Here is a 69,172-nt window from a genome sequence, read left to right as displayed (position 1 = left end):
AATCAAGTCTTCCAAAGTCCAAACTAACAACCTCACAACACAAAAATCGTACAAATGACTTAGAAAAGTTAAATTGTATGTTGTTCAAAGATCAGGGTTGTTTGCTTGTAACTACATGTTGACAACTTGATTAGTAAAAGTAATGTGTGAGTGGATTTATTTAGTATGTGTTGGATTCTTTTCCATCACAAATTACGCAAGTAATCTACTCGAAATAAATGTTTATGGATTATGTTACATGTTATATGAGAGTAGATTTGGAAAAGAAAGCTGGGCAGAAATAGACAGTGCTATGGAGATGGATGTAGGTACTTCAGGAGGAAGTTTGGTTCCGGAACCTTATATGGGGGAGAAATAATAGGTTAGGGCTTAGAGTTTTTATAGGCATTTTTTTAATATTTTGAGCTTAAAGTTTGGCGACACATTGGGTTTAGCACATTTTAACTTACAAATTGGGTTTAGAAAATAATACCCAAAACAAATAATTAAATAAAAAAATTAATTTAATTAATTCGGTTCGGTTCGGTTCGGTTCAATTTCTAGATCACTAAAACCGAACCGAACCAAAAGAATTCGGTTTGGTTCGGTTTTTTCAATTTGGTTCTGTTTTTCGTTCGGTTCGATTTTTTCGGTTTCGATTCGGTTTGGTTTTCGGTTTTTTTCTATTTTCGATTTTTTGAACCCACCCCTAGTCCCAACGCCCTGCAGCTTGTCCCCGACGTCGCTTGAATGAGAATCTGTCGAATCTCATCAGATTTTTTGAAATTCCAATTTTAATTTCTAGGGTTTTGGTTAAAACGTTGAGATTTCTCTATCTTTGTTCATATTTGTGATCCATGTTGATTTACGAACTCGCCCCCGAGGTTTTTGTCCCAAAACATGGTCGCCTAAAGCTGTGATGGCGGTCATCTTCCCCGACGAATAAACCAGTAGCGACTGGGATGTTTTTTGGACAGCTATGGCCCCTTGGGCCTACCCATAACCTCGGCCCAACAATGCAAACCTAAAAAAAAAAAAAAAAAGAGTTTTTTTCTCTCATTATTGGCTCGCCTACAGCTGTCCAGTGCATTGGCTTAACCCAATGTGACACCAACCTGTACAACAATGGTGTCCCTGTGCACGGAACCACACCAGATCTTAGCTCGCAACTGGTAACTTGGTGCACCTGCCCCTGATCGTAGCCTTCCATGGCTGTGGTGTTCTTATATGTCGTGATGCTTATGTTTACGTCCCTCGGGTATACGTATGCTGCGAAGCATCGGATCACACCTCCGTATAAGGTCTGCAACCCTCACCTGCTCCTCGCCGCACCAGATTAGAGCTCATTTTTGGGCCTCTATTCTTAGGCTTGCTACCATACCCATCCCAGCCCAATTCTTGGCCTTGGGCCACACGGCCACAATTACTCAGCCCACCCGTGAGCTTTGATCCATTGTTTTTAGGCCTTGAGTTTAATTGCCTCTTTTTTTTAGACAACTTGAGTTTTATAATTTTTCACCCACACTTTAAGTTTTGGCCCGAAGTCCAAATAATTAATTAAATTACAATTCTAGACCTGAAGATCTATTTGTATATTTTCTTGTTACATATTTCTGTATATATATATTTGTGTTTGTTTGCAGGAACATATGAACCTAAAGTTCACAATTCCTTCAAAACCCGAAGTTTCTAGAAACATGTCTTGTTTGAAAACCTGAAGTTTTCCTTAAAAACATCACCCATGAAAAACCCGAAGCTTTTTTATGTAACTTTAAATCAATATATGTCTATTAGAACCTAAATGTTCTACTCCTATATGAATGGATTGATTTTTTCTCCATTACACTAACCACATTCTTGTCCATTTGTTTTATGATAGGGACATGTCGAATTTGCATAAACTTGACTTCACTGCTTTGGAGGCCTCTGGAAGAAACTACCTTTAGTGGGTCTAAGATGTGAAGCTTCACCTCACCGCAAAAGAATTTGTGTCCCGCAATTGAAGATGAGACGGACAACCTGATTGGCGAAGTTGAGAAAGCCATTACAGTGATCTTCATCCGAAGACATATTCATAATGCACTGCAAACCGAGTACATTGCTGAGGAAGATCCACGAGCACTTTGAGTCGCTTTAGCTGATCACTTCGATCACCAAAATGATATCTTCTTGCCTAAAGCAAGACATGACTGGCAATATTTGCGCTTCCAAGACTTTAAGTCTGTGAATGAATATAATTATGAAGTTTGTTGAATTTGATCACTTCTCAAGTTCTGTAACGAGAACTTGACCAAAGATGATCTCTTGGAGAAGACCTATTCGACATTCTTTGCCACCAATATTGTTATGCAGTAACAACATAGGGCTCAGAAGTTCACTAAGTTTTCATATTTAATCTATTTTTTACTTATCACTGAAAAGCAGAACAAACCAACGCCCAAAACACCAACATAAGCATAGGGGCGGCTAGCAACCACCCTATAAAGGTCAATAGAGCCAAGGCCCATCTAAGAGAGGAAATCGAGCCCAGAAGTGTCCTAACTTCGCTCCTAAGGTCCCAAACTTCAAAAACAAGGGCAAAGTACCTGACACCATGGATGCAGACATGTGCTACTGTTGTGGTTCAAATGACCATTGGTCCCATGTTTTCTGTGCTCTTCCGAAAAATGTAGCTAAATATCATTCTTGTCGTAAGAAGTTTGAATCAAACTTTGTGCAAGTAGATGAACCGGAGAGTACCAACATAGATGTTTCTGACTTTTAAGTGGCCATTACCCCTATAGAAGATTAGAATCTTAGACATGAACAATTTTTAGTTGAATTTTAGAACCCTAGGGGCCGAATTCCACCTAATGGCCGAACCCCTATTGTTTTTTATAGGAGCATATTTATGCGACTTAGTTAGCATGTTTTCTTGCATTTACTTAGTTAGTTTATGCTTGTTATAGTAATTTAAGCTATGTTCGTGTGTTTGTAGGTCTAATTGGCAAAGTTGGCAAGAAAGTTCATTTTGAAGCATTTTAGAGCACTTTTGGGCTGAATTGGATTGCATGCATATGGAGCACAAGGAATGGACGTTTTTGAAGATCAAGTGAAGCTAGGAACGTGCTAAAGAGATGGAGAAATCAATTCAAGACTTGAAAGATGAATAATTAGCTGCAAGGGCACCTAAATCCCTTCTAGAAGGCCTATTCCTTCACTTAAACACATGCCGCACCACCCTTTCTAGAAGCCCTAGAAAGGTGGCGCCTAAAACCCTTCTAGAAGGTTAGAAATCAGCCACAACACACTCTTTCTAGAAGCCCTACAAAGTGGTGCCTTAAACCCTTCTAGAAACCCTAAAATCTGCATAAACCCTAGTTCTTTTCCCCCTTGGATTGAGGCTCAAGCCTTTGCCGAAAATCCTAAGCCTTTTCCTATCAGAATTTGTCAAAACCCTAGGCTATAAATATGTGTTTTTAGCCATAATTTCGCACCACCACCCCCTATATAATTCTACACCCCTTTCAGCTACAAAAACACCACCCACCACACCGTAATTCGTTCAACACCACCACCCATTCAGAAATTCATATTTTGCCGCAGAGGAGAGAAGACAAGTCCTTGCCGTGGAGGAGTGTGCTGTACGCCTACCTGCATCCTTTGGAGTTTCTAGAGTTCTTTCTTCCCTTGTTTTGTTTCCATGTTTATTTCAGATTGCTTTTCAATTGTTATGAACATTTGTAATTAATTTTCTTATTAGTTAGAGGTGAATTCGAAGCCATGGACATATGTTTGATATGAATTGATTATCTTCAGTTTTTGTTTCGTAAAACATGAATGTGATTTACTTATCTATTTGATTGAGAACTTATTCTTGTTTGTTGATTAAGGGTGCACACTTAGTTTACATACATGAATCTGATGCTAAATTATAAGGGACTTTCACCCAATTGTTAGGAACTTATAATTAAAAGTAGTGAAGATTGCTAGTCACAATCGTGTTAAGTAGATTCTTGGCTGAAGTATCATGCAGTTCATAGTTACAATAGCCTTGTCAATGCTTATGATTTCCATGGAACTTAATGATATTTGATTGTATCTCTATCATGATGTTCATATAGGGAACTTGAGAAGAATAATTTGGTTGCCGATGCGCATTCCATCCAATTCAATGAACTTAGGAAAATCTGAAAGTTAATTTGTGCTTTTCACGATTAATTTGGTGCACTGTCATTCATGGTTTAAAGAAACAATACTGGAAATCAATTTATGTTGCATATGTTTCATGTGTAGAGATGAATCCTCTAGCTAGCTTTTCACCATTCAATTCACCTAATTTCGTGCCTAGTTTGATTTATTTTTGCAATTTGTTCAATTTAATTAATTTCGTTCAATTCAATCCCCCCTTTACTTAGGTGTGTTAGATTAGTTAGAAAAGTGTTCAAATATGTCCAATTTAGTGTTTTGAGTCTTAGTAGTCTGAAATTCGTCCAATTAACTCCCTAGAGTCAGTTTTGAGTCAATTTCACTTAGTTGTGCTGTTTTGAGTAATTAGAGTCAGTTTTAAATCTTAATTGTCTAGTTTTGTGTTTTTGAGTCTAGTTTAGTGTTTTAGAGTTTAATTTATGTAGATTAGCAACCCTTCTAATCCCCAGCCTAGAACAATCCCTACTTACATATACTACAATCATAGGGTTTTAATTTGAGTGTTAGAATATTTCAAATCATTTTTTGTTTAAGTTTGAACAATTTTCCTTTATGTTTGGATCATTTGGTGGTGATTTGTTTTTGAATATTAAGTTTTTTTTTAATCACCATCCTTGAATACTTAAATTATTTTGAATGAATATTTCTTTTTTTTTTAGAACTTTTATGTATGTGACCGATTCAAATTAATTTTTATTTCTAGGGATGACTAGTGGGAAAGTTAGTTGTCTGGCAAATAGTGCAACCATGCACACAGTTTTGCGTGAACGCATCCATTTCACTAACTTCATACCTAAGAATGCACCTCTGACTACCCTCTTAGGCTCATCCAACCTGATTGAAAGATAAGGCAAGGCATATATAATGTTGTCCAGTGGTACCATCTTGACCATTGATGAGGCACTTTATTCTCCATGTTATGGAGTTGTGGAGTTTCAAGGACATTCGAGATAATAATTACCACGCTAAAACCTATGTAGAAAACAAAGTTGAATTTTTGTTCATCACTTCCTACGAATATGGCCAGAAACGTATTCTAGATAAGATAGAGCGTATCTCGAGTTGTCTATATGTAACAACCATACGCCTTATAGAAAGCCACTATGTGGCCGACCCTACCTCAGGGACCGCGCACGAAATTACACTTTGGCATGATCGTTTGGGACACATTGGACAACAACAATGCGCCATATCCTCAAATCTTCACACAGACATCCACTAACCCGAACTTTAGGTTCAATTCAAGGAATAGCATGTCAAACCTGCTCAATAGGAAAGCTTATTATTAAGCCTTCTTATGACAAGATTTTTCGAATCCTCCTAGTTTTCTACAAAAGATTCAAGGGGACATTTGTGGACTGATTCACCCTCCCTGCGGACCATTTAGATATTGTATAATTTTGGTTAACGCTTCCACATGTGTGCTTGTTATCCATAAGGAACGTTGCATTCTCCAAATTGTTAGCTAAGGTTATCAAGCTCAGGGCTCACCACCCTGATTATCTAATCAAATCTATTCGATTGGATAATGCTGGAGAATTCACATCTTAAACTTTTTATGACTATTGCTCAATCGTTGGTCATACATTCCAAGCTCCCGATCATTGCTTGAGGCCATGCAATATTGCACGTAGCCATGTTGGTCTACCTGAGGCATGTTGCGACCCAACCATATAGCACATTTCAGTTGGTTACTGGATACAAACTCGACACATCGCATCTGCGTTTTTGGTTGCGCAGTCTATGCGCAGATTTCGCAGCCCTTATGTACAAAAATAGGGCCTCAACAAAGGATGAGAATCTATGTCGGATATGATTCTCTTTCAATTATTCGTTACTTAGAACCTTAGACAAATGATATTTTTACCACTCGTTTCACGGATTGTCACTTCTATGAGACAGTCTTCCCATCGTTAGAGGGAGATAAGAACGTCACCGTTCTTGAAGAACGACGTGAATTATCGTGGATAATTCCCACTTTATCTCATTTAGATCTCCGCACCACTCAATTTGAAACTGAAGTGCAACACATATTAGATCTTCAAAGCGTAGCTTAGAGCATGCCAGGTGCTTTCACGGATTTAACGTGAGTGAAAGATCACATATTCTAGCTGCAAATGTGCCTGCAAAGATGGATGTACCAAATGTATGACGGACTTCCCCTTGGAGGCCCGGGATGCCATTTTGACCGATCCATGTACATTAACGGCTAGCTAATCCTCTACCCCTACACAAAAGCATGGTAGAACTTTTGGTTTAAAGGATTCACACCCTTGGAAGAGGAAATCACAACATAGGCTGTTGAGCCTACCATGAATTCGACTATCACCTACTCATTCTATCCAACTCATAAAGAAATTCTAGATTACGGAAGCGTCATTGAAGAGACGAATCCACCTTCCGAGAATCAAAAGATTTTGGTCCATTATGCTAGCTTGGATGATATTTGGTGTAGAAATGAGATGATTATCGACGATTCATTAACATATGCAATAGCTACTGAGACATGTTGAGCGATGATATTGAACCATGTTCCATTAATGAAAGTCGACGTAGAAATAATTGGTCTAACTGGAAACAAGCAATCTAAGTCGAACTCGATTTACTTGCAAAATGTAAGGCGTTTAGACTCATAGCTTCTATTCTTCCACATGTGAAGCCCATTGGCTAAGTCGGTTTTTGTTCGGAAGCATAATGAGAAGAACGAAATTATGCATTCCAAAGCTCAACTTGATGCACAAGGTTTCTCACAATGCCCAGGATTGACTATGACGAACTTATTCACCCGTTATGGATGTGATTACTTTTCACTACCTTATCAATTTGGTAGTCTTCGAAAAACTGAGTATGCAGCTGATGGATATAGTAACTGCATATATCTATGGGGATCTTGATATAGAAATTTATATGAAAGTTCCCAAATGACTTACATTGATTGGATCAAATATTTCCAAACCCTGGGACACGCTTTCAATTCGACTAAGGCGTTCACTCTACGGTTTGAAGCAATCTGGAAGAATGTGGTATAACCGTTTGAGTATTTGACTAGTCAGGGATATGTGAACAACAAATTATGCCCTTGTGTGTTCATTAAGAAGCCACATTCTGATTTTATGATTGTTACAGTTTATGTCGACGACATGAACCTCATCAGAACTCCTGAAGAGCTTGAGAGAACTGTTACGCATTTGAAGTCAAAATTTGAGATGAAAGAACTAAGAAAGACTCGATACTATCTCGGTCTCGAGATAGAGCACCGTTCGGATGAAATTTTGGTACATTAGTCGAACTATACCCAAAAAGTTGCGCTGGTTTAATAAGGATAAAGTGAAGCCTTCAAGTACTTTTATAGTTGTACGATCGCTAGACGCAAAACAAGATCTCTTTCATCCGAAGAAGGATGATGAAGAGATTTTGGATCCTAAAGTTCCTTATCTAAGTGCGATATATGCTTTATTGTACTTAGCTCAATGCACTAGACTTGACATCTCATTCTCAGTTAATCTTTTGGAAAGATACCACAATGCACTAACACGCAGACACTAGAATGGTGTTAGGTAATATAGATATGGGCTTGTTCTATCCCTACGGATCCTCGAGTGATGCCACACCCCTATCTCGAGTCGATTCTCGCCTTGTTGGTTATGCCAACGCATGTTACTTATTTGACCCGCACAAGGCGTGCTCTTAAACAAGTTACGTCTTTACCGTTGGAGGCACCACAATATATTAGAGGTCAACTAAACAGACCTTAGTTGCCACTTTGTCTAACCATGCTGAAATTCTCGCCTTAAAGGAAGCTACTCGGGAATGCTTCTGGTTGAGAACAATTGTGGGCCATATTTAAAGCTTCTACGATCTTTACCCCGTCGTTGACGTCCCAACGATGATCTATGAAGATAATGTAGCATGCATCGAACAACTTAAGAAGTGTTACATCAAATGAGACAACACTAGACACTTGCATCAAATTTCTTCTTATCATATCAACAGCAAGAGCATCAGAAGATTGAAGTCACGCAAATATGTTCACAAGTCAATTTGGCCGACCTCTTCACCAAATCATTACTGAAAGTGACGTTTCAGAAGCTTGTTCAAGAAATAGGTATGCATAAACTTTCTGAGTTGTAGCCTTGTTAGTTATTTTTGGAATTATGTCAAACTCAGAGGGAGTATCCTAAAGTATACTTACTTGATCTTAATGTACTCTTTTTCCCTACGATTATGAGCATTTTTCCCTTTGGGTTTTTGCTACCTAACGAGGTTTTGATGAGACACCCACCTTGGGTTGATCATATCCCTGATTACATCCTGTAGACGTTTCATTTGACTTTGCATCTCTCATGCATTTTTTCTTAGACTATGGGTTTTGTCCTTACTTGGGTTTTACTATAGCATTGAGTTTTTTTTTTTTTTTGTGAGACTTAGTTCCATATGCAAGTTCATACTTTACTTTGAGACTAGCGTGTACCCAGAACCAGTTCGACGAGTCGACTTCCTCAACTCTACATGATGCCAAATCTACTTGAGTATTTACACACTCAAGGGGGAGTGTTATAAACATTGTATTTAAGTGTGATTGTGTAAATTTTAGATTAGATTTAATACTAGTTATTCTTTCCTATTAGGACTTGTATTCCTTGGAGGAGAATGATTATTCCCTCCCTTGTTACTATAAATAAAGGCACTGCGTAGGGAGAATAACGCATCCTCTACACAACCCTACAAACACATCTCTCTCCCTACTCTCTCTCCGCTGCCGTGCCTCCCTCTCTCCTTGTAGATTAAAATAAGCCATAACAAAAACCATGTTATCCGGTAGCTATAATTTTTGTTTTTAGTTAACAAAGTATTAGCCCTGTCCTTGTTTAAGGCTCTGACCTTAAATTTTCAAGAATTAAATATCATTATTTGAGTAATGTAAATTAAGTTATTTCAGTGTCTTATTAGCGAAGTATGCTGAAAGAATGAAAGAATCTGCACAAGCTTCTGATTGATAAGCTAAGTTAATAACCTAGATAAATTAACAGTGAATGAATTACGATCGTGAAGAAATGATATCTAAATAATTAAAACTAGAAATAATGTTAATGACTTATACAAATATTAAAGATGATATTCGAGATAATATCCGAGAGGTCCTAAATTGATAGAAATTTAACAAAACATAAAAGGTCAATTTGGCCAAACTAATTGCCACTGTATTAAGGTTGAGACATGCCGAGAATAACCAAAGAGAAACATCCAAGTTTTAAAATCATCTACACCCAAACTTAGAGGGTTGAGATGACACTCCAATGCCAAAAAAACTACATTCTTGATGAAGGTCAAACACTGCGCAAATTGATATCTAAGAGTTCTACTTACAAAACTTGAAATATGACGAACAAGAAGATACTCTTTGATAACGAGCAACACGGAAAGTGAATCTGACAACGAACCCACTAGTGTCCGTATTAACGTGGATTTTGTGCTTTACACCATCTGCGAAGATACAGATTGCTACAAAATAGATATGAGAGGAATCCATAAATCGCCAACACAAAAATAAATACTCATTAGGAAAGACTCACAAACACCTCACCAAAGGGGAAATTTGGAAAAGTAACCATATTTTAGACCCCATATAGAATTATAGCCATCATTTTAATTTTATGATAATTCTAACCAAAACTTGATGTAAAACTACTAATATACTCTTAATATTAGGGTTTCTCATAACAAAAACAAAACCTTCATGGCAATCAACATCAGTCAACCAAGAACGAAAAACAGGAAGAGATTTTGACAAAAAAAAAAAAAAACAGGGAGAGATTAAAAATTGAAGAAAATTACGAGAAGAGAGGATGCAGGTGGGTTTTGGAATCAAGCGGGAGCTTTTGCTTGGCGTGGATTTTTAAGGTTTTGGCATCGCTGCAGGGAGGTGTCTTTCACCATCTAAAATTTTTTCCTAATTTTAATATATTTGTAGGTTAGTTAGATGTGCTAATTAAATTTTTTTTCCCTTCAGAATATGACTCAATTTGTGACTGTGGTCCACTACGGATGGAGGAGGGTTGATAGCCAATACACAGATGGTCAAGCGAAAGCAATGATGTGAATGTTTTTCTTTGAGATTTATTACATTATTGGGTTTTATATTATTCGGGATTTATCACATTATTGGCTTTTATATTTTCAATCACTAGTTTAGCAGAAAAACCTCACACAGATTTTAGCTTAAAAGGGTTTTTGCTCCTCTATTTTTAGATTCAAATTTTGCTTTGGAGATTTAGTTCCTGATTAATTTTTATGTTTAGTTTACTAGGTTATCTTCAATTTTCACGTTCTCTCTCTCTCTCTCTCTCTCTCTCTCTCTCTCTCTCTCTATATATATATATATATGTATATGTATATATTGATTAAAAAAAAGAGTGTAGGAAATGGAGGGGTTCAAGAATAGGGGTATTGGGTAGTATTGAGGAGGCTACCTCTTTTATGCTTCAAGATCTCAACTAATTGTTGTTTTTTATGGCTAAGAGCAATGAGGAATCTTTTTGTCATTAAGGGTATATTAATACTTTTACATCAAGTTTTGGTTAGAATTATCATAAAACTAAAATGATGGTTATAATTCTATATGGGGTCTAAAATATGGTTATTTTTCCAAATTTCCCTCACCAAAGAGGCACTGATTAACGGAAATACTAAGAAGAAAAATTAAAATGTAGGGAATAGATTCCCATTTTTCACAAGAAATGAGACAAAACTAGTTGCGAGGCCCATCAAACATTTTTCTACAGTGATCATAACAGTTTAATTGTAAAGTCTTCATTTATAACTCATCCTTGTAAGGCATTAGCCAAATTGAAAATAGATTGAGCCTTCTAACTGCGATGGAAGAAATTGACGAATGCAGACTACGCAGTGTTCTAAGAAACCTTAAAATTTCATTATGAGAATTAAAGGAGTAAAAAATGTGATTTCAGAATGAATTATTTTTTGCAAGAATAATGTACAGATATAAACCTGATGTAGACGGTTTGAACCATTTTAGAAGGATATAGAATGGGTCTGACAACTAGTTCTTATTTCTCGTAAAAATAATAATGGATCCCTCTCTTTAAGCAACCTACCTGTTGATATAAAATTTATCTAATGTGCTCAAAATTTCAAAATTGTTGGTAAGTTAAGATTTTTGTCAAGCACTCTTGATTAGTTATCGGTTTATTTTTAGCTATGCTCTCTAGAACTTAATTTTAATATCATTATGCTCCTTAAAACTCAAAAGTCCCCAATTCACGTTTTGGAACTCGATTTTGATCCCACTTTGCCATCTGAAACTCAAAGTTGCCACATTACTTTGCTCCCTGAAAAATAAAACTCGCCACTTTACTCATTAAAAATCAAAAGTCGCTTTACATTGCCATGTTTCTAATTTTTTTTTTTAGAATAAGTTCATCCATTCAATATTCATAATTGTTAATATGCCAAATTCCCCTAAAATAAATGAATACTAAAAAAGAACAAAAATAACCATCTTCTCTCTTCACCAGCCACCTCTATTAAGAACATAAGAAATGACAAAATCAATGAAACTAATGATAAGGTGGCTGAAGATAGAGGGAGAAGGGATGAATGTATGAACAACGGTTAGAGAGAGAGAGAGAGAGAAAAGCGGGAGAGAAAGGGATCATAAATATGAAACTCATGAATTGTTTTTGCTATTTATCTTACCTTTTTTTTATTTATAAATATGTTATACAATGTTTGAGAATTAAATTGTTTTTGTTTCAATTTCTGTGGCACCATTTGATTGGATATGTGTGCTTTATATTTGTGCCATAGTCATAAGACCAACTCCAATGGTTGGATTAAAACTCAAATTTTGAGTTTTAAACTCGCCCAAAGCTTTTCCAGTCATTGGGCTAAAAAAAGTTTTGGGTTAAAACTTAATTTTGTCCAAATTTAGTCCAGAAATTAGCCAAGGTTAATGGCCGAGACCCAACACAAGAACCAATTGTTGACTTTGTTGACCACTTGCAGAAACACCAACGACTATTTTTTTTATCGGACGACCCACGTGGTTGCACCATTGTTGAACTAACTGTCTAGATTCTTTTTTTTTTTTTAATTTATAAGTACATTAAATCCAACGGTTGAGGTTGAACATGAGCAAATCTAACTGTTAAAAAAAAAGATCTAACAACCTAAAATTAAATTCAATGGCTAAAACAATTAAAAAATTATTTAAATCAAATTCACCCAAAAACTCTATAAATACTTATGCATTTGTTCAAAAATCCACACAAATTTCATTTTCATCAAACAATTCTTCCTTTTTTGTTTTTTTTTTCTTTCTACCCACCGATGTATTTTTGTTAAAGAACAGGGTAGGTTGTGTGGTTTTCTATGTTTTTTCATGTAGTGCATATGTGTAAGAATGAGGTAGGTTTAATGAATTTTCATTATTTGTCCGAATTTAAATATTTTTAGGTTAAAATGTTAATATAAATAAATTAGGATAATCTATATAAATTTTATTTTTGAAAACGTTAGTCCTGGTCTTAAGCTTTAATAGGCCTTCAGGGAGAGAAAGATGTTCGTAGATTAGAGTAAGCTAAGTTCCGATAAGCAATTTGCATGGTTAGCGGTCTACTTGAGTTAAAACTCTAATCAGAAAGTCAGAACGTAGTGCTAAGGTAGTTGTTCATACTAAGTGCCAATGATTAGGAGCAGATTCTTGAGCTAACAACCATGTTAGCAAGCGGTTTAGCTTTGCATTCGAGGTCAAAACTAGTTGCTTCCAGTTTGAGCTCATTCAAGATCTTGTTAAAGAATTGCTTAAATCCTTTAGTCTAAAATCATTAAAATCATTCTATAATAATTTCAGGGTTAAAATTTTAAGCCATAAATATTGAAGGAGAAAAACTGTTTCTGAATTATAACCTAAATTTTATGGGCTAAAATTTAAGTTTTGGGCCCAACTATTGAAGTTGGTCTAAGTGGGACTTAATTATGCCACATAAGTAAACTTAACAGTTATTTAACAGAATACATACATAGAACCAAGACAAATGTGGAGTGAATATTGAGTTTCAGGAAGTAAAATTGAATCAAATCGAGTTCTATGGAGCCAAAATAGTGACTTTTGAATTTAAAGAAGCAAAACGGAATCAAAATCGAGTTAAGAAAGTGTAGCTAAAATTCGAGTTCAAGTTTAAATTTGAAATAAAATATATAGAAGAATGGCAAACGAGGTAATTCGGAGTCAAACCACAGTCAAGTCCATTTCGGTAAATTTACATCAGCACCACCAACGAGTCTCTGTCTTTCAATCCTAGTTAAGATTTATTTATTTATTTTTTTTTTTTTAACAAACACAGACACACACACTCTCTCTCCTTCCTCTCTCTCTCTACTGTGTATTTTTAAACAGGAGAGTGTAGAGAGAGAGCAAACACAAGGCAAAGCTATTGGAAAAGAAAAAAGAAAAGGGGGGCAAAGAAAAGGCACATTTGAGAGGAATGAGTAAAAGCAAAAACCACATTGTCATTGCTGCTTATTAGGGTTTTCTCAAAAGCCCAAATATTAATTTGAAATCGGAAAACCCAATTGGAAAATTTGAAAAAAGAAAAGCTATCCCAGGTACCCAGAAGGAGTAGGACGCATATAAACTTGTAGAGAGAGAGAGAGAGAGAGAGAGAGAGGCAGAGAAATGCCGGTACCGGCTTGAGCAAATCAGAGGATCCGATTGCGGCAATTGGAGATCTCCCCGGAGATTGAGCTAGCCCGGGTAAGCTTCTTGTACGGACGATCGATTTCGCATTTGGGTGTAAATTTTGGGTGCGATTGGTTCGGATTTTGCATTTGTTGCATGCACTTTTGAGCTGCATTTAAATGTGGGTAAGTCGGTTTATCTGTATGGGGCTGCGTCGGTTTTGGTTTCGCATTTGAATTTGTTTTTGTGGGTGAATTGGGCATTTTTGTATTTTGGTTTTGCATTTGAATTTGGTATTTGCCGAAATCAGATCTGGGAAGTGTTTGGATTCTGTATTTGAAGTTTTGGGGTTTCCCTATTTGGTGCGAAGAGGTAGACTTTAGGTGCATTTTGCTTTTGGCAAGAGTTTCTGGATTGAGATCTGGTAGTGTATAATTGGTAAGTGTTTTGGTCTAAAAGTAGTAGGTTTTAGCTACTGGGGTTGTGCTTTCTTTCTTTGGGCATATCCTTGTATGGAATACCCCTTGTTGATTATGAATGCGGATTAGTGAACTGTGGAGTTCTCATAGTTGATTCTATTATTGGAAGTTTCATTGTCAAGTCAATAATTTCAAATTTTTGTTGCTTATGAGCTTGCACAATCATGCTGACTTGCAAGAACTGATGTAGTTAGTTCTAAAACTTTTGTGTTCTTCTTTTGGTTCAGATTATGCATTGTGAATGAATTAATCAGAACTGTGAGGATCTTGGGCCGTTGGGGCTTGAATATTACATCTGTTATATGAAGGGTCATTTGAGATAAAGGAACTAGAGTGAAGGGGAAAATGAAATCTGATACTCCTCTTGATTATGCAGTATTCCAATTGTCACCAAAGCACTCACGGTGAGTGTCGCGCGTCTATGGACTCTTTATGTTTTCATGGCCTTTTAATAATTCCACTTAGATTATTATTTTTCAATTTTTTTTTTCTTTTTTTTTTGGCAGATGTGAATTGTTTGTTTATAGTGATGGGAACACTGAGAAGCTTGCGTCTGGTTCAGTCAAGCCATTTGTGACTCATTTAAAAGTTGCAGAAGAGCAGGTTGCACTTGCAGTTCAGTCGATTAAACTTGAGGTTGACAAACGTAGATATGCTGAGACATGGTTCACAAAAGGAACACTTGAAAGGTCATTTGGGTTGCCAGTGGGATTTTTTAAAGCTATTTAAAGCATGTTGGCCTTTTATGTGTAATACTTTAGGCTTCTTTAACTTGATTAGCTGATATTGTTAACAGGTTTGTGCGGTTCGTTAGCACACCTGAGGTGCTGGAACTGGTCAATACATTTGATGCTGAGATGTCCCAGTTGGAGGCGGCACGGAGAATATACTCTCAGGTATAGCCATTTATCTGTTAAATAACTGTGATGGTAAATGAAACCACATTTTCTGTTTTCACTGAACTTGTGAACTTTTCCAAATCAGGGGATGGGAGGTCAACATGATGGTGCATTAGGTATGTTCATCGCTACTAACATCACTTTCCATTGTTGATTGTACTTCAACTTGAATTGGTTTAAATGCAACAAAACTTAATTTTTGGCATCTTGTCTAATTTGGAATTAATTTTATCTGCTTCAGTACCAGAGGACTTTGACCGTATTGAACTTTCTTTGTTATAACTGTCTCTGTGTATATATATATGTGTGTGTGTGTGTGTGTGTGTGTATCTATATTTTTTTGGGAAATGTGTGTATATATCTATATAAGTGGTTGAAACGGGCGAGAATTTAGGATTGATGATGCAGAAGTGGCTCACCATTTGTTTGTCTTAGTTTCTTCATCTAGGAAAGTTCATTAAGATAAATGCTATGTTATTTCATACTTTATCTGGAGTTCCTGCCTGATGTCTAAAGCAATAAAAAAAGGTCGTACCCAGTGCACAAGGCTCCCGCTTTACGCAGGGTCTGGGAGAGGTGAATGTCTAAAGCAATAAATATATGAAAAATTTGCTACCACACTGAACTCGTTTGTGGTTATTTTTCATGGAAAATGATTTTAGTCAGATGTGTTGTTTGCTATGAATATGTCAGATTAAAGAAGTACTTTAGATTAGTAACTGTGTAAAGGGAGAGGGACAAGCACTTATATATCATGCCTTCACAATTTTCAAGATCAGGCTCAATATCCATATCCTTATACACTGTCTTCCACAATCTCTACAAGCCAGATAGGAAAAGGAACTGAAATGCACACACACGTACACATACTATTTAACTTTTTTTTCCATATAATCACACTATGGAATTTTCTGGTCCTCATTCCAAGGAATGCAGCTGACACTGATTTATGCTTCAATGCAACTTTACTGAACAGAAACCAACCAAAGAAACCCTTGTTCTCTCACTTTTTTTAGGCTTTGATGTCTCATTGCTGTCTGCCTTGAACCTTTGTTAGTAGCTTGAATGTAGTTGCAGTAACTTGCTTTTATATTTTATTAGTGGATTAATTGTCATTTTTAGTAATATTATCCTCGCCCCAACTCTTTAATGTTTTTGTACAGCATGGCCTTGTTATGAGAAGCAGGGCCTATAAAGGATTAAGATGCTGTGTAAGTTATGTGTTCCTTAATTTCTGTTACATGGTTGCTAAGAAATTAGTGTCCTTGGGTTTTTATGCTATTACAATATTCTTTTTTCTTAGGGTGGGATATGGACTTAGCGTTAATCCCACCCTTTGATAGTGGGGATATAGACTTTTAGCATGGCCTTGCCATGCATGATGAAATCCAACTTTTATTTGAAAATGATAAACCAAATATGGTGGCCCTTGAATTTGTGATTAACGAACTAGGTACTAGGTCCGAAGTCAGCAGAACCAAGATAAGCAAATCATCCATGCCATTCTGGGTTTGTTATTGATTTTTTTCCTAAACAAGATTACTAGTTTACTATAAATAGGGCTTATGGGAACCTTTGTAATCAGTTTCTTCTATATAAAATTCATATAGTTATCTCTTCCATTTATTTGTTATGAATTCAGAGAGCCCCATGGTGAATTCCAGAGTTTTATCTCTTTTGGCTTTGAAGATTGCCACCACCCTATCTTGTTCTTGCATTCATTCTGTGTCACTCATGGTCTGGCTCAAGTTCCAAACTCGAAATAGGGGAGTGTTATGAGTAAGATGGATTTGATGTCCCTTTCTCTCCAGGAAGTTTCAATGTCCCATTCCTGTAAGTTGGCATGTAATCCTTAAAATTGGGGTATGCAGTGAGGAAGTATCATTTTTGTTGTGTTGAAGACATTTTCCAACGTGAAGTTGGGAAGTGCAGAGACAGATCTGCTGATGGAAATGCTTAGGTGTTTGTTCTCATTAAGAAAAATGGTTGGGTGTCTGCTAGTGTACCAGGAATTTTAGGATGTGAGTGCTGTTAACTTGGCCCAGCAGGATCTTTCCTAGCTTGCCTGGCATAGCAGGAAGTGAGATGAGATTATGCCTGGCTTATGGATAGCACGGGTACAGTGGGTGATCAATGAAATGCAAGGTGCATGTTTATAGGTTGTCTGAACAATTTATTTGAGATGTAATTAGAATGTATGTAGAGGAAGACATTTCTTTCAAAACCCCGTGTCATTGCAACAACTGTAATTGTACCTCTACCATGTGACAGAACTTAGGTGACTAAGCAATTAGACACGGGATAATATAATCTTCTGAAACAGTTTAAAGGACTCAGTCTGTTATCATGATTGTTATTATATAACTTTTCACAATGGTCATGTACAGCTAATCTGACTTTGCAATTTAAATTCATTAACTTGGTAATGAAGGAAGAGCTGAAAAGATTAGTTTCATTTTCCCTGAATGTTATAATCTTTTTTCCTGTGCCGTCGTACATCTGAATCTTTTATTTTTAGTAGTGAGGTTTCATTCAAATCTAGATATTGATCAAAACATGAATTTTATCACAATGCTGACCTAGCTTTTGGATTACTTGCTCAGGTGGGGATGGAACAGGTACCACAGCAGTGGCAGATGCAACAAAGTAAGCTCTGTTAATTTTTAATTTCTTTAATAATTTACTTAATGTTGCCTTAAATTGCAACATTAAGTAAGCTCTGTTAATTTTGTGTTCATTAATTTGGTCAGAGTTTAAGTTATGGAAGAACTAGAATGAAGTTGGAGCAATAGGAGAATATTTGAACTCATTAGGCTGTCCTCATTTTGCACTTTTCTTTGTATTGGAACTCTGAAACCAGAAGTGGGAATGCTTTTTGGTTGTAGTTTATTTAAGATGTTGATCTGTTGGTGGCGATAACAATTTTGTCATTACCATGAGATGTGTCTATGGAACCTCTTTTATATGAGGTTATTGTGGTTTGAGATGCTTAGGAATGTATATTTGATGCGAAATATCGAATTGTTGTTTGGAAAAAATTAAAATGGAAAAGAGTCATAATATCTGTATTAAAGCCCAAATTACGAGGTGAAATTAGCAGTTAAAGATAAAGACCGGAGTTGATTGCACATGTTAATTTGAACAGTTCGTCATAGCTCTGCCATGATCATTACCAATGGCAGTAAATAATCTAATATCATTTTCATTTTAAAGCATCCCACCCCCTTCCCCCTCCCAATACTGATGTCTCATTTTGAATTCTCTCAATGCAATTTGAACAGGAAGGAGCTTTTGAGGGCTATTGATGTACGACTTGTTGCAGTTAGGCATGATTTAACCACAGCTTGTGCTCGTGCATCTGCTGCTGGTTTCAACCCAGATACAGTCTATGAACTACAACACTTTGCAGATCAATTTGGTGCCCATCGCTTAAAGTAAGATTCTCGAAATCCTCTCTGTTTGCTGCTTCCTCAAGTTTCTTCTAATTATTATCTGAAACGCACCCTCTCCAAAGGTGAAAAAAAGGGTCCTATTTAATTGCCCATTCCCCATCCATATCTCTTCCTCCGTGAGTGTGTGTGTGCATGCTCTCACTGCATATGCTCTTACCACCATGTCTGCATGTGTGCATCATCAAACCTCGCCTTTGTGGTGTGAACTGTTGCTGCATCTTGGTACTAGTGATGAGTTAATCTGATTTAATTGGTGACGAACGCAAAACCGGAGTATAAATCTGGAGGAAGTTGTCTTGAAACTTAAAAATGAATAAGACGGTTTGACCGTGAAGTTCCTTATGTTATATGACCGTTCTCTTATTTTCTAATGTGTGGATTTTTAGTCTACTTTTTCCACTAGTACTATAGGACTAACTTCTGTCAATGTCGATAGTTAAATCCAGGTTCCGCAATCATATGCGGATGCATTGTTCTGAAAGCAATATGCTATCACAACCCTTGGGAATTTCAAGAAACTTGAAAATAGCAACCCTCAATGGAAAAGGTTTAACTGAGTGTTTTGATTGAAGCATGCCACCTGACTTTTTAAATGATTAAGATAGGAAATTGCTTGTGGAACAGGAAATTCCTTCATATCTTTCATTGTATGACAAGGATTTTCGTTGAACAATTGTTTTATTTATTTATTATTTGTTGTTCAATTTTTAATTCTTTAGTGCCAACTTGATTTGCACTTAATAATCAAAGACTCAGGTTTCTTGCTGTGTTTGTTTGTCATGTGAAGCACATTGAGTGGGGCCCAGCTACATTTAGCGGGCCGTTTGGGGCCCACTTTGAAATGCTTATTAAACCCATATGTGTTATAGTAGTTGCCAAATGGCCCACATATTAAGGAAAAAAAGGTTGATAGAACTTAGAAAAATAGTAAAGCAGCCTGTCACAATATGGCAGGTGCAATGGTCTTTTCCATTTTTGTTAAATCTTAACTGCCTTGTACTTCTCACCTAAATAAAAATATTATAATTTAAATTCTGTAATTTTATATCTGTATATAAAAATACATTGTTCTATATAATTATAAGTTATTTATTTTATGAAATCTGTGCAGCGAAGCTTGCAGCAAATTTATCTCACTATGCCAAAGAAGATCCGACGTGATCTCCCCATGGAAGCCAAGTGTGGACGACATAGCTGTCAGATCCTCATGCGAGTCTGACATGTCCATTGATGATCCCACTGAAGACACATCTGGGCCCAACAACCAACCCCAAAATAGGCAGGAGCAACTAGAAGAGCCATCAAAGCCCTCCACGTGTCAACAACCTAAGTCCCTCAACGCCAACTTCCCTGCACAGCAACGTAACAACGTAACTGAGAAAGACAAAGAGGAAGGCAAGGCCAAGGTGGAGAAGAAGGATGAATCCCAGACTGAGTCAACGACTCCTTTGGGCGTGAGTCAACCCGGGAGGCGGCTGAGCGTCCAGGATCGTATTAGCCTCTTTGAGAATAAACAGAAGGAGAGTTCCGGCGGTGGCAGTGGTGGAAAGCCGGTTGTTGCCAAACCTGGGGAGCTCAGAAGGCTATCCTCTGACGTGCCATCTCCCAAACCAGGGGATCTCAAAAGGCTCTCCTCTGACGTGTCGTCTGTGCCTGCTGTTGCAGAGAAGGCCGTGTTACGAAGATGGAGTGGTGCCAGTGATATGAGCATCGATTTGAGCGGGGAGAAGAAAGAAACAGAGAACCCCTTGTGCACACCATCGTCCGCTTCCTCTGTTTCTCGTTCATTTTCTCAGACAAAGGCGGTGACGAGTACAATATCTGGTGTGACCGAGAATAAGGACCAGAAGGGGTCAACTGGCTCGACAGATTTTTGTAAGGTTGAAGGAAGGAGTGCTTGTGGTAGAGTTGGTGATGTTGAGCAGAAAGATGAAGCTGAGGGACAGACACTGGTTGGGGTGGTTGTAGGAAAGGAGGAGGTGGGTTCAAAGGCGAAGAAGCAGCAGGTGGGTTCTCAGAGTCAATCCAGGACTTCTAGTGGAAGAACGGAGCGGGTTGGGTTAAGTGATCAAGGGATTTCTTCGGGTAGCGAAGAAAGAAGCGGTGGGTTTAAGGATCAATCAGGTTCTGAGACACAGTCCAAAGGTTTTTCAGGTCGGACAGAGGTTGTTGGAGGGAAGAACCTGGTTGGGGGTGCAATCTCTGGTGGTGGATTTGGGAATAGGGTAGAGGATTCTAGACCGAGTGTTCAGCCAATGACTCAGTTACGTCCTAGGGGTTACCAGGGTCATTCCCGATCTTTCTCAGGACAGTTTGAGGGTGGTGTTGGACGAAAATTTGAAGAAGCTTCTTCAGCACAGCTCAAAGTTGTTGAGGGTGATCAACTTCCTCCGCAGTCTCTGTTTAGATCTTTTTCTGGAGAAATTGAGGAGGTGGGTAAAGTTGACCGCACATCATCTGATAAGCAACACATTAGAGTGGAGGATTCTGGAGCTCAGAAAATGAGATTCCAGAAACCGGTTTCTGCCAGTCGAGAACAAATTAAGAAGCCACAGGGAAGGAGAGATGAAAGCAATAGTGGTCAAGAAAGAAATTTGGATTTTACAGGTGACAAAGTTTCAATGAATCAAGAGAGCTTTGATGCAATACCAACAATGCCAGTCGAGCAGGTTCAGAGAGTAAGACAGACCAAGGGAAATCAAGAGCTCAATGATGAGCTCAAAATGAAGGCGAATGAGCTTGAAAAGCTTTTTGCAGAGCACAAGCTTCGGATTCCTGGGGATCAGTCTAGTTCTGCTCGAAGAAGCAAACCCATGGATGCAAAGAAGGAACAGGCAGTAAGTTCACAAAACAGAAAACCAGCAGCGGAGGAGATTGCTCCTGCAGAATTTTCTGCGGCTAACACAGTGTTGGAACCAATGGGTAGTTCTGGTGATGTGGCAAATTTCAACACCACTCCACCAATGAAGACAGCAGGTATCCAAGATTACGGTGATACTCTGAGGCAGAATTTTTCAGAGCCTGGTTTCTCTCTTGATTCTAAAGGAAAATTCTATGAGAGGTACATGCAAAAAAGAGATGCTAAACTGAGAGAAGAATGGGGTTCTAAAAGAGAAGAGAAGGAAGCCAAGTTGAAGGCCATGGAAGATAGCCTTGAGAAAAGTAAGGCGGAGTTAAAAGCCAAGTTTTCAGGGTCAGCAGACAGACAAGATTCAGTATCTAGTGCTCGTAGGCGCGCCGACAAACTGAGATCATTCAATTTTCGATCTACTATGAAGTGGGAGCAGGTACTGATTCAGTTTTAGTTATCATGAATTGAGCTGTAAAATTGATGACTGGAAAGTTCGATTTTCCCCATTTTCATTTTTCTGCCCAAATCATTGAAGATATTTTTGCTGCTGATTGGTATTTGTATCTTAGGATGATAGTTTTCTGTTTTGACTACAGCCAATAGATTCAATTCGTTGGGAGAAGGATGAGGATCTCTCTGAATTTCCAGGCCAAAAATTGTACGGAGAAGATAGGTTCTCTAACGAGGCATCTTTAGGAGACGGTGCTTCTAGAAGCATTCAAAATAAAAAGCTTTTTCCCAATAGAAATTTGCCCTCGTCCACCCCCTGGACACCAATTGCACCAGCTCCACGGTCATCAGGCAAAGTTTCCAACCTTAGTTCAGGGAGGCGAAGACCAGAGTTAGAAAATCCTCTAGCACAGTCAGTTCCCAACTTTTCTGATCTCAGGAAAGAAAACACAAAGCCCTCTTCTGGAGTTAGCAAACCAGCTGTTAGCAAAATATCTGCTCGTTCACAGGTCAAAAGCTATTCCCGCAGCAAGAGCATTAATGAAGAGATAATGGCCAAGGAAGAGAAGCCACGACATTCTCATTCCTTGAGGAAAAGCTCCGCAAATCCTGTAGAACAGAACAACTTATCTTCTCTAAACTCTGATGGGATTGTCTTGTTGCCATTTGATGAAGAGCAAACCGAGCAGGATCCCTTAGACAAGTTTGCAAAATACATGGAGTCGAAGTCATTTCTTAGGAAGGGTAATGGCATAGGCGGGGGTTCTGGAGTTGGTTTCTTCAAGCTGAAAGGATTCATTTCTTCTGAGACTTTAACAAATGAAGAAGTTGAGGGAGAAGATTCAGTTGACACGGCCAAGGAAGAAGAAGAAGAGGAAGAGCTTGAAAATGGTGTTGATGTGGATATGGCAGTTGAAGATGGTGTTGATATGGATATGGATAATGGGAAACCAAGACCGAGCCAGGATTCTGAAAGGTCTGATAATGTTGATTCTGTAAGATCTCTTTCTCAAGTGGACCCTGCTTCAGTGGCTGAGTTGCCTGCGGCTGTGCCCTCAACATTTCATACTTTGGGGTCTCTACCAGACTCACCTGGGGAAAGCCCCATGTCATGGAACTTGCACATGCATCATCCCTTTTCTTACCCTCATGAGGCCTCAGATATTGATGCCTCTGTAGACTCCCCAATCGGGAGCCCTGCTTCATGGAATCCTCATGGTCTTACCCAAATAGATGTTGATGCAGCTCGGATGAGAAAGAAATGGGGAAGTGCTCAGAAACCCATCCTTGCTACCAATTCATCTCAAAACCAGTCACGGAAGGATACGACAAAAGGATTTAAACGGTTATTGAAGTTTGGAAGAAGAAGTCGTGGGACAGATAATACGAGTGATTGGATCTCTGCTACGACTTCTGAAGGAGATGATGATACAGAAGATGGACGAGATCCTGCGAACCGATTATCAGAAGATTTTAGGAAGTCAAGAATGGGATTCACGCAGGGTCCTGATGACAGCTTCAATGAAAGCGAGTTCAATGAACAGGGTAACTACCGGATATTTTCCAATGATTTTCATTATATAACCTATATATGTTCCCAATTGAGGTTCTCTTCATGTAACTCCCACGACTTAGAGCTTGTTTTATGCCGGAGTATTTGAGTCCCAACCATTTTCTTAGGTTTAGAAAGCCAGAGTGGCTGAAAGCTGCCATGGTTTCCTAATGATCCTTGAACAGCTCTAGGAACCCTTAAGGGACCCAACAACTGCCCTTCCATTCCCAGCTAACTTTCTATATGGCTGTTTCTTGTATTCTTGACCAGCTGGTATTTTGGGTGTTATCCCAGATCAGCAAACACGCACACATATAATATGTGTTTCACGTGTATGCGTAATTATTGGAAGGGCCTTCTTTGGATTGTACTGGTTAAACAGAAAGCCCACTGAAATTTTCAATAACCATTTCAGTTTAAAAATGTTTGGATTGAAAAGTTAACCTTAGAGTCATATGAAACAGCTAGTAGTTTGCAAATCTTAGGGCATCAATTCAAACAAATTATCCTGTTTGATTTTTTTTTTTTTTTTTTTTCAAAACTTGGTGAATTGTTTTCTTTTAAAATAAGTTTTCTTATTTCATTTATATCCTTTTAGAAAAGAAGTAGAGCTGATTTTCAAATTGACTACTCTATGCAGTTGAAGCATTACGAACCTCTATCCCGGCACCTCCAATGAACTTTAAACTGAGGGGGGAGGATCATTTATCAGGAAGCTCCTTGAAAGGTGATTCTCTATGAACTTATTTTCTCATTTCTTTGACTTTTCTTGGTAGTAAGGCAACAGTTAGTTTACCTCAGTTCGAGGTTCATCCCTGTATATCTCCGGTTGTACACTGAACTTTGTTGTCTCAACTAAATCGTTTAATCATTGACAGCTTCAGTTCACTAGTTGGAGTAGGTTATCAAATTTTGTGTGTCATTTAGGATTGCACGCTTATGATTGTATATGGCATTTCCCTTGAATCTTTCTGATAGTGGTATACTCACGGTTCTATGTTACAGCTCCACGGTCATTCTTCTCACTCTCATCATTCCGAAGCAAGGGAAGCGACTCAAAGCTGAGGTAATTACCACTTGGACAAAACCACATAGCAAGTGCTTGTCTCATTTTCAAGGTAGATTAAAGGGATGATCGCATTATATGATACGAACGAGTGAGTAGGTGCGACTCAGCCGTCCATATAAAGTCTACAGTGGGATTATGTATATGTTGGATTCAATTCACGGAGGCTTGGTCATTTAGTTAGCTATATACGTAGTTGTATTGGAAATATGGTTGTATATGACTATATTCTATTGAACAATGAGTCAGATCGATGATTGGCGTAATGTAATCGTGATTTTGGTAGTCAAGAGGCATTCTTTTTCTTGTTCATGTGGTTAGCCTTTGTGTGATGATGTATGTTTCAACTTGTGTTAGAATCAACATTACATTGTTGACAGTTTTAAGGAGTGTTGTGATCAGGCGGAATAATAGCTTCTAAATACCACAATTTTTGTGGTGTTCTCATCTCTCCCGTCAATTTTTGACCATGCAGGGAGACAATTTTTTTTTATTTTTTTTTGTTTTTTTTTGTAGCCACCGACGGTGTTTGAATTCATATCGTCATACAAAGTCTTAAATCTTTGCCATCATTGTGGTAAATGGCCACTTTCTCTGCTGGGAGACTATTGGCTACTGCAACAAGTTTTAGTTATTTAAACGACTTTAAGAAAATTATAACGGGGCTTCATTTTTCTTATTTTGCAGACCCTTCATAATTTATAGTCATTACATTGAATAAATTAAAGGAAAACCACAAACGAGATTAATTAGGAGTGCTACGGGGTAGGGCAAAAAAAAAAAAAGGGTGAGGTTATCATTTCTCTACTTTTTAAAGTTTCTTTTTGTTTCTATTTAAAAAAAAAGGTATACATGACTTAATTATTGTGAAGTAAACTTTGGAGTTTTTAGTATGGAATAAACTTAATTTGGAAAGCTAGATACTTTGACTAATAATTATTAGTATAAAATTATTATAAAAAAAATAAAAAAAAGTTGTGAACTTTAATCAGAAAAGGACGATTAATGGAAATAAAAAATTGTAAATCATGAGCTAATGACATTTGGAGAAACCTTGTTACAAATAGGGTGAGATTACGTGGGAAAGAAGAAATACCATTTGTCATTAGGGTTTACCGTTTCTCTTTCTCTTTCTTAGAATACATAGAATGATACAAAATCCATTCTTCCATTTTATACTTTATTAGTTTACTACTTCTCAAACAATTGAATGTCTGTAAAAAACACTTACAAGGAAACAAATTAGATACGATAGCGAAACAACAATCGCGTGCTTTAACAATTGTTTTATATGTGTTTTGTTCTTCAAAACAATACTTCAAGACATATGGAGGATGGTGAATTAAACCCAATACATCACTTGTAAAATAACTTATTTGGAACGTATTCACCGCCATCATGATATTTTGAAACACATATACAATACAAGGCCACACGGAGAGAGCCTTAGAAATAGCCTTGTACTAGTGGCTTGGGACGTTGGGGTCACGATGAACTCGTTTCATAAAGTCTCTCGTCAACAAAAAATGAATGCACTTAAACAACTGAAGTACAAATCTCATGCCTTTAAAACTAAATTTTTTATTAAAAAGAAGTTATAATAAACTTGTTTGTGATTTTTTTATTTGTTTGAATATTTTGGTCAATACATAATTGTCCTCAACATATTAGCCGGCCTGTATTTTCTTCTGGCCTGCATGATTGATGACACAATAGATGATGCGTGTTATTTTAGCTACATAGTAGATACTAAGTACGACAACATTGCTTGTTCGATTTAATTTCCACAACTTTATTTCTGCATATGTAACACACAAATTGTTCAACTCCCTAAATTATTACTTAAATAAATTAAAACTACAGAAATAAGAAACGATTAGAGAGAGAAGGGAGGAGGATTTGATTTCATCTCTCATCATATAATTTAATTAGCCAACTTGATGGTCCTAAGTTTTTGAGAAAAGCAATATTAAAGGAGTCTCAAACATGTGACCTTCAATGCACAAGACAATGTGCACTTTTATTTACAAGTGCAATTGAGAAGGGAGATACCTCCTCTCCAACTCCTCCAATTGGCAACTCTTTTTCCTCCCATTTTCCCTCACTTTCTCACATAATTTTTCCCTCTCGCCAAACACTCCACTAATCATGGACGGCATAGACACCTTCGAATTCGAAAAATCCTCCTCTAGCCCCCTGCCACGCCACCCCACGCCCGTCAGCTCTCACTATGGCTCCCGCTCCCTCACCCCGATCAGCACCAACTCCCGGTCCACCCAAAACCGAACCCCCGGCAGCCGGAGGTCCCGCCACACCACGCCCCCCACAACCCCATTTGCAGCGGACAATGACGTGTCATGGCAAGGGGAGATTTCGTGGCAGTTTGAGCCCAGAGGGTGGAGCGACACTCGCAATTTGGGTTCAGCTTTGAGCCCGTGGGCCACGACCAGCACAACCTCCGAAGCCCACATAGTTCACCGCTCTGCCAATTACTACTACCTCTCAAGAACCAGTAGAAGCGCTGCCATTAATAACCCAAATTACAATTCTGTCCTTGATGGCAGGCTTGAGCTTCAAAGCTATGTTGCTTCTCCAAGGGATAATAATGGGAATAGCAACATTAATTTGAGTAATAGTAGTGAGAGTTCTTTAGTTTTTGTAAAGAGTAGCTATGGTACACAAAATAATAAGTCCCCAAGATTGGAAAAAATAAAGGAGTTGGGAAGTGGAAATTACAGTGGAAGTGGTCCATTGGCTAGAACAGATGTGCTCAGTCTGATCAACTATGATCAAACACCATACCGGAATGAAGATGACCCATCCGAAGTTTCGGGTCATGGGATGTCAAATAATTTTGGTCAAGACCCCGATGGTCATTTTTACAATCATGGCCATCGTGGTACAGCGAAAATTATAGGACATGATGACCATGGTCACGAGTTGTCACATGTGGGACATGATCATCATCGTCACAGTTATGATGATCATGCCAGGCAATCAACAGTCTTTAGCCGCCATTACGGCAGCGTTGATGGGTATGCCGATAGTGATCAATGTTCGGGTTACGATGAGGAAGAGGAGGATGAAGAAGATGAGGTGCCACCAAAGCAAGTAGGGTTGCTTAGCTTGTTCAAGTATTCAACAAAGTGGGATATGGTTCTTGTGTTTTTGGGATGCATTGGTGCTCTTATTAATGGAGGGTCTCTTCCTTGGTACTCTTATCTTTTTGGACAGTTTGTGAACAAGATTGCTATTGAATCAACGTACGCTGACAAGAATCAGATGATGAATGATATCGAAACGGTATGCCACTCCTACATGTTTTAATTTCTATGTTTAGTAAAAAATTTCTTATTAGCTAGTCTTTTGGAAAGAAAAAGAAACATTTTGAGCAACTGGGTATTTTTATACTTTTTTGCCTCATACTAGCGATATTGGAATTCGAACACAGAACTTCCGATGAAGTTTTTTTGGTTAGATTAACAATGGAAGCTTATTTTCTTTTCAATTTGATTTCAGATATGCCTGTATATGGCTGGACTAGCATCAATAGTTGTAGTTGGAGCATACATGGGTAAGATGTACATACATCAGGATGTTCCTCTTTGTCTTTTTGAATTATATATTTTCTTCTTTATTGTGGTACAAATATTTGACACCAAAAGTATTTTGTGTCACTAAATGCAGAGATTACTTGCTGGAGAATGGTGGGGGAGAGATCTGCTCAAAGAATAAGAAGAGAATATCTAAGAGCAGTTCTACGGCAGGACATTAGCTTTTTCGATACAGAAATCACAGCGGGGGACATTATGCATGGAATTTCTAGTGATGTTGCTCAAATCCAAGAAGTTATGGGGGAGAAGGTTTGCTTTGTATAAGTTTCCCTTTAACTAATTTGTATGATTAGGCCACAATTAGGAGCTAATAAATTTTGGGATTTTTGAACTTTGTATATAATTTCAGATGGCGCATTTCATTCACCACATATGTACCTTCATATGTGGATACACAGTTGGATTTCTGAGGTCATGGAAGATCTCTCTAGTAGTCTTTTCAGTCATACCGTTGATGATGTTCTGTAGTATCGCTTACAAGGCAGTTTATGTTGGCCTCACAACGAAAGAAGAGGTATCCCTTACAGTGCGGTTTATGTTGGCCTCAATCTTAAATTTGCTCAGCACATAAGCATTTTTCTGAATCGTTTCTGGTGCATTTGTCACAGGTTTCTTACCGGAAAACTGGTAGTGTAGCTGAGCAAGCAATCAGCTCAATCAGAACTGTGTTTTCCTTTGTTGCGGAGGATCACCTGGCTGAAAAATACGCGGATTTATTGAACAAGTTGGTGCCTTTTGGAGCAACGATCGGCTTCGCTAAGGGTGCTGGAGTGGGAGTTATCTATCTGGTTTCGTATTCAACATGGGCGTTGGCTTTCTGGTATGGTGCTGTTTTGGTTGCTAAGGGAGAGATCACTGGAGGCGCCGCCATTGCTTGTTTCTTTGGTGTCAATGTTGGGGGAAGGTATAAAGAATTTCTAAAATTTTGGGGGAGAGATTCTGTCTGTAGGACGTCTTTTCTTTTCAATTTGAATGACACATTTTACGTGTGGCTAAATTATCGCAGGGCCTTGGCGTTGTCTCTTTCATACTTTGCTCAGTTTGCACAAGGCACAGTAGCAGCAGGCCGGGTGTTTGAAATTATAGATAGAGTTCCAGAGATAGACCCCTACAGCTCAGTAGGCAGGACCCTGCCGAGTGCTCGAGGAAGGATTGAATTTAAAGACGTTTCTTTTTCATACCCGTCCCGTTTGAATGCTCCGATTCTTTATTCCCTTAATCTGGTTATCCCATCTTCAAAGACACTAGCACTCGTTGGCGCTAGCGGAGGTGGAAAGTCCACCATTTTCGCTCTTATAGAGAGGTTCTATGACCCTAACCAAGGTATCATAATCTTACCGTTTAACGATGTTAAAAAAAACAACTTATTATAAAATGGACTAAGGCCCCGTTTGGGATTGAGGTGATTTTAAAAAAAGCCACTGTGAAAAAAAGCTGAGGGTCATTTTTGTGTTTGGTAAACTGAAAAAAAAGGGCTTATTTTGGAAGCTGCTGTGAGAATAAGCTGAAAATCAAAGGAAAAGCTGAAGCTGCTATTTGCTGCTTTGAAAAAAAGCCAGTTTTTTCAAAGCACACGGAGTTATAGTGCTCCTTTAATGAAAAGACACACTATCATCCTGCTTTTTTTTTCCAAAAGCACTTTCACAAAAAAGTTTACCAAACAGTCTACTGGCTTTATTTCACAGCCGCTTATTCTCACAGCACAGCCGCTTATTCTCACAACAGCTTTTTTTCAAAGCACAGCAATACCAAACCAGCCCTAACTTAGATTTGGTTTTTGAATGTTTGTTTCGATAGGTACAATCACATTGGACGGTTATGATTTAAGGACGCTGCAGGTGAAGTGGCTGAGAGATCAGATAGGTATGGTCGGCCAGGAGCCGGTGCTCTTTGCCACAAGCATACTAGAAAATGTGTTAATGGGGAAGGAGAATGCCACCAAGAAGGAAGCAATTTCTGCCTGCATTGCTGCTAATGCCAACAGCTTCATTTCTGACCTTCCACAAGGCTATGACACTCAGGTTCAACAACAAAAATATTCTTAATGTTCTCTTGCTAGTGTTAGCATATGCACGGAAATGTTCTTTTGTGAGGTATCTAGCATGTATGTTTTCAACTGTGAATCTGGACCATGCAATTAAACAAGAATTCACCTAATCTGTTAGCCAGATTGAGAGTTGGAAGCACATATCCTCGCTTCTCTGGCAAGAGAACATTTACACAACGCGCACGTGCACATACACATATGTAAATACATAGATGCTTAGGTATTCATGGTCCAGTGCTTATTTCATTGTCATATTCGGCAGGTTGGAGACAAAGGAACACTGCTGTCAGGAGGTCAAAAGCAAAGAATCGCATTGGCTCGAGCGATGATCAAAGACCCTAGAATCCTTCTCTTGGATGAACCTACCAGTGCCTTAGACTCTGAATCCGAGGCTGCAGTCCAAAAGGCTATTGACAAGATCTCCTCTGGCCGAACAGCGATTGTAATTGCTCACAGGCTATCAACAGTAAGAAATTCTCACACCATAGTTGTTCTTGACTCTGGCTCTGTCGTTGAGATTGGTAATCACCGCCAGCTCATGGAAAAAGCCGGTGCCTACTATAGCCTTGTTGAGCTTGCTGCTGATGGAGTAACAAAACCTTTGTTGAAACAAAATGAAACTCAGAAAGTCACTCAGTTTTCAGTGGTGGATATGCATGATTTGTCAAGATCGCAATTCACTCAAGAGAAAAATCAAGTAGAGGAGAAAGATGTCCAGAACCTAAAACCAAAAAAGGTTCAACTTTCGGATATATGGTTGTTGCAAAGACCAGAGGTGCCAACGCTCTTAGTAGGGTTTCTTTTTGGTATGAATGTAGGTGCAATTTTGTCTCTCTTTCCTTTTGTTCTAGGTCTAGCCCTCGAAATATATTTCGATAAAGACCCATCGAAAATCAAGAAAAAAGTTGAGCCTCTTTGTTTAGCACTTGTTGGGCTTGGCATTGGGAACATACTCTTCATGACAGGACAACAAGGCTTGTGTGGCTGGGCGGGAACAAAACTTACAATGAGAGTGCGAAACCTCCTGTTTCGTTCGATATTAAAACAAGAGCCTGGTTGGTTTGACTCCGAAAAAAATTCGAAAGCAGTTCTGGTCTCGATGCTCTCGATTGATTCTGTCAGTTTTCGTTCGGTCCATGTCGATCGATTATCAGTACTGTTGATGGGCTTGAGTTCAGGTATCGTGGGACTTTGTTTGTGCTTTTGGCTTGATAAGTGGCTAACTCTTCTGGCTGCTGCTCTCGCTCCTTTGACCCTTGGTGCAAGTTACTTCAGCTTGATCATAAATTTAGGGCCAAAACTCGACAACGATGCTTATGCTAAAGCGAGCAACATTGCTGCCGGTGCAGTTTCAAACATAAGGACAGTCACAACATTTTCTGCTCAGCAACAGTTGGTTAAGTCCTTTGAAAGAGCTTTATTGGGGCCGAAGAGGAAATCGGTTAAAAGGTCACAAATCATGGGCCTAACACTAGGCTTTTCGGAAGGTGCTTTGTATGGAGCATACACCTTAACTCTTTGGTTTGGTGGTTACCTTGTGAAAGAAGGCAAAGCAAGCTTCGGCAATGTGTACAAAATTTTTCTCATCCTTGTTTTGAGTTCGTTTTCTGTTGGACAATTAGCCGGTCTTGCACCAGACACATCCATGGCTGCAACAGCAATTCCAGCAGTTTTCGATATCATTACTCGCAAGCCATTAATCAGCAGCAGCAGAGAAAAAGAAATGAAGCTTGACCGGTCGAAACCATTGGACATTCAGTTCAAAATGGTGACATTTGCATACCCTTCTAGGCCAGATGTGAACGTGTTGAGTAACTTTTGCTTGAAGGTCAAAGGCGGTAGCACAGTGGCACTGGTGGGTGGAAGCGGATCCGGGAAATCTACGGTGATATGGTTAATACAGAGGTTTTATGATCCAATTCAAGGGAAGGTGATGATGGGAGGGGTGGATTTGAGGGAGATAAATCTGAAATGGCTGAGAGGGCAAATAGCTCTAGTGGGTCAAGAGCTTACATTGTTTGCAGGCACTATAAGAGAAAATATTGCTTTTGGAAACCCTAGTGCTTCACGGGGTGAAATTGAAGAAGCTGCAAGGGAAGCTTATATTCACGAGTTCATTAGTAGCCTCCCTCAAGGCTATGAAACTCAGGTATATACTTTATACTCTATAGTCTGGATATAGAACAAACGTTCGTTCTTTATCAAAGAACAAACGTTCGTTCTTTATCTAAGAACAAACTGTCAATATGTCATTGATAACGTGTTGATATCATTATCGCCAACAAAATGTTTACAGGCATATTATCCATATATTTTGAACAAAACGTATTAAAGAATAGACGTTATGCACATAGAATTTCTAGATCGTACGATGCATATATATCACCATAATTGCTTTCTCTTTCCTTTCATCTATAGGTTGGTGAGAGTGGAGCCCAGATATCCGGGGGGCAGAAGCAAAGGATTGCCATAGCAAGGGCAATACTGAAGAAATCAAAGGTACTGCTTCTAGACGAAGCAAGTAGTGCACTGGATTTGGAATCGGAGAGACACATACAATATGCACTTAGGAAGATCAGCAAACGGGCTACAACCATCATAGTGGCTCACCGGCTTTTGACGATCCGAGAGGCTGATATGATAGCGGTTATGAGCAACGGTGCCATCACTGAATATGGGAGCCATGAGACACTTATGGCCTCTCACCTTAATGGTGTGTATGCTAGTTTGGTGCGTGCAGAAACTGAAGTCAATGCATTTTGACCATAATGGGTAACTTGTAAAGTTGCCATTGGAAATTTTCTTATGGGGAATATTGATTAGCAGTTGCTTGCAGTTATAGAGAAGTAGAGTCCATTTTAATATCATTTGGTCCACACTCTACCTTTTGTGATGTTAGGGTTTGTAATTGATGTACCAACGGACACCCAATGACCAAAATGGGTGGGGTTTAAACTTGTGCATCGTTTTGTTTTATGCTTGGTTAGGCTAGTTGGTAAACCTAAATGAGGGACTGTGTAGGATATATTGAAGTACTTAATAGGTGAATGTATTATGTGCATGGATGTATTGTAGCCATTTTTTTAGGTAATATTTTAATTTTGACCGGAATGAAATATCATTTTTATATCTACATGTTTACTTACTTGGAATGAAATAGTCTTGAAGTTGAGAAGAGAAAGAAAGATTGTGTATGGGATCAACTAGAGAAAGAATGTGTATGAGATCAACTATTTCCCCTAGTTAATTTCATCACTGATAGGCTGATATTCCAGGTCCTAAACCTATGATTTCCACAACTAAACCATCAATTAGGTACCAAAATATACTCTAACGAAGTCTGTGTCAATGTCATTAAACGGAATTATACCTTGTTATTATCCTTGATTAAGAGATGCCTCATGGTGTACCCAAAGTAGGTGATGCCTAATGTGTATATGACCACTTGTACCAATTCTAGTGAAATACTTTATGAGGCTACTTTGTATAGAAGCATAATTTGTGACCAAGATCAAGTCCTTCCATCTCAAACTCTTCCCAAAAGGAGAAATGGAACCACAAAGAGACCCACGACCTAATCCACAAACCAAATATATAAAAAAAGGGTGATCAATCACAACTAATAAAGAAAAAAGTCCATAAAATTTTATGTGTATTAAATGTAACTTGGCTTTGAAGCCAAGAGAAGCTGATGTTTACGTGCCTGGCATGCAAAGCTAAAGCCGACAGAAGTGCTTTTGGACAAGCCAATATTGCTGCCATAGTTCTCTGCCTCATCATCTCTATGCAGGAATCTTCCCTTGATTTCACTGCATCTCCTCCTCAGGTATTCAGAAATTATGAACAAATCTTGATTGTAATTCAAGTTTTCGTTATCTTGGTTTTTGTCGTTCAGATTTTTGTTTTCCTTAGTATTTCTAGTGAATTTGTAACTAATGCTAATTTACTTTCCGGATGAACTAACTGATATTAGAAATTTCGTTTTCTTGATTTGTGTTGTTCGAGTTGTTTCCCAATGCGTGGTGTTCATTAATTAGTTTGGATTTAGCAGAACAAGAGGAGAAAAGAAATGGCTTCCCTCACACCAGGAGTTTTGATAAAGCTTCTTCAGAGCATAAACTCCAACGTGAAGGTTCGAGGAGAATATCGATCAGTCCTGCTTCAAGTGATCAGCATCGTGCCCGTCTTAAGTGGCTCGGAACTCTGGCCTAACCAAGGGTTCTTCATAAAAGTCTCTGATTCTTCTCATTCCACTTATGTCTTGCTGTCGAGGGAAGACAATGAGATTATATTGAATAACAAGTTGCAGCTTGGCCAGTTTTTCTATGTCGATAGAATGGAGGCAGGAACGCCGGTTCCTATTCTTGTTGGGGTCAGACCAGTTCCAGGACGACACCCTTTCATGGGGAATCCAAAGGATTTGATGCAAATGTTGGAGCTATCAGAGAGTCTGGTCCAAGCTGATCCCGAAGGAACTAGTAGTTTGAAATCGAGGGATTCCTTCGATGAAAACCCAAGACAGACGTTTGTTATCAAAGAGGAAAAGGTGGCTGTTGCATCTAGGTATATGCATGGTGTTTCAACATCAAATTCAAAGCCTAGCGCGGTAGATTCTAATGGTGGTGGGAAGAACAATGACAATGAGAGTGGTGCTAAGAAGGTTGCAATGGTGCAGAAGCTTAATGGTCAGGTACAATTTGCGTGCAAACTGCAACCGTTTTTAAGGATAACTGTTTTTCTCAAATGTAACAAAGTTCTAGTGTAGGAAACACATTTCTGTTGAATGTTTAGACCAGTTATGTAGTATGATCATTTTTAGTAATGTTACAGGAATGCTCAATAGCTCCTCCCCACAATCGACCTGGTGCACTTGCATTAAAGGCAGAGGTAGATGCATCTAACACCAAGAAGACTGCTGTGCCTTCAAGAAGCACTTCTGCAAAACGCACTTCAAGCAAACAGGAAACCATGAACTCTAACTGCTTGTCAAACCGAAAAGATAAAAGTAATTCAGCAGAGTCAGTTTTGTGGCCTTCTCTTCCTGCTAATTTTATGAAGCTCGGAAAGGTAACCAAGGCAACAATGACGTATTCATTGAATTTCATTGATGTGAGCTAGTCAACAATATATCGAATCCATTGAAGTTGCAATTTGACACTTACTTCGTATGTTTTGTTAAATTTTTTCAAGGGAATGCTTAGAAGGAGAAATCTAGCTTCTTTGGTTGCAGCAGAAGCTCAGAAAGAAGCATCTACAGCAGCATCTCTTGTCAAATGCCTTAGGTAGACTATAATCTTACATGTGTGAATCACCTTAAAAATTGTCTCACAGTGAAATCTTTGTGTTTTTTTTTTTCAAGTATGTTCTCCGATCTATGCTCATCTGCCTCCCCGGACAATCCCCACATCTCACTCAACAAATTTTTCATACTCCACCAGCTCATTGACCAACCGAATATTGCAGCTCCGTTAAAGGATGGTTTAATTCCTTTAACTACAAAGCAGTTACCTCCAGATGTCGAAAGGTTGAGCAAAACGACGGGCCTAATTCATGGTAAAGGAACATTGAAGTCTTCGAAAGTCCCCGCTGAGTTAAGTGGAGCAGAGAAACTAGAGTGGGCGAAAGGAGATAGTGCGAAGGAGAGAGCAGAACTCAGAGAAGCTCTCGTAAATGAAATAAGATCTTGGTTCTTGAATTTCTTGGAGGAAGCATTGGATTCTGGCTTTCGTCTGAAAACCCAAGAAAAGAAAGGTAAGGACAGTGGTGGGCGGCGCAATGAGCCAGAGAATCAAATCGCTGCGACGCTATCACAGCTTAAGAAAGCAAATGAGTGGTTGGATAAACTGAAAAAGAGTCTGAGCTCAGAGAACAATATACCGATTGAGACTGTTGACAGGTTGAAACAGAAAGTGTATATTTGTTTACTTGCTCATGTTGAATCTGCTGCTACAGCTCTAGAAAACAGATCCGATCGCAACTCATTCAGCGAAATATACGAATAAATTATTACATATGAGATGGTTTTTGTGCCAAACAAGGCGATTTGAGCCAGGCATTGTTACTGAACTTGTGGGTGATGAAATAATTTATGGATGCTACGTATGTATAAATTTAAATTAATACCAATAAATGATGATATTTGGTACATAACCTTTGAAGAAATGCATAGGAGTTAAAGAAAAAGAGAGTCAAGGATGTGTGGCACTTACAATCGGGGATGTTAAGGACGTTGCAGCATTGCAGAACTAGAATCTGTTCGATAACAAACACTCGATACAATCATCGGTGAAATGAGTTAAAACGTGAGCTCCGAAAAAACAGACCTATTTCATTGCAGCCAACCTTGTGCCTGAAAGGGAGAGAGTCCAAGCTGGAGAGGTAGAGCACATGCAAAATTCTCAGACAATGCTGATATATCTGGCATGTGCCCTGCTTCTCCAGCATGGCTCATTCTCCCTATATCCACCCTTAACTTCCGGCTGAACGATCACAAACGTCCGTCTGAGCACCTCCCTACAGAATTTGTTTTAGGGTTTATTAATAAATATCTAATAAGAAGCGTGGAAATAATGGGTGATTAAAAAGGATTTTATATCCAGAAAAACGTACCTGTATGGATATACCTAATGCTGCTCAAAGCTGATGAGCTTACAATGGATCCCACCTACTAGGTTGACAAGCACTTTTGGTGGTGGTAGGGTTGTTGTTTGCTCTTCTGCTTCTGCTTATAAAATAAGCATTTTTTTTTATTGTTCTTGAAGTGAAGCAAGAGGAATGTTGAACCAAACAAAACTTTGCTCGAGCAACCGTTGAAGTTTGGCTGCCAAAAGAGAAAATAGGGTTGCATTTTAGTGCAGAAAAAAGAGTTGACCTTATGAGTTTTACTTTAAGAGTGGTTTAAAAACCAATTAGAACTACTCTCCAACCAACAAGTTACAATATATGTATGGATGTTTCTGTTGGCACCCTTTTTTATTCATTTGACCCAATTTCTTAATAAGTTTCGGTTAAACATTTTCGACCAAAGATCGGTTGAACATTTTCCAACAATACTGATACTATCCCTAACTTGGTAATTACCAAGTGCACAATTTGTCAGGTTTACCACCTGCACACTCCGTTAGGTGTGAGGTTTTATCACATAAGGTCTCAATGTTAGTTGAACTGAGGTTATGATATTTAAACTATTATTTCTCTTTTTGTATAGCCAATGTGGGACTCAACACGCCCCCTCACATGGAACCCAATTAGTGGGTCACATGTCAAAGGTCCACACATCGGCAACCACGTGGAGTCAAGGAGACTCATCCTACACGCGGGGCTAAGGGACCCACTATCATCACGCAGGGCCAAGGGGACACATAGGGACGGCAATTCTAACCGTTAAACCCGATAACCGTGGATAACCGCCCTAATGAAACAGATTTGGGTATGGAAGTTTGGGTATATTCTGGATATGGAGAAAAATCGTTTATATTATTCGGTTATGATTTTGGATATGGTTATAGAGGTCCCCAAACTGTATCCATAACCGAATCCGACCCAATTAGTAAATAATATAATTTATATATGTATATATAATATATATATATATGTATATATGTATATATGTATATATGTATTTGTATATCCATTATTTACTGAACCATTACCTTGAGAATATAAAAATTGCATTTTGTAGGAAAGTAAAGTTTTGAATCAAAATCAATGCGAACTCAATGATGCTTATGAAAGATATCAAAGACAAGCTAACATCATCAGTGTTTTAATTTTTATACTCAACAAGTTCATTCATTTGATCATTTTATAAATCAAATGTTTAATGACGAAATTAATATCTACTAACTTATAATGTCTCAACTAAACGAATATATTTTTTATATTGACGAAGATGGATATACTCATTAACCGATGAGAAATCTGTTACCCGGTGGGTATGGTTATGGATAATACTCGATAGTTAATTTGCAGTTATGGATATGGTTAATTTTCGTGGTTATGGGGATGGATATAGCATTTCCGTCCACAAACCGAACCATTGTCATCCCTAGGGACACACCCATCACATACGCTCCCTGGCTCGGATACCATGTAGAATTATTAGAGAGACGGGCCGAATGGTCCACTAATAAGCCAAATATTACTTGTACTGCTATAAAATAGTTTGTTACAGTTGTAACAAACTATCTGTGTTAGTTAAGAACTTGATTGTAATTAGCTAAGTTAGCTAAGGGTGGAAAGGTCATTAGATTTGTATCTGTATATATACTAACATGTACACTAAAATGATTTCTTAAAATGATATCAAGATATTTTCTTACATTTGTGTTTTCTTACAAGCTAAGTTTTCTATATGATATCACTCACCAACCGCCCCATGGCTTGTTGACATCTCGATCCTCTTTCTACTTCGTTGTTCATCAAATTCTTGCCGGAATTCATCTTTGAATTCATATTTTCTCATTGATTGTAAGTATTTCTTCACTCTGATTACTCAATTTCATGGAATCTCAGTCAGATTCATCTCCTTCTCTCCCAAATTCTTTTGCTTCAAACCCTAACTCAATGAACTCAATGAACAATTATTTCTTTCTTACAATTCAGAATATTGGAAGCATGGTTCCGATCAAGCTGAAAAGATCTAATTAGCTTCTATGACGAGCATTGTTCGCTCCAATCTTTAGGCACTACAAACTCATCGGAATTATTGACAGATATGAGCCATGTCTGCAACCTTTGCTTCCTTATTGTTCTCTTAATCCGAGTTTAAATTGTGGTATGAGAATGATCAAAACCTCTTGATCTAGTTAAATCCAACACTTTCTGAAGAAATTATTCCCTTTACGGTTGGGGTTTCGTCGTCTCGCGAACTGTGACTCAAGCTAGAACAACATTTTAGAGGAGTCTCTGATGCACATATTCATCAGCTTTGTGCTCGCCTTCAATCTCTTTAGAAATGATCTCTCTCAATTTCTAACTATCTGCATCAAATCAAAGAGACTTCTTATTCTTTGACTAGATCTGGAGCTTCTGTGTCCGATCGTGACCTAATTGCAGCAATGCTTCATGGATTGCCTAAGGAATTTGAGTCATTCATTGATTTGATCAATCTTTGTCTCTCATCTACGACTTTAGATGAACTTCATGGCCTTCGCATCACCAAAGAACTTTCAATGGCTCGTTGTCAAAAGACAATTTCATCAACTGTCATTGAACCTTTTCAAGCCTTCAATGTTCAATCTTAGCTACCTTTGCTTCCTTCCCCACATCCATCTCAGGCCTATGCAGCTCAAAATCAGCCACTGCAACAATCTTTTCGCTACAACTCTAATCGTAGGCGTGGTAACAATCGATTTTCCAACAATCATGGCAATCGTGGCAATCGGAATTTTAATGGCAATAATCGAGGCAACTAATACAACTCTGGTTTCAACAAATCTAATTCTCAGGGCTTTCGTTCTCAAGGCTCATCTGGCTCTTGAATTACTTGTCAAATATGTGGCTCTACTAGTTATGAAGCCATTGACTGTTATGATCGCATGAATCCTAACATCTTTGGCAGAGTTCCACTAACCAAACTTGCTGCTATGTACACTCGAAGCCACCTCCCTCATGGATTCTTGACTCTAGAGCAACATCGCATATCACTAGTGATATTTCTCATATATCCTTTCCTACTTCATACACTGGTTAAGATAAAGTCTACAATGGCGATGGTAAAGGTTTGTCAATTCATCACACTAGTTCTTCTTCCTTAAACACTGATTCTTCTTCATTAAAGTTGAATAATGTTTCACATGTTCCTTAAATGAAACACAATTTATTATTTGCCTATCAATTCCTCAAGGACGATTACTGTTCATTAACTTTAACTTCCAATGGATCATGTGTATAAAAGATCATTCTACAGGGAAGATGCTTTTGTATGGCCCAGTTAGAGATGGCTTCTAAAAATCCAAGGTATTTCTGGTACTCAAAGTCCTCCTTAGATGCTCAATCATGCTCTTGTTAGTATAACAGCTCTTGTCAAAGTATGGCATAGTTAGTTGCGACATCCTTCATCTTCTATTTTTCATAGACTTATATCTAGTAATAAACTTGCATTACTAGGCAAGCATTCGATTGACTTCTTTTGCTCAGACTGTGTTATTGCCAAGAATCACAAGTTGCCATTTTCTGTTTCTAGCTCTTCTTCGACTAGTAGTTTGAGTCTGTTACATTGTGATGTATGGGGCCTAGCTCCAATTGTTTCTATGTTTGGTTACACATACTATTTGATAATTGTGGATGATTTTAGTAAGTACACTTGGTTCTTTCCTCTAAAAGTCAAATATGATGTGTAATCTACATTTGTTGTATTCATAACCCATGTAGAAACTTCTATTTGAAATAAAATAAAATGTTTGAGATCCGACTTAAGAGGTGAATTTACAAGTACTTTGTTTACTTTCTTTCTTAAGTCAAATGGCATCTCTCATCAACTTAGTTGCCCACATACCCCTGAGCAAAATGGTTGTCCTGAGAGAAAGCACGGACATTTGGTTAAAACTACAAGAACTTTATTGGTTTCTTCTCATGTTCCACATGTATACGGGGTTGAAGCATTCTCTACTGCCACTTATCTCATCAACAGACTACCTATTTCTGGATTGACTACTTCTCTATAAGAACTTCTCTTCAAAACCTTTCCAGATATTCAAAGCTCAAGACTTTTGGTTGTTGCTGTTTTCCATGTTTGAAACTATATGTTTCATCCAGGCTAGATGGTAAAAGTAAAGGTTGTGTTTTCTTGGGATTCATTCTACAACACAAAGGATATCGATGCCTTGATCCTGTCACTCATAGAGTTTATATTCCAAGACATGTGAAGTTTGATGAGTTTACTTATCTGTTTCATACTTCTATAGCTCCAATAGAAGCAGCCTCTTCATTCAATCCTTACAATGCAACTTCCTCTTATATGCATTCTCTGTGACATCTCCAAGAATGTCAACTACAAGACTGTCACCTTTTTCATCAACCATAGTACCATCTTCAATGCAATCTCAAGAGCACTCTCTAGTGCAATCTCAAGTGCAATGTTAAATGCAATCTGCAGTGTAATCTCAAGTACATTCTCCAGTACTATCTCAAGTGCAATCTTCAGTGCCATCTCAACTGCCAATCACAGATCCCATTTCAGTTACCAATACTCATTCTATGGTTACAAGGTCCAAGGCAGGTACTTTCAAGCCTAAAGCTTATTTTGCAACAAAGCATCCATTACCTGATTCTATTGATTATGTTCCTACTACTTATTTACAAGCTGCAAAATATGAACATTGGAGATTAGTTATGCAAGAGGAGTTCAATGCACTTCAACTTATAGGCACTTGGTCTTTGGTACCATATTCTTCCTCTCAAAATGTGGTTAAGTGTAAATGGGTCTTTCGAATCAAAAGAAAGCATGATGGCACAATGGATAGATATAAAGCTTGTTTAGTAGCTAAGGGGTTTCACCAACAAAAAGGTATTGATTATCAAGAGACTTTCAGCCCGTTGCAAAGCCAATCACAATTTGAATTCTATTATCCTAAGCTGTTCAATTTGATTGGTTTCTCAATCAATTAGATGTTAGTAATGTTTTTCTTCGGAGACTTAAAGGAAGATGTCTTTATGCACCAGCCTTTTGGCTTTGTTGAAACCTTACCCAATCATGTCTGCAAGTTGAGAAAGTCATTGTATGGCTTAAAACAAGCCCAAAGGGCTTGGTTTGACAAATTGTTTCAAGCCTTGCATAGTTTTGGATTTCAACAGTCAACTTCATATGCTTTTTTTTTTGTTTTAAAACCACAAGTTCTTGTAATAGTATTGGTCTATGGGGATGATATTCGAGTCACAGGACCATATACAAATCTCTGTCAAAAATTCATCACTCAACTCAGTCAAGTGTTTCCAGTTAAGGATTTGGGTGCACTTCACTACTTTTTGGGTTTAGAAGTTCAAAGATCTTCTATTGGCCTCTTCTTACATCAAAGCAAGTACTTACTCGATCTTCTTGGCAAAACAAACATAGAATGTGCTAAACCTTGCTCTACTCCTCTTGGTACCACTAAGCTTGATCACAATGGTCATTTTCTTTCTAAACCTACTTAATATCAATCAATTCTTAAGGGTCTTCAATATCTTACTTGGACAATACCTAATCTCTCTTTTGCTGTCATCCAAGTGTGCTAATTCATGCATTCTCCAAGAGAACAACATATGCAAGCAGCAAAGAGAATTCTCAGATTTCTTAAAGGGACTCTTACTCATGGTTTATGGTTTAAAAAAGGATCCTTACATCTTTCTGCATACTCAGATGTAGATTGGGCAAACAACACATTTGATAGGCGATCCACCAATGGCTATTGTGTTTTTCTGGGTCCAGATCGCATTAGTTGGAATGCCAAAAAGCAATCCATTGTTGCTCAATCATCCATAAAGGTTGAGTATAGATCTTTGGCTCACACAGCTGTTAAAATCATATGGATCTGCAAAGTATTTTGTGATACTGGTTTTCCCTTATCTCAGGTCCCAACTCTATCGTGTGACAACATCTCGGCAACTTCACATGCTTCCAATCTTGTTTTTCATGCCAGGACCAAGTATGTTGAGATTGATTACCAACACATCTAGGAACTTGTCCTAGCTAATCTTGTCAAAGTTGTCTTTGACTGCAGTCAAGATCAAGTAGCTAACATTTATACAAAATTCATCTCTAAACATAGATTTAGTTTTCTTCAGTCCAAGGTTCCTCTTGGCACATTTCATGCATCCAAGCTCAGCTTGAAGGGGTGTAATAACCCAAATATTACTTGTACTTCTATAAAATAGTTTGTTACAGTTGTAACAAACTATATTTGTTAGTTAGGGAATTGATTGTAATTAACTAAGTTAGCTAAGGGTAGAAATGTCATCAGATTTGTATCTGTATATGTACCAACATGTACACTGAAATTATTCATTAAAATGAAATCGAGATATTTTCTTACATTTTTCTTATCTTACAAGCTAAGTTTTCTATACCCACTTCTAACAACACTGATATTATCCTCAACTCGGTAATTACTACCTGCACAATCCGTTATGTGTGGGGTTTTATCACAAAAACCCTCGATGTTAGTTAGAGTGGAGCTAGAATATTTAAACTATTATTTCTCTTTTTGTATAGCCAATGTGGAACTCAACATAAGGTTTACTTATTTTAAGATTCACAAAATAATACAGGAAAGTTTGCTTTAGTCTTCTAAACGATCCAAAAATGACTAATTGGAGAATAGTTGCATTTAGGTTATAGATGATTTGAAAGATAAGATGGTGCAGCTACAACAGATGAATGTCATGCAGTTCAGTGCATAAAACAAAGTGTGAAGACCACTGTTTTTATCGCACACATAAAAGTGGCGATTGTTCATCCAAAATGGTTAATGGATAGTTCGATGGATGGCGATCACAGATGTAATGCTTAACAAAGTTTTATGAAAGTTCACAAGACATATGTTTGGGGTCATCCATGGAACTAAGCCTTAAGCATTGCTAGCTTTAGAGGCTTTCCTAATAAGGGAATGAGACTCGTTGATTGCACTTTCGACCAATTGAAAGAATTTAACAGGAATCTTTGGCGGTTTAGCACCATCAACAAGTCGATAATCTCCATATTAACTCGTCTCAAGGTCCTTATTCTTACCAAGGCACATCATCTCCAAATGCAGCTTTGCTTCATTGTGGTAACCAGGTTGGTAGAAACCTCTAGGACCCAAACCCAAGTCTCGGCATAGCTTGACTATATTGATCTAGAAAAAATAAAAAACTGAAAATCTCATAATTAATCAACTTACTCTACGATTTCATATACCATTCACATATTTCAGATAGGTAAAATATGAAGATAGCAATAGTTTTGTTGTATTGGTAATCCACATGGAAAAGAAAGCTCCTCCTAAAGCTTCATTGCTTCAATAATGAAAGCTCAAGGTCAACAAAACTATCATAGAAAATGATTTTAAAACAAAAATTAATCACAGAATCTAGTTATTAAAGAACAGAAAGAAGTACCTAGTCACTGAGGGAAAGGAAATTTTTAACCGGAACCATTCCAACCTGCAATACATTTCCACTTTTCTGTTCCATGGAGCACTTCATTTCATCTTTCATTTCTCTATTTTGTGTTAGCAGATGAGCCTTTAGAGTAACAAAAGCCCTTTCTTTAGTAGGGCATAAATCAAAAGTTGAGTGTTCAGAAAGCTAAAGCTTTACCTTCCCATCATTGGTTGCATTTATAGGACAGTTAGTAGGGAAAGGCACACGGTGGGCCTCAAACTTGTAGGACAGAGTCACACTCTCTCCTATCATCTCACTCGGGGTTACTCTATCTGCATTATCTCTACCCCCATATGCAAATTCCCAGAATGACTCCAGATTACAAACTGAAGGAGAATGTCTACCGTAGCTTGAATCTGAGGCAACTAAGCACTTTGAATCTTTTGAGTTAACACCCCTGGACTTAACTGACCTACGTCCCCCTTCTTCAAACTCTGAGCATAAAGACGCGTATCTTTTCTTCCAAACGAATGCCATTCCTGCCAATGTATAGAACTGGTGTCTGGCTTATGCTCAGAATGATATCATAAGGTACTTGGTGGCACTTGATGGGAACTTTCCATTTCACTGTTGGACCAAAACTCATCGTTTCCAGAAGAGTCACTAGAAAATTTTCCACGAGTTCCACCTCTAGCCTGCTGTTTGCATGATCAGCATGTACAAAAATCAGTCAATCAACTCAAATCCACTGATCATGGGTTTGTCAATCACTTTTTCAAGCATGCTACAAGGAGATCAAACGCCATTCTAAAAGAGACAACCAAACAAATGAAATGTCACCAAATGAACAAAGGAATGGAGGTGAAGTTAAGGCATCCAAACTACAAACCCAGCCTTGGATTAATAATCGTTTTCCATCTCAACCTTGAATTCGTAGACCTTTGTGCTTTACAAAATCAAAACACAAACCAATTATGATTTGTTTAAGCACCTATGTTGCTCAAGTATCCACTTTTAAATCATTGACTATCAGAACCACCTAAGACCTCTCACTTACAAAGTGAAGAGGAATGTCACTAGACCGAAGTACTAAGTGGCGGCGAGAAGATTACAGTTAAATTTGGAAGAAATGAACGGGGTGTAGTAAATTTAGATTTAGAGGATTTTAATAAATAAAAAACATTTAGTGACAAATTTCAATGGATTTTCATAGATTCTGTAGGGAAAAAACTTGGAAATATTAAGATGTTTATAGGATGGAAGAGGATGGTTTGGTATTTATAGAATTTTTTTTTATTTATAATTTTTAAATTTTTTTGTCTACTTGAATTATAAGGGCCGTTGGATTATATTTTTTGGCAATCCAAAAGCTCAGATTGTGCCACATGGGCATAACTGATAGATTCACTTTTTTCGAATTTTTCTTTTTGAATTTGTAACCTAAATATGTCGGCTAATTTGGACCATTGGATGATATAGCCTTTACAAATCTAACAGCCCATATCACGCCATGTGTCCAAGCAGTTGAGTTTAAATTTAAAATTTTTTACTGTTGAAATCCAATGGTTCAAATTTTGTTCCGTTAGAATCCAATGGTCCACGCTACCCCATTATGAATGCACTTGGAAATGCAGCCTTCACCCTGCTTTTTTGTCCACCCACGCATTTCTCAGCTGCGAGTGTAGTCCCTACACCTAACGCAAAAAAATATATAGCGTGGCTGACTCCATGTTGATGTTAGATACAAATCAAGGAAGAGGTCGGGCTAGAATCGCCTGATGGACCTGTTGTGCGGGCTTGGGCCCACTCAGTTGCCTGACTTTAGGTCACGGGCTAAAGCCATTTTCCCTTGTTTTGGGCATTTTTTGTGCAGGTAATGCTGTTCACACACCAATTTTTTTCTCACATACCCTTGTTAATTTTTTTGGTATTTCTTCAATTCATTCAATCCGAGTGCCAAAAATTAAGAATGCGTGTGAAAAGTAAAAATAAGTAAGTGGGAGACACCACCCTTTTTGTCCGTTTGCCCGTTTGCCCATTTGCCCGTTTGGCCGACTGCAGTAAGATGTTGTACCTTTGAAATTTCGGGCTTTGGCTTGGCTCTTTCAAGGTATAACCCCATAGCACGCAGAGAGAGAGGGATCGTAGATTAAACTCGAAAAATCAACCCTCATTTACTCCGTTTGGTCCCCGAAACTCCCCTTCCACATCTTCTCTCAATTCTTCTCGCTCAGATTGCACCATCGTCCTCACCGTTCCTCAGATCAATGCTATAAACGGGTATTTGCTCTGTATTTTCCAAATTCTCTATCAAGTTTCTTTTTTCTTTGTTTTCAATTTCTCAGATTTATCGTAAATTTTTGGATTTCAGCATTTTCTTTTATGATCTTGTAGAAAATTGTGTAAAATTTGTACTTTAGGGATGTTTTGGGGCAACTGGGTTTAGATGGTTGAAGGGTTTGGGTTTGATCTTTGATGCCTTGTGATCGATCAGCTGGAATTACAGAATTGGGTAGCCCGTGGATCATTTTTGTTAGCTAAAAGCACAATTAATTATAAAACAAAACTTGGCTCTCTTTTAAGGTTTAATTTTGTTAGATATTGAACATGGGATTTGGGTTTTAACTGTATTGGCATAGAACCCAATTTCTAAGTCTTCATGTTTAACCTTATCAGAAAATCGGGTGGACTAGTTATTTAACGGTGTAGATCTTTTCGTAGGAAGATAATGCATATCGTATAAGGCTGTCTGGCAATGTGAGTATATTATTGCTGTATTTCTTGGTAGTTTTTGGATTTTTCAAGTTATTCTGGATCTGGGATTTGATGATTTTGACATGGGGCAGTTTTCGCATTGCTGGGAAGTTGTGAAGTGAAGATGGTGAAGCTGACAATGATTGCTCGTGTTACTGATGGTCTTCCACTAGCAGAGGGACTGGATGATGGCCGTGATGTAAAAGACTCGGAATTCTACAAACAACAAGTCAAGGCTTTATTCAAGAACTTGTCAAGAGGCCAAAATGAGCCTTCAAGGATGTCAGTTGAAACTGGTCCTTTTGTTTTCCAGTATCCTTGTCACTTTTGTCTTTATGATTTATGGTGTTTATAAACTGTGTGCGGTTTGTTGCACATCTGTTGACTTAATCTAATATTGGCAGATAATATGTTAGTTTCACTTAACTGCTGTTGTCATTAAATTTAAGTTGCTCATTCAGTAATTGTCTTATCAATGAATTAAACTGAATGCTATGTATTCAATGTTCTCGTTAGAGGACGAACATACAACTGTTACTGCCTTGACCCTTATTCTTAGCTATATCATCGAAGGACGTGTGTGTTACTTAACAATGTGCGACCGTGCCTATCCAAAGAAACTTGCCTTCCAATACCTTGAAGATCTCAAGAATGAATTTGAGCGTGTTAACGGGACCCAAATTGAAACTGCTGCAAGGCCTTATGCATTCATTAAATTTGGTAGGTCTATTGCCAGAAATTGTTGTCCCTCATATGTTAAGTAGAATTTTGTACTTATTGTCTACATTTTGGTTCTTCTTTAGCTGTGTTTGATTTCCTTCCACTTTTTGTGTTTAAAAGATACATTCATACAGAAAACAAAGAAATTGTACCAGGACACTCGCACTCAGAGGAATATTGCAAAGTTGAATGATGAGCTCTATGAAGTCCACCAAATAATGACTCGCAATGTTCAGGAAGTGCTTGGTGTTGGTGAAAAGTTGGACCGTAAGTCTCTTTTTGCTTCTAGATGGAAGGGGTGTCCTTTTTTTTTTCTTTTTTCTTTTTTTTTTGTGTGTGTGTGTGTGTGGATGGGTGATAATTTTCCTCCCGAATTTCATTTTACAGAGGTTAGTCAAATGTCCAGCCGTTTAACATCAGAATCTCGTGTGTATGCTGATAAAGCGAGAGATTTGAATCGACAGGTTAGTCTTATCTGACTAGCTGTGATGGGCAATAGTCTAAACTAATACTAGGTGGACTTCCCAAACATTACATATCATATGATTTCCCTGCACACCCTGTCCTTGATACTTGTTTGAATAATGTAGCGTCTAATCATTTCCATTATCATTCCCTTGGATGGGACATCTTCTGTATGTCTCAAATTCAATAAAGTTGTAGTGTCTTGTGTTGGGTATGAATGCAGCTGTGGTGGCGGCATTTACATGACACCTTTCTTTTGTTTACTTGAATGCTCGTTCAAAAGCTGTTATTTATTCAAGCTGCTGGGCTTGTAAAATTCAGTTAGCTGTTGCTGATGGTGCTGTATGCTGGTGCTATTACTAAGCCCTAATAATTGGGGTTTTTTGTTTTCTTTGTACGAAATAGGTCTGAATAGCCACATTTGTTTGAATTAGGAATAATACAATTATGTTGCCTTCTCCAATCTGCCATGAGTTCTCTTGATTGAAGCTGTTTTTGTCAAAGAATTAGATCATATGTGAACTTTTAGGACTTGTTTGATATCCTATTTGAAATTTTTTTATCATTTCTCAAAACATTTCTTGAAAGCAATTTTTTTTAGGACTCAAACTTATTTGGTATGCGATTTAAAAATGTTAAATCTTACAACTTAAACTGGACAAAGAGATCCCAAAAGAGAGGGTGAAGGGAGAAAGAGGAGAGAGAAGAAAAGAAAGTAAGACATGATTGGAGAAAAGAGAAAGAAGAGAGAGGATTAGAGGAGATAGAGAGGAAGAGGAGTGAGAGAAAGAACCGAGAGAATGAAGAGAGTGGATTGGAGGAGAGACGAAAAAGGTAAAAAAAGAAGATAAAAAAAGGGGAGATGGAAAGAAGAAAAGAGAGATAGATTTGGAGTGAGAGGGGAGGAGGGAGAGAAAAGAAATAAGTGCATTTAAGTTTAAAAACTTTAAAAACTCACTTTCTGTTTTTTTAGAGAATAGACTGTATTTTTGAGTTAATCTTGAGTTTAGTTTTTAAAAATAGGCCTACCAAACAAGTTTTTAAGGCCTAAAACTTGAAAATTGTTTTTGAGTTTAAAAAGTTGGATTCAAGTAGAGTACCAAACATGCCCTTATTTTCTCGAGTAGTATGTAGCTGAAACTTACTACTTTATCATTTCACTTCTTAAATGTAGGCTCTGATCCGAAAGTATGCACCTATTGCCATTGTGCTTGGAGTGGTTTTCCTCCTTTTCTGGGTCAAAACAAAGCTCTGGTGATCAAACTGCCTCATCTATGTTCTGAATTTGTGACGATTTTGACGGGCTTCTGTTTGTTGCGGTGGACTGCTTCCATTCCATTCCAGACTTGGGAACTTCAGATTGGCTGCCTTATCCTCATGAAAGATTTAAATGATGTTTTGGGGTTACTTTTGTTGGTCACGCGGAGTTTGATTGGGAAAATTAATTCTGTAAGAACCTCTGCTTATGGGGACATATCCACCCTTATGAAAGAGACCCCTCAAAAGAACAAATTGAGTCGTGGGATCTTATCAGTCGTCATACTACTAAGTAAAAGGGAATAGATTTTGTCAAGTTCACTTACTGACTAACATTATTTGTGGCGTTTTAAGAGAAGGGTCGGTCAGTTCCTATCGACAGGAGCGCATTTGTTCGGTGTATTCTGTCAATCGGTCTTACTGTTTATGATTCTTGCACTACAAGATCTACGAGATCAATGCATTCCGTTGTGTAATAGCGATTTTAGTTGCCACTTTTCACTGGTCAGCCATGGGTAAATGAGCTTGCACAAAACTGGTAAGTGCTTTGGTGACGACTCGAATCGTGTCGAACCATAAATTGCTACAAACCAATCAAACTTGATGCAGAAAACCAATTTGTAAGACCAAATCAGCTCAGACGGCTCTATTGCTCCACGAAGGGGTGGGGTGTTGTAGCCCGGTTAAAAGCATTCACCCGTGAACACAATGCCTTGAGTATAATTTCTCGCTCCTCCAGTATCACTTGAATTAACAAAGAAAAGTTAGAAAACCTCGTTCACAATCAACAAACTTTTACTAAAAGTAAATAAATTACAAGGATTTTATTTTTAATAAAAATTGTATAACAGTCGGAAACACACATCTACCTTCACATTAGTGGATTTTGGCCAATATCTTGTAAAATTATATGGGATGATGGATTTTTTGACTAAATGAGTTAGAGATACAACTTTCATGTCCAGCTTTTCCTTGTTTGGTCCAACAAACACATTCATGTATTGCTCATCATATTCATGTATTGACAATGTAGGCTATGCAGACGGGATGCATACCACGCTTTCGTTTGGATTTTCGAGATTGATGTTCGGATGGATACATCCCGTCTGCATAGCCTACATTGTCAAGATTTGATTATAATGAATCTCCTCTTTAAATCTTTTTTGCAAGCCAAAAAAAACAAGTTGTACTTTTTTTTTGTATTCATCAATTGTCGTCCATGATAATTGAACTCGTGACCTCGTCCAACAAAGTGGAGACTCACTAAATTAAAACTTGATTGTTCCAACAGCCTCCACAGCACCTGAGGCTCCCAAAAGGTGATCAATCATGGATTTTGTGGAGTTCACTCTTAGCTGCAATAATCAGATCATAGTTTTTCAGCATAGAGTCATCTCATAATTTAAGTGACTGGGAAGACGTTTTTGTTTACCTCCGGATTCTTCCCAAGACAGCGGATTAGAGTGCAATATTCTTTCAGATCACCCGTCGGTGTTGATGTAGCATATGCGTTTATGTAGTTTACATCTTCTCTGCTGACACCAGACTGAGCCAAGAGCAACTACTGTCCCTGATTTTTGATACATAAAGCGAAGGTTGATGAGCACACCATCAAGACACTTTCGACAACATATCAATACAATACGGATGCACGTCCTTTCTCACGTCCTGCAGGGATAAACTCTGGTGGTTGAAATATATGCTATCAGGATGAACCGCAGTCATGTGATATGCATAACCAGTGAAGCTTCCACCTAGAAACTCCATGTAGATTCCATCCACCATAAAGCATCATGTCCTGAAAATTTTAACAGGTTTTGATGAGAGCATTTGGCTAATTGACCCAAAGTGAAAATTATGTCTTATCTGATTAAGAGTTGGTGAAAACTTACGGTTTCACCTCGCGAAATATGATATGCAGCATTCAGTATACAAACGTTACTTGTGGCACCATCGCATTATCACAACCAACGGGGCAAAAGCAGATGTGCCAACATTATGCTCAGGGTCGATGTTACTATGGAGACAGATGCAAGTTTTCTCATGAAATGAAAGTGAGGGAAGAGAAGTGGTTCAGTAGCAAAGGAATTTTGGGTTATCATGGAGACAGCGGCAAATTTTCCAATAAAACGAGAGAAAATTACAGGGGAACAGGTGGCCTCGCGCAAAGGCGGTTCTGGATGAACGTAGTGATTGAATGAACATGAGAAATCGAGCTCAACTAGTACAATTTTGTTGAAATTATTTTGTTTCTCTATGACTGGTGATCAACGTTTTTGACGAAAGCTCAGTAGTTTCCGAGATACGTGGTTCCCCATGTTTTTTATCTGCACTTGAAGCAGCTCTTTTACTTGTTATACTAACCGTGAAGTCTCCCGTTGAAGCTTTTAGTTGTGCACCATAAGCATCAAAATATCCCAAGTGATTCTACTGCCTACTGCAACAACTCAAAGTCTGCTTGCTGGAGCTGCTGCACCTAATCACAACTCAAACCTCTCTATTGCTCAAGTCCATTAACGGTCTGTCGAGTAGGAATCACTTCTGCTCGTAAGCGTTTTTGCTGCAGGTAATTTTGCTACGAGTACAAAAATTTTGTGCAAAAGATTTTTTTTTTTTTCTTCTATTAAACATTGTCGTAAGCGCTTTTAATTATTATAATAAAAATAAAAATAAATAAAAACCTAAGTACTGCCAAAGCTCCAAGCCAAATTTCTGGGCCCCACATATATCATGAGTAATAATATTCCCAGAAACGGACAAAAACATCAAATAAAAATATAGATCAATTTTTCACTCAGTCCCAAGCGCAGAACTACTCAATCGAGCACGATTCTCCATTTCTCTCATCCAAAATTCAACAAAGAACTTGGTCAGCGACAAATTAGGGTTTTGCAAGTTTCAACTCACAGCACAGGTAAGTCTGTAGCTCTTTTGTTTTTTGTTTTTTGTTTTTTTTTTTTTTTTTGAGTGGACGGATCATCATGCTTTCTTTTTCTAATGGATTTGAAGCAACTCCCTTAATTGTTTTAGTGCTACTTGTGAAATTTCATGTTGTTCTGCAAATATTTTTCAAATTTCAGGCAGGAAAATATAAAATTGATGAGTTTATGAATTTGAGATTGTATTGCCATCATATTCATATGTTTCATCAAACTTTGAGATTCCAAGTGATTATACAGTATCATCTAGGATAGATTGTCAGTGATTATACGGTCTGATCTAGGATAGATTGCTCGAAAACTCGAAAGCTAGGAGTGGTTAATGTTTATGTTTTCAGGATAAATGGCATCCGAACCCGTCAATGTGAATGAGTACCAAGAATTGGCTAGGCAAGCCCTTCCGAAAATGTACTATGATTACTACACTGGGGGAGCTGAGGACCAGCACACACTAAAAGAGAACGTTGAAGCATTTCGCAGAATCACGTAAATGTTTAATTCTACTGCTGAATGCTCCAACATATGGTGTAATTACATGAGTGAGTCCTGTGTCTTTGTTCCAGGTTGCGGCCTAGAATTCTTGTCGATGTTAGCAGAGTAGATATGTCAACCACCGTATTGGGTTACAAAATCTCAGCACCTATAATGCTTGCTCCTACTGCCATGCATCAATTGGCCCACCCCGAAGGTCTAAAATCTGAATAGTCTTCCAAGATTTCTCCGCTGAGATTGGTTTAAGTCTATAAGACGCTAATTTTTACCTGCTCTTTATATTCAATGTAGGAGAGGTTGCAACTGCTAGAGCAGCAGCTGCGTGTAACACCATAATGGTATCCGTATAAGTTATGACATGCATTGCAACTGCTAAAGCAGCATGCGTTGTTTGGTATTTGAGTTGTGGTATTTTTCTTTGTAGATTTTGTCCTACATGTCCACCTGCACTGTGGAGGAGGTTGCTTCGAGCTGCAATGCTGTTCGGTTCTTTCAAATATATGTATTTACCCTCTCTTGAGTTCATTTTAATTTTCCAAGTCAAATTTTTCTTGACAGCAATATTCCCTCTTACTTCCAGTTTTCAACTCTTGTCCTGCCTAAGAGGGCTCAACCTATCAAATGTACCCTTGTTCGAACAGGTTTACAAAAGACGAGATATCTCAGCTCAGATGGTTCGCAGGGCTGAAAAAAATGGATACAAGGCTATTGTCCTAACCGCTGATACTCCCAGACTTGGTCGAAGAGAGGCAGACATAAAGAATAAGTTAATCTCATCCCCTATTTTTCTGTGGTTGTTTCTCCATGTTTTGCAATTTGTTCTTTGAAGTATAATAGGAAAGAAACTCTTCTGTGTAACATCATGTCGAATGTTGTTTTGTTAACTGTATAGTACTCCTCTTGATTGAAGCATGACTGTGATAACTGCCACAGAATGGTAGCGCCTCAGTTGAGGAATTTCGAAGGCCTTATATCAACTGAAGTAGACAGTGTGAGTGGAATAGTTTATTTCTGAAAACTTTAGTCCAAATGTGCAATGTTTGTCAGCTGTATAATCCAAGTGAAAGGTTCGTTTTATCCATACACATGACACTTTCTCTGCAGGATGAAGGGTCAAACTTGGAAGCTTATGCTAAAGGGACCTTTGATGCTTCTCTGTGCTGGGAGGTGTAACTCAGTAGACTCGTCTGATTGCGTTTTCATATGCTTGTAGACAATCTGTTAGAGATCTTTTTATTTCCCAGCGTGCTAGGTGGTTTCTTAATTCTTGAATGCTTAGTTATCGCATTGATCGTGTGTGCAGGACATAGGGTGGCTGAAATCTATTACAAACTTGCCAATTCTAATCAAGGGGGTTCTCACTCATGAAGATGGTAACATATCAACTGATAAAGGCTTCATATCTTGAGATCTTCTAATCTTACTATGTGTAAATATTATACTCATAAACGGAAATCAATTTGGCAACAGGTCTAGAAAATGCTAACTTCTCCAGGAATTTAAAGCAAAATTCTTGAACATTTAGTAAAATCTGCAGCAAAATTCTCAAGTTCTGTGTTACAGCCAAGTCATAATATTCAGCGTTGAGATACATTGGACTGTCTGATTCTGAATGGTGGTTGTTTTACATTTCAGCAAGAAAGGCTATGGAGGTAGGTGTTGCTGGGATTGTTGTCTCCAACCATGGAGCGCGTCAACTCGATTATACTCCTGCCACTATTTCTGTCCTGGAAGAGGTGCTACTCTCTTTCACTTCATCACTTTTACTGGTGTAACTTGTGAGACACAAAAACGGCATAACATTTATATCCACAATGTATTCAGGTGGTTCATGCTGTTGGAGGAAAAATTCCTGTTCTTTTTGATGGAGGAATACGGCGAGGAACAGATGTGTTCAAGGCGCTGGCCCTCGGTGCACAAGCTGTCCTTGTAAGAATCATATCCACAACACTGCATATTTGAACCCCTAAACTACTTCTACTATTTGTGTGGCCTTTCTTATTGATACAATGTTGCTGCAGGTTGGAAGGCCCGTTGTCTATGGCCTAGCAGCAAACGGAAAACAGGGAGTTAAGAGGGTGATCGAAATGTTGAAGGATGAGTTTGAGCTCACAATGGCCCTTTCTGGCTGTCCTCGTATTAGGGATATTACCAGTAGCCATGTCAGAACAGAAAGTGATAAACTCCATTCGATGCTCTAATTTATTTAAGTGATGTGATTTCGCACATCTCTTTCTCCCCGCAACACTCTCTGTATTTTCCGGTCTCTGGATTGAATAAATTAGAGGAGAACCGTGGACATAAACAAACAGAGGTGCGCAAAAGGAGAAGGAATCATTTTTCTATTGTAAAAACATCAATTAAGATAATATTCTGCAGAGACGTGGATGGAACTGTAGATTCTAAAACTAGCTGTTGTAATCCAACTTTTTTAAAGACGAAACTCGTAGCTTCTACTCGATTTTCTTCAGCTTTGGTCTCATTTGTTTATGTGATTGATTGCTTTAGGGTAGTAGAATCATCATTTCAGCTTAATCTTTTGGTTTCTGGTCTCATATTGGTTAATCGCTTCGATTTTAGATTTCAAGTCTCATATCGTGGGCAACCAAAGCTCTAAGGAGCACTATATGCCTAAATAATCAATCATGTCAATAAATGAGATCAATCTAATTAGAAGAAAAATTGAATATAATCGGGGTAAATTTTTTTCAATTTAAGCCATGATGTCATGCATAATAGAGCATTTTGGTCAATTTTCTATCTAAGTTGATTTCACCATTCATTGCATCTCAACAGTCATTATCTTTGGATGTAGCCAAAAAATAAAAAATAAAAAAAGACAATCTACCTTACATAATGGCATGATATCATTTCACATACAAACGCCATAATCCAAATTGTTTATTCTTCTATAGATGATCTTTAGAGTGATAAAGAAAGTCATTAATTCCGAATATAATGTTTATACAGTACGATGATGTTAAGCGTCATATAAAGAGGAATGACTCTTTACACGAGAAATTTTATCCTTAAAATATCAAGAGGGGCCCAATTGATATAATTTTTCTAGTGTTTAAGACGGCTAGATTGCTCGAAACCCGAAAGCTGGTTTCTTTCGTCTTGAATGCCTAGTTATTGCAGTGATTGATCGAGTATGCAGGACACAGGATGGCTGAAATCTGTCACAAACATGCCAATCCTAATCAAGGGGGTTCTTACTCGTGAAGTGGTAAGATCAACTGACTCTTTAAGTCGACGTGCGTCCAGATTAGCCCTTCTGATCAATGTCTGTCGTTTTACCATATTTCAGCAAGAACGGCCGTGGAAGTAGGAGTTGCTGGGGTGGTTGTCTCGAACCATGGAGGCCGCCAACTCGATAACACTCCTTCCAATATTTCTGTCCTGGAAGAGGTGCAATCTGTCTGCTGCTACTTCATCATTTCTTTTTATCCTGTGACGAATTCAATTGGAAAGTTGTATGATAAAGTGTTCAGGTGGTTCGTGCTGTTGTAGGAAAAGTTCCTCTTCTTTTCGATGGAGGAGTACACCGAGGGACAGACGTTCAAGGAGTTAGCTCTCGGTGCACAAGCTGTTCTTGTAAGAATCATATCCACCACCACTTTAACTCTTAAAACTTGGTCTATTTTGGTTGTGCCTGGACTTGTTCTCAATGTCGGTGCAGGTTGGAAGGCCGAGTGAGGCGGCGGGTGATCGAAATGCTGAAGGATGAGTTTGAGCTGATATTGGCCCTTTCTGGCTGTCTAGTGTCAAGGATATTACCAGGAGCCATGTGAGAACACAAGAGTGAACATAAACTCCACTCCATGCTTCAGTTATCTAACTTTTGGGGCAAAATGCAAATTTTAAACTAGCCATTGTAATTCAAGTTGTTTTCTCACGAGAAGGGTGATTCGAACTTGGTGCAAGAAATTGAAATGATTTTTTGCACAGGTGATCTTTGATGATAATAAAAATTTTGAGTGGTTAAGATTATGATGTCTGTACAATAAAAATACGTTAATGTTAAGTGGAAGAAGTAGTAGGTTCTCTCATGGAAAGGACACAAGTATACGCACACGACCTGCCTTCTCCATTGGATATTGAAATAAACAAGGAAATAATTTGGCCACAAAAAAAAAAAAAAATAATAATAATTGAAAATACTTTCACAATCAATCTTCACTTATAAACATTAACCATTCCCCAAGAATTTACACTAGGATGGATCTCATTTCTCAGCCCCTTCTAGCATAAATCATTACACTCCAGTAGATATATATATATATATATATATATATATATATATATATATATATATATATATATATATTCACCTTTTTACCCTGGAAAAAAGGGTGATATCATGTACTAAGTCTAAGCTAATACTTCTTCTGCCAAAATTTATGTAAATGTTACTGTGTTAAAATGACTAATAATTCTACATGTCAGACTTAACTGTGGGATTTGAGGGGGAGGCTGAACTATTTCCTCCCCAGAACACCCCCAAAGATCTGATAGTTTTGCTACGGGTTACCCACGGAGTTACTCTTATTCATACCTTGAAGGTCCATAGGAGAATTTGCCATACTACCAACTGAGCCGTGCGTTTGAGAGCTTAGCTGTGGGCTCGCGGGACAAGCCTCTGGATTACCAGCACTCATGGTATGCATTGCCCCTGAGCTCAGCTGTGGACTCATTGGAGTTCTTTGGCTCATTTGCTGTGGGCTAGCCTCCTGCTGCTGCTGCTGCTGCTGGCTTTGGTGGGTCAGTTGTGAAATTCCCGAGGGAGAGCCCACCTGCTGTGGCGGAACAACAGCCTGTAGTGGTGAAGTCGTTTCTTGCTGCTGCTGTTGCAATTGCTGCTGTTGCAATTGCTGCTGCTGCAATTGCTGTTGCTGTAACTGCTGCTGCATTTGTTGTTGCTGAAATTGTTGCTGCTGCTGCGGGTTCATGTACATATTTGTCCCTGCCATCCCCGCCGTCAGCTTTGGTGGACCCATAGGCCCCATTCCTGGCCTGTGTTGCATTGCACTCATATTGCCTCGATTCAGAGTCTGACCCAACATTGCGAAACCAGCAGATCCAGGATGCATCTGTCTGCCTCCCGGCAGCCCAACTGTGCCCGACTGAGGACTGCCTGACATGCCCCCTCGGTTCGGTTGCATCCTCAATTTTGATGCCATGAGAGCTTGTGTTAATCTTCCAGTTTGAAATTGCTGGGTTAAATTGCTAATATTTGAACCCTGGGTTAAATTCATTGGATTCTGACCCACATTGCCCATTCCGGAAATGGGCGTCATGGGCGCAGATCCCATTCCCCTTGCAGCTCCCATGCCCACCGTGTTTCCAACACCAGAAAGTCCAACCATGTTATTGCCTAAGCTTCCCATAGCTGTTCCAAGTCCCATCATCATTTTTCTCTGCATCTGCGGACTCTGTTGCTGTTGTTGCTGTAATAGGTGATATTGCAGGGTGGTAAGCTTATTATTCGCCATGGGTAACTGCATGTTGGAATTCTTCCCAAACTGTGAAAGCGAATTTGCTGCCAGCATCATTGATCTCTGGAGCTGGGGATTCTGTTGTTGAATCAAAGAGTGTTGGCTTTGCTGCTGCTGCTGTGGAGGTGGTGGTTGGTGTTGCTGTTGCTGCTGTAGTTGTTGGTGCTGCTGGTGTTGTTGCTGCTGCTGCTGGAATGATGGTTGTGACTCGATCTGTTGTTGGCGTTGAGGCATCGAATTCACTGTCATGAGCCCTTGAGACATCTGTAAGGCCTGAGGGTTTCCAGGGGGCAGCATCCTTGTGCTTGGTAGAAGATTCTGGGATGAAGTTAAGGATGAATTATTGCCACTAATTGACTTTGCAACCTCATTGGACGGCTGGCCTGAAACTGACTCTGCATATTGTTGCATCTCAGTTGCGGAGTTGCTACGGGGGAGCCCAGAAGCATTTGGTTGAATGCTTGGGGCAATAGTCATGCGGGTTGGCTTTGGTTGGATGTGATTCTCTGAATCATAACCATCCTTTACCATCTGAAAAAGAATATAACATAAATCACAAACGAAGTGTGTAATTTAAACTCTTAGTTAACTTCAAGAACATTTAAAACATACCAGTGAACAGAACTGTGCTGCAAGCAAATCCGCTGTGTGCTGTTGTAGAATAAGTATAGATATAAACGTCAGTACAACAGAAAACACAATGAATGATATACAGTGAAGGTTATCCCGACTTAGATCCAGTCAAGCTCTTTTACAGAAACAAAGTTACGATTGACTCTTCTAAAAATTGTGTAATACGTTACGATCAACCATATGATAACAAATTATTGTGAATGCCACCAAGCTCCATAAAGCAGAATATTTTAGGACAAATATCATACAAACATTGTGCAACCAATGGCAGAATATGGAGAATATACATGCAGGAAAATTCCACGAGCCAACAGCATGATTTGAAGGGGCAAAAGGAAGTCTGGAACAGGGATGTGAAAATGATAACAAATAAAGAGCAAAAATGCTAAAAATATCAAACCACAAAAGACAAGTATTTCTGTAAATTTATATTTTGAGAAAATAAATCTTCAGTAAGATGGGATGACAAAATAATTTGTTGATAGCCTCAACTAATTCTGGTAATGCTGTGTTCAAACAATCACCTCAGACAGCAAAGTGTAGCTTGTAGAATAACACTTACAGTATTGGGCAATGTAGGAAGATGTTCCTCGGCAGACAGAAAATCACCATCATCTACTTCGCCGTAGTACATTGCTACAGTACCATCATTTGGTCTCTCTGACATGATCAACCTAGTTCGCTGCTTGGGAAGATAAACAACATTTCCTGCAGAGTCAAAAGTAGATTTTTGAATCATAAGCAAGACAGAAATTCTACTAGATATATAAGTTTGTAACCAAACTGAAACATCTGGCCCAGATTTGAATAAATATATTAAAACAAAAGGCATAACTGATTGATAGGATATACTGCACCTTGAACAATATGCTCTTCCTTCACAAAATTCAAAATTCTAATTTTGCAGATATTCATGCTTCCACCAACAAGTGACTTCGACAAAGGTCTCTCACATGAATCATCTTTGAAATCCTCATTATTGGAACCATTTGACAGGCAGGCTCGCAGATGTTGATCTGGGAATGCATTTGGCTTCTTGACGGGGTGGTCATCAACCTTATTCTTTCTTTTGTTGAGATGATACCTAAAACAACACCCAGTTGAAAATAATTAAACTGTTATTGCTATATAATTAACTAGCCGTCTTTCACCACCAAAGAAGATAAGATCTAAGAAATTTGTCTGGAATTTTTGCAAGTTAGAAAAACTATGTGAAGGGAAAGTAAACAAAAACTGGGAGAGAAAATCATGTAGCCAGACTTTAGAATCTACCATTATCTCCTTGAGTCGAAACTATTTCCTGATAAATGCTTACACAATTAAGGAACACACACATTTAAAAAATTTCAACTTTCTATCCGCCTGTAGGTCAGGGAGAGGGAAAATAAAGTGCCGGTGATATAGTGCAAATAAATCACATAAATTCAAAACTAGTACCATTATTAACATATAATCAAAAGGTAAAAAGTTGGGTTATACCTCATGGTCACCGCTTCAATTTTTGAGAATTTTTCAAGCATGGTTTGATCAGCGGAAGATGGAGTTCCAACAGAAGGACTGCCTGCATTTAGTGGAACACTTATATTACTAACACTGGCAGGAGATCCAACACCAGTCATTGCTGAGGTCTTAGGGAGCGAATTTGTTTTCCGTTTAGCAGCAGCTTGAGACTGGTGTTGCCGTTGCATAGACTCATTAGCACTGGAAGTCAAACATGAGGCTGCAATAGTAGGAACTGAGGTCATTAATGCCTTCTCTTTCTGTGATGCCCCTACAGCAGAAGTTACTGCAGCTGCTCCAAAGTGGGGTCCTACGGAACCAGTAGAAAACTCCCCCGACTTTGATGATAATGGGGATTGAACCAAAGCCCCAGAAGAAAACCGAGGACTTTGAGATGATTTTCTTTTTGGGAATTGGTCATCCTTTCTTGCATCTTTCTCCATATTCTGACCAAGATTACTCCAGGATGGCTGAGAAAAATTAGATCTCATGAATGCATGCTGTGGTAATCTTTGGTGAAGCCTCGATGGATCGAGATGGCTTGTGTCTCCTTCCATGATCTGCATATCGTTCTTAATCCCACCGAGCTCTGACCCATCTATCTTACCTGTCTCCAACGGCTCTTCCTTGGCACCAAATCTCATGTTTGGCTGTCCTACAGCAAATGGCATTGTCCCAGGGTCCTGACTCATTGCCCCGTCAAACATCTGCTGGGAAAACTTCTGAATGCCTGTATTTGAAAACTGAATTCCTTTAGCCATTGCTTGCTGCTGCAAATAGTTATTCTTCCAGTTCATATCTGATCCATGGAAGCTATCCATATGTGGCCCTATTTGCTGATGTTGCATTCCATCGTGGCCAACTGGTGTGGGCCTTTGTCTCTTATTAAAACTAGATAAGGGTGACATTTGTCCATCCGGATGCTCTCTCTTTCCATGAAGAGGGACATTACCGTTCACATTGTCAGTATACGAGATCATCATGTCTTGCCCAACTGGGGAAGGTGATGCATTGACAACACTTCCTGATCCAGGGTCCTGCACACTTCTTGGGGTTCCAACACCCATTTGATACCTCAATTGGTTGGGTACTAAATGTGGTGCTGGAACAGAAGCATCAGTCATAAAACTCTTGGATCTTAGGGCCAACAAGTTATTTGTACTCATATTTTGAACGGTCAAATTTTCATGGGCATGCTGTGGCATCATATTGCCTGGAAGGGTTCCAGAATCTCCCAACCTACAGTTAGAGCTTTCTGGAACTCCATCAATGTAAACTTTCTTCCCATGTGTCTTGCTATTAGATGTGACAGTAACTTCTGGCATCTCTCTCAACCTCTTTCTCCGGATTCCAGTCAATGCCAAATCGAGCTGCAAACACAAAATTTTGATATGATTAAAATGCATCAGTTCATCCAGGTGAAGTACATCAAACAAACCTAAAACGTAATTACCTTTGTGGGAACTGGATTCTTACAGAGCCTGTCCAACTTGGGAGTTGGATCTAAATAAAGTTGTGGCTGCAAAGCTTTCAATATTCGGGACTCCATTTCCTGCAATTTGAAGTGAATATTGACATCACAACTTGAACATATAACAGAAAACTATTTGGAAAGAATGGGAGACATCAATTTACTAACCATCAGGTCACCATAAGCCCAAGAATTATCTGAGATCAGTGGGATATCCTTCACTACATTTTCCAATGACATTTTAAGGCATACTTTATTTACAATAACGGATCCATGGGTAGGGGTACTACCGGGCCCTTGTTCAAAAGCACATTTGCGATAATCACGAATCTGCAAGAAATCGCATGTACCAATTTTAAAACACGGAGTATAACCAAATAATGTAAAATTTGTAACTGTTGTCGTATTCACATTTCGAAATACTTTTTCATTGGAATATTTGACTGTACTATCTTAACAAACAAGATAACTCACCTCACACACAAGTGTTCCATCGACATACTTGCAAGGTATATCATCTAGAATATCTCCAGGCAACCGGCCAGATTCAATTGCCTTTAAATATGTTTGCAAATAAAAAAGGAACAAAATCTTAGCATAAAAAAAGCTGCAGAGCAAGAAATCCCAGATATTAATTTTGATGCAGATGACAAGGTGTTGTAGGTGACATGAAGTGTCTTCTAAACTATTTAAATCAACAAAATGATGAAGCGCCTTTTGAAAAATAACCATGATTTCTCCTTTTTCCTTTTTGATTTTACACACTCATTGCATGTAATGCATGCTCGTCAATGGGTCAAGTCCATTATTATAAGTCAGTTTTCTGGAGTTAACTGAATCAGCAAAAACTTTATATTGAAATTTTAAATGGAAGAGTTTTATGCCATACTATATTGCATGCAACCATTGATCTTCCAAACAAAAATTGCAACATTCTAACCATAACTGGAGACTCGAAAGAAATAAGGGGGGAAATTCAAATGACTAGACATTTACCGAAAAAAGAGTTTCTGACGTCCTATCATATGGGTGTAACAACTTTGGAACATCTTGATGTGTAGCTTGATGCACAGTGTCATTCTGAAAATTTATAAATACAGAAGACCTTAAGAATAAGAAACAAGATTTAAAAGAGCCATGTTTCCTTCTCATCCAAAATTATATTTCTCTTCAACAAACCTCTGATGGTTTTGCAAAAGAATATCCATCTGGGAAGAGATTCAAAATGAAGGAAACTTCGTTTTCTGTCATAACAAAGGGAAGAAAAATCAAGATAAAACTAAGGGTAATCCCCAACCCCCTAAAAAATTGTGACAAACCTGCAGATACAAGAAGCCCTTCAGAAGACATTGATGGACCAGAAACCCCGGCCCCACTCTCACCCTGTACATACCATAAGTGAATCCAATTAGTCCAAAAAACAAAAATAGACCGCAAACAGTACATCAAACCCTCTACTCATTCTCCTTATCCAGGGGTTCTCAATCAAACTACAATTAAAGCCTTCCGCTTACATATTCCATTTCAGAATAAGTAAAAAATAATGCTCAATTCTGTTTCAGTTGGAAGAAACAGGAAAATAATAAAGATTCTGTTCTGTATCTTCTTTCCTGCACCTTTTAAGTCCGTTCAAGAGCAGCAAAAGAACAGTTCCATAACCCTTGGGGAATTAAAAATTAACGGATACGGATTTAGCTTCAAAATTGAGAAATCATAATATGACCCAAATATTCAATTCGAGGAGCTGCATCAGAAACTTCTAATTTCAACAATTACTTAAAAGTACCCATTTTGAAAACAAAGTGCTGGATCTAAACATTTTAATTTCAACATCCATTTTCCACCCAAATATTATTAACATTCAGCAGAATTGACCCAAATATTCAAATTCAGGCTCAGTAAAAAGCCTGGACACACTTTCTGAGCAAAACCCAAATGCCGAAAGATCGAAAATAGCTGCAAACCTTTATATCAATTATTTCCTTGTATATTTTAAGCAACCAAAAACAGCCCAAGCAATCACACAAGTTAACCCTCCGCTTAATTATAATAATTAATTCACTTCAATTATCAGTCTTCAAACTTAATTTGCTTACTATCAGAGATTCAATTACTTTTTCTCACATTGCCACTCATTTTCCCACATTTTCTCAGCAACCAAACAGCGAGAAATTCACCAATCTCAAAACTTTACCTCGAGCATTCTGGGGACAGCTCGGGAGCTGCTGTCATTGGTAGTCTCGGACACGTCATCGCCGCCAACGTCGGCCTCGCACTGCAGAGGCGGCTTCGGACGGAACCTAGTACCGGTCTTGGAAACCTTAAACGAAACACCCATGACTGGGTCGGGAATCTATAGCCTTGAATTTCTCAGAATTTCAACCCGGGGGTCGTTATTGGGATGCAGGAGAGCTCGGATCATGGGAAATTAATTGGAGAACGATAAATTTTACAAACAAAAAAATTGGGCAGAGGAACAAAAACCCTAATTGAAATCTGTGCGTCTGTAATTTAGTTAGTGTTGAATTTGACAGAAAATAGGGCAGAGGAAGAGAGACAGGAGGGGAGTTGTGGAAGTCGTTGTACAAAGTTAGTGTTTTTACTGCTGTTATTGTTGTCTGATTTGATTTTTATTAGGATTTGGGAGGAAGATGAAAAACCTCTCATTGGCTGCGCTGCCAAGCCAAAGTGCCGGTAAGGTTTTGGTCTGGTATTGCTGTGTTTTGAAAAAAAAAAAAAAAAACTGTTTTTATTGTGTTGTGAGAGTAAGTAATTGTGAAATAAAAATAGTCTTATTATGAGAAATTATCCCATCGTCATTTTTTCACTCTTCTTAAAAAATTTAAAACTAATCATACTTCTTAATAAAAAAAAACAAAAAATAAAATAAAATTATTCACACACAAAGAGTGCGTGCTCATCGGCTAGTCTCTATAAATACAAGACACTAAGCAACGTAGAAAGCCCATTCAATTCAACAAACAACTCAAACGCTTTATGTGAAAACCCTCGTTCTACATGAAACCCTTCTTACACTACTAAGACAAACACTAACTATCCTAACCCTGAACACCATTACTTTTGCTTGTTTGGTTACCTATCTAAGACTTGGCGGGCGAAGAGTTACTCATTCTTTTGCCTAAAGAGGTCATCTCATTAACTTCTCGGTGAAGCGACGTGTTCGACATAGTGAAAGTCAAGTCAGTTATTGAACTTCACGATGATCTAGTAAACTTGTTTTCAAGTTCTAAAACCCAAGGTCGAGTTGTATTCCTTTCTCGGGTGTAATCCTCCAGATGCATAAATCAGCAGCTCATTGGGCCAGGGCCGGTCCTGAGAATTTAGGGGCCCTAGGCGAGGCTTCGAAGTGAGGCCCTAAAATTCTTTGATCTCCGGTTCTTTGTATATTGATTTGTATAAAAAAGAATTCGCTAAATATATAAAAGGTTCTATTTTCACATCAAATATTATTAAAAATTAATATCAAAAGAAAATAAATATACAAACATTATTTAAACATTACACGATTCACATTTTTAGATACAAATGTACTAATGTTTGTAGTCAAGAGAAGAACAATAAAACTTGATGATTAATAGAGTAAATAACAATAAAACTTGATTGAGGAGTATAATTAATTCAACGCCAATTGTTTCTCTTGTGTTTTTTTTCTTCTAAAATCAACATTACACTAACGAATTGAATATTAAAATAATTCATTGAATAAAAAGTTATTGAAAAGAAAAATATAAAATTCAAAGTTTTGATTACCTTAAAGTTCAATCTTTAAGACCATACGATAGTTGGTTTAAACATTCGATAGAAATGGAGAGAATGGGAAGTTGGTTTAGACATTCAATATAAATAGAGAGAATGAGAAGTTGAAAGAAAAATGATTGCAAAGAGACTTGAGTTTTATAACTTTATATGCATTTGGACAGATGGATTGACAGTAAATTTGAAAAACAAGAAAAATCTAGTGACTGAAAGGCAGCTTCGTATTTCGAACTCAACACCCTAAAGAAAAATGAAGCCAACATTTTCCACTGCACTAACAAATGAATTATGATGTTTTTTTTTTACTTTTTTGTATTTATATGTTAATTATAGAATATAAATTTTTTTAGGGCTCTTCCGAAGTGGAGGTTCTAGGCAGGCGACTACATGGACTACCCTCAGGGCCGGCCTGCGCTAAGGGATAAATCAACAGCTCATTTGTCACCACCACCATACTTTTTCCACATTCACAAAAATGATGTAGTACCAGTTTGGTATAGTTGAAATTAAAAAAAAAAAAACAACTATGAAAAATGGTTGGGGTGTAAAATGTGTTTTTTAAATGTAAAAATAAATGCTTCTTTCCAAAGTTCCAACCAAAATAAGCAGAAAAATGGAAGCAGGATTTGCTGCTTCTCAAAACTTTTTGTTTCTTTTCAAAGTAGGCAGATGAATAGTAGAGTTTAATGAAACTTTCTTAAACCCAATTATACCCTCTACGTTTCTCCTTCTCGTTTCCCTCATCGTATCAGATCTTTGACTCCGATTGTTTGAGAGCACAAGGTCCCTCAGCGAGTCGAGTCCGGCTTCGACGAGGAATTCAAGGCCGCCGACGATTCTGTTATTGGGGAGGATGATCTTTTGGAGATTTCGGCTTTACGGGAACTGTTCCAGGGACGAAATGCTTGCGATCCAGAGGTACTAAAGGTTTTGGAACTTCACCGGAAGCCTCGATGGTGTTGGCGACAGGGGTGAGAATCTGCTTTAAGTACGTTGAGTCCGATATAGGTGACCTTTAGGTTGCCGTCGTTCTTCGGCTTTAGAGCCCGGTAGTAGATGCCACAACTGTGGTAAGGGCTGGGTTGGAATTTTAGGGTTGCCAGTGGTGCACAAGAATCGGGAGATGTAGAAGAATCAGAAGATAAATGAGGGAGATGGAAGATAAAACTATAAATTAAAGATAAAACGAGGGAGATGGAAGCTAAAATTATAAATAAATAAAATAAAATAAAGATAAATGATGAAGATTGAAGATTGAAGATGAAATTATAAATTAAAAAAATTAAAAAAATTATTATATCACATTTAACATTATACATTTTTAGTCATTTAACATAATCATAAGAGTTTTACATAAAAGTTTACCGAACATTTGAACATTTTTTTTTTTGTTGTCAAAAGTACTTTTATTGTAAATTTTTTTTTTTTTACAATAAAAATTTACCAAACACTCAACTGCTTTATTTTACAATTGATTATTTTTAGGGCACAAAGCAGTTTTTTTTTTAAAGTACAACAATATCAAACTAGTCCGTAGTTAGCTCATAATTACTCGGTCTGCATGCCACTTAGACATTGTATTTTTAGGATCAACATAAACTTTAGAGAATGCCAAACGTTTAAACAAAATATAAAAGTTTCTTCGATATTGGATTAAGATTTCAAATCTCTCTTATTTTTTCAATATTTATGAAAACATCGACCATATTGAAGAAACTTCGAACATTGGTGCGAAGTGGTGGTAGTACTGTCTATTTTGTGTTTAATTTGTTTGCATTTTGGATTAAGCAAAACACTGCCGTTATAGTAACCTTTTTATCTCATGCCAATTGATAACTCCTTAACCTTGAGTCTTTTTTCCTTAACCAAAAAAATATTTATTTAGTAAAAATAGTTTCTACTTTATTATTATTTTAACGCAGTTATCACTTTTTTCCTACAGTATTTTTTTTCTTTTATGCACCACTAATTACTTTTATCTTCGAATACCCATTTAATTTTTTCAATTCAATGTCGAAATCAAGAGGTTTTAGTCGTATTGTTGTTGAAGGTGACTCGAAGCTGGTGATTGAGTCTATTCGTGGCTCTTATAAGTTATAACCCCTAGAGGCTAAAGTCCATTCTGGAGGATGTTCATTGGCTTGATGGGTATTTTGAAAACATCTGTTGGAGACAAGCTGTCTGGCGAATGCTGTAACTAGTGCTAGGCTTTTCATGTTTGCGATAGAACTTTGCCTTTGGCCGCTCGTTAGGCTTTTCTCTTTGATTGTACTCAAAGGGGTTGTCCTATGGATTTTTCTCTTTAATGAATTTCTTTTCTATAAAAAAAAAAAAATAAAATAAAATGCCTGTGAAAATCATTTATCGAAAAACTAAGAACAGTAGCAATAATAATATGTTTAGAAAAAATAAAATATGAAAAAAAACCATCTTTCTCGACAAAAATAAATTAATATAACATCGATATTCCTTAAAAATTCAACCACCTGCCAAGACAAGCCTTACAAAAACGTATACAAACAATAAAATCTTCATATGAGTTTCAGCGGGGTAAACGCATTCAAAAAAACATTGCGGACGGCACCGCTGTCGTTGGATAGCGATTCGGAATACCTCCGACCGTAAAACTACGACGCATACCATTTTACAACCCTATCAGCCTTGCAGTAAGCACCAAGAGACCTTTTCTTGACCAACAAGTCAAGAAGAAAGCTCCTCTTCAAGCTCCATTTGGCTTATGGAGTATTCCCTCTCAAACAACAAAAATTCCTGCAGATGACACAGCAGTTCAGTAAGTCGGGTCATGTTAATCAACGGATGCAAAAACGAGAAAGTATAAGAGGGAGCTCCACAGCAGTTTCCCAAGTGAAGGCAATGGCTCTCGGTTGAAATCTTGATGGCAAGGGTTTTAATTTACAATACAAAAGTGACCCTAAAAGGAGGAATAGCCATTTTCATCTGATTGTCAAAAGGTGGGAGACTGCTCGTAGATAAAGGGTCAATATGCTCAAAGCCTCGAGTTATAAACTTTCTACCCGCCAGTGGTGAATAAATGAGAAGTATCTATTAGCTTACTTGCAATTGTTGGTGACTAAACAAATGAAGGACCCCAGCTTCAGAGCTAGCAACTAATTCGATCAACTGATCATGGCTTTCAGGTGGAACACCCAACTCTATAAGCGAAAGAGAGACCTGCATATTGTGACATACATTATACCATTAAAAGGTGTGCACAGTTCTTGTTACTCTGTAATCATTCATTGATAAATTTCTGGTAGAAGGCTACTTGGGAAGAAGGTTACCTGCATGCATCGAAGAATGACTTCTG

The 69,172-nt window shown here is 38.1% G+C and overlaps 7 protein-coding genes, 1 long non-coding RNA gene and 1 other non-coding gene across 17 annotated transcripts in view; 6 read left to right on the top strand and 3 right to left on the bottom strand.

Moving 5' to 3' along the window:
* Positions 1–13,504: 13,504 nt before the first annotated feature.
* LOC103405236 (uncharacterized) lies at positions 13,505–24,995 on the top strand. The gene is made up of 11 exons (XM_008344215.4): positions 13,505–13,942; positions 14,574–14,750; positions 14,853–15,035; positions 15,143–15,242; positions 15,331–15,361; positions 17,849–17,891; positions 18,527–18,679; positions 19,809–21,984; positions 22,145–23,543; positions 24,191–24,277; positions 24,556–24,995. The coding sequence occupies exons 2-11, from the start codon at positions 14,692–14,694 to the stop codon at positions 24,618–24,620; spliced, it is 4,296 nt and encodes a 1,431-aa protein (XP_008342437.3). The 5' UTR covers positions 13,505–13,942; positions 14,574–14,691; the 3' UTR covers positions 24,621–24,995.
* A 1,646-nt stretch (positions 24,996–26,641) lies between these two features.
* LOC103405234 (ABC transporter B family member 19-like) lies at positions 26,642–33,406 on the top strand. The gene is made up of 9 exons (XM_008344211.4): positions 26,642–27,919; positions 28,136–28,190; positions 28,304–28,479; positions 28,580–28,744; positions 28,839–29,134; positions 29,237–29,553; positions 30,028–30,251; positions 30,540–32,426; positions 32,696–33,406. The coding sequence occupies exons 1-9, from the start codon at positions 26,765–26,767 to the stop codon at positions 33,038–33,040; spliced, it is 4,620 nt and encodes a 1,539-aa protein (XP_008342433.3). The 5' UTR covers positions 26,642–26,764; the 3' UTR covers positions 33,041–33,406.
* A 563-nt stretch (positions 33,407–33,969) lies between these two features.
* LOC103405235 (uncharacterized) lies at positions 33,970–36,427 on the top strand. Of its 3 annotated transcripts, none has more exons than XM_008344213.4 (5): positions 33,970–34,103; positions 34,329–34,967; positions 35,108–35,344; positions 35,468–35,559; positions 35,637–36,427. In XM_008344213.4, exons 1-5 carry the CDS (start codon positions 34,062–34,064, stop codon positions 36,277–36,279), a joined length of 1,653 nt encoding a protein of 550 aa, XP_008342435.3. In that variant the 5' UTR covers positions 33,970–34,061; the 3' UTR covers positions 36,280–36,427. The 3 variants fall into 3 exon arrangements, with proteins under 3 accessions (XP_008342435.3, XP_070673444.1, XP_070673443.1); XM_070817343.1 differs by having other exon boundaries at positions 34,026–34,103; positions 34,251–34,967; XM_070817342.1 differs by having other exon boundaries at positions 34,030–34,103; positions 34,326–34,967.
* Positions 36,428–36,631: 204 nt separating this feature from the next.
* MIR164A (microRNA MIR164a) lies at positions 36,632–36,735 on the bottom strand. Its single transcript, NR_120877.1, has one exon. It is a non-coding gene; the product is annotated as a microRNA MIR164a (primary transcript).
* Positions 36,736–46,355: 9,620 nt separating this feature from the next.
* LOC103426031 (25.3 kDa vesicle transport protein SEC22-1) lies at positions 46,356–49,855 on the top strand. 3 transcript variants are annotated; one of them, XM_008364121.4, is made up of 7 exons: positions 46,406–46,618; positions 47,060–47,095; positions 47,185–47,404; positions 47,652–47,812; positions 47,933–48,079; positions 48,200–48,276; positions 49,452–49,855. In XM_008364121.4, exons 3-7 carry the CDS (start codon positions 47,217–47,219, stop codon positions 49,533–49,535), a joined length of 657 nt encoding a protein of 218 aa, XP_008362343.1. In that variant the 5' UTR covers positions 46,406–46,618; positions 47,060–47,095; positions 47,185–47,216; the 3' UTR covers positions 49,536–49,855. The 3 variants fall into 3 exon arrangements, with proteins under 3 accessions (XP_008362341.1, XP_008362343.1, XP_008362342.1); XM_008364120.4 differs by having other exon boundaries at positions 46,428–46,618; positions 47,015–47,095; XM_008364119.4 differs by lacking the exon at positions 47,060–47,095 and having other exon boundaries at positions 46,356–46,618.
* A 2,446-nt stretch (positions 49,856–52,301) lies between these two features.
* Positions 52,302–55,435, top strand: LOC103426032 (peroxisomal (S)-2-hydroxyacid oxidase GLO4-like). 5 transcript variants are annotated; one of them, XM_008364122.4, is made up of 12 exons: positions 52,302–52,448; positions 52,812–52,959; positions 53,037–53,161; positions 53,257–53,303; positions 53,390–53,467; positions 53,607–53,731; positions 53,899–53,956; positions 54,070–54,132; positions 54,269–54,338; positions 54,601–54,701; positions 54,790–54,894; positions 54,987–55,435. In XM_008364122.4, the coding sequence occupies exons 2-12, from the start codon at positions 52,817–52,819 to the stop codon at positions 55,164–55,166; spliced, it is 1,095 nt and encodes a 364-aa protein (XP_008362344.3). In that variant the 5' UTR covers positions 52,302–52,448; positions 52,812–52,816; the 3' UTR covers positions 55,167–55,435. The 5 variants fall into 5 exon arrangements, with proteins under 5 accessions (XP_008362344.3, XP_070673441.1, XP_017185232.3 ...); XM_070817340.1 differs by having other exon boundaries at positions 52,305–52,443; XM_017329743.3 differs by lacking the exon at positions 52,812–52,959 and having other exon boundaries at positions 52,311–52,448.
* Positions 55,436–56,056: 621 nt separating this feature from the next.
* On the top strand, positions 56,057–56,958 carry LOC108169893 (uncharacterized). The gene is made up of 3 exons (XR_001786206.3): positions 56,057–56,194; positions 56,276–56,562; positions 56,648–56,958. It is a non-coding gene; the product is annotated as an uncharacterized lncRNA (long non-coding RNA).
* A 168-nt stretch (positions 56,959–57,126) lies between these two features.
* Positions 57,127–64,701, bottom strand: LOC103405232 (protein PHYTOCHROME-DEPENDENT LATE-FLOWERING-like). The gene is made up of 12 exons (XM_008344209.4): positions 64,262–64,701; positions 63,387–63,450; positions 63,247–63,311; positions 63,064–63,147; positions 62,542–62,622; positions 62,236–62,397; positions 62,050–62,148; positions 60,576–61,966; positions 59,954–60,180; positions 59,659–59,804; positions 59,076–59,114; positions 57,127–58,994 (listed from the first exon to the last, which is right to left on the bottom strand). Exons 1-12 carry the CDS (start codon positions 64,403–64,405, stop codon positions 57,489–57,491), a joined length of 4,008 nt encoding a protein of 1,335 aa, XP_008342431.3. The 5' UTR covers positions 64,406–64,701; the 3' UTR covers positions 57,127–57,488.
* A 3,574-nt stretch (positions 64,702–68,275) lies between these two features.
* The window catches only part of LOC103405233 (nuclear pore complex protein NUP107-like), a 10,806-nt gene continuing 9,909 nt past the window's right edge, over positions 68,276–69,172 (bottom strand). Inside the window, exons 22-24 of the mRNA XM_070817339.1 lie at positions 69,147–69,172; positions 68,920–69,036; positions 68,276–68,613 (exon numbers count right to left, since the gene is read on the bottom strand). The exon at positions 69,147–69,172 is cut by the window's right edge and continues 135 nt beyond it. Of these exons, the coding sequence (XP_070673440.1) occupies positions 68,545–68,613; positions 68,920–69,036; positions 69,147–69,172 (212 nt within the window). The 3' untranslated portion in view covers positions 68,276–68,544. The remainder of the gene's footprint in view (positions 68,614–68,919; positions 69,037–69,146) is intronic.

Source organism: Malus domestica, chromosome 17, assembly GCF_042453785.1.
Source record: "Malus domestica chromosome 17, GDT2T_hap1".
Lineage (NCBI taxonomy): Eukaryota > Viridiplantae > Streptophyta > Magnoliopsida > Rosales > Rosaceae > Malus > Malus domestica.
This window is presented reverse-complemented; position numbering and strand designations above follow the sequence as displayed.

Coding starts and splice junctions, on each gene's coding strand:
- LOC103405236 (XM_008344215.4), top strand. CDS start 14,692: ATGAAATCTGATACTCCTCTTGATTATGCAGTATTCCAATTGTCACCA. Junction 17,892..18,526: donor GCAGTGGCAGATGCAACAAA/GTAAGCTCTGTT, acceptor CAATTTGAACAG/GAAGGAGCTTTTGAGGGCTA. Junction 23,544..24,190: donor AAGCGAGTTCAATGAACAGG/GTAACTACCGGA, acceptor TACTCTATGCAG/TTGAAGCATTACGAACCTCT.
- LOC103405234 (XM_008344211.4), top strand. CDS start 26,765: ATGGACGGCATAGACACCTTCGAATTCGAAAAATCCTCCTCTAGCCCC. Junction 28,480..28,579: donor AAGAAGTTATGGGGGAGAAG/GTTTGCTTTGTA, acceptor ATATAATTTCAG/ATGGCGCATTTCATTCACCA. Junction 30,252..30,539: donor CACAAGGCTATGACACTCAG/GTTCAACAACAA, acceptor CATATTCGGCAG/GTTGGAGACAAAGGAACACT.
- LOC103405235 (XM_070817342.1), top strand. CDS start 34,062: ATGCAGGAATCTTCCCTTGATTTCACTGCATCTCCTCCTCAG. Junction 34,968..35,107: donor TGCAGAAGCTTAATGGTCAG/GTACAATTTGCG, acceptor GTAATGTTACAG/GAATGCTCAATAGCTCCTCC. Junction 35,560..35,636: donor TCTCTTGTCAAATGCCTTAG/GTAGACTATAAT, acceptor TTTTTTTTCAAG/TATGTTCTCCGATCTATGCT.
- LOC103426031 (XM_008364119.4), top strand. CDS start 47,217: ATGGTGAAGCTGACAATGATTGCTCGTGTTACTGATGGTCTTCCACTA. Junction 47,405..47,651: donor ACTGGTCCTTTTGTTTTCCA/GTATCCTTGTCA, acceptor CCTTATTCTTAG/CTATATCATCGAAGGACGTG. Junction 48,277..49,451: donor CGAGAGATTTGAATCGACAG/GTTAGTCTTATC, acceptor TCTTAAATGTAG/GCTCTGATCCGAAAGTATGC.
- LOC103426032 (XM_008364122.4), top strand. CDS start 52,817: ATGGCATCCGAACCCGTCAATGTGAATGAGTACCAAGAATTGGCTAGG. Junction 53,162..53,256: donor TCAATTGGCCCACCCCGAAG/GTCTAAAATCTG, acceptor TATTCAATGTAG/GAGAGGTTGCAACTGCTAGA. Junction 54,339..54,600: donor GGTTCTCACTCATGAAGATG/GTAACATATCAA, acceptor TTTACATTTCAG/CAAGAAAGGCTATGGAGGTA.
- LOC103405232 (XM_008344209.4), bottom strand. CDS start 64,405: ATGGGTGTTTCGTTTAAGGTTTCCAAGACCGGTACTAGGTTCCGTCCG. Junction 62,149..62,235: donor GGGCTTATGGTGACCTGATG/GTTAGTAAATTG, acceptor TTCAAATTGCAG/GAAATGGAGTCCCGAATATT. Junction 59,115..59,658: donor TTCCTACATTGCCCAATACT/GTAAGTGTTATT, acceptor ATTCTACAACAG/CACACAGCGGATTTGCTTGC.